The sequence below is a fragment of the Podarcis pityusensis genome (genome assembly GCF_964106645.2).
Source record: "Podarcis pityusensis genome assembly, chromosome: 6".
Lineage (NCBI taxonomy): Eukaryota > Metazoa > Chordata > Lepidosauria > Squamata > Lacertidae > Podarcis > Podarcis pityusensis.
This window is the reverse complement of record NC_138030.1, coordinates 13,383,318-13,454,858: the sequence shown is the minus strand read 5'-3', so window position 1 is coordinate 13,454,858 and position 71,541 is coordinate 13,383,318. Positions and strand designations below refer to the sequence as shown.

At 45.4% G+C, this 71,541-nt stretch overlaps 1 protein-coding gene and 1 long non-coding RNA gene across 6 annotated transcripts; one reads left to right on the top strand and one right to left on the bottom strand.

Annotated features, from left to right (window-relative positions):
* Positions 1-30,445: 30,445 nt before the first annotated feature.
* Positions 30,446-47,939, bottom strand: LOC308480270. 2 transcript variants are annotated; one of them, XR_013987979.1, is made up of 4 exons: positions 47,551-47,939; positions 46,349-46,479; positions 30,966-32,673; positions 30,446-30,653 (listed from the first exon to the last, which is right to left on the bottom strand). It is a non-coding gene; the product is annotated as an uncharacterized lncRNA (long non-coding RNA). The 2 variants fall into 2 exon arrangements; XR_013987980.1 differs by having other exon boundaries at positions 47,621-47,939.
* Positions 47,940-48,059: 120 nt separating this feature from the next.
* Positions 48,060-67,292, top strand: STX16 (syntaxin 16). 4 transcript variants are annotated; one of them, XM_081011513.1, is made up of 9 exons: positions 48,060-48,471; positions 54,469-54,480; positions 58,597-58,704; positions 60,324-60,464; positions 61,568-61,730; positions 62,791-62,882; positions 63,525-63,668; positions 63,961-64,041; positions 66,975-67,292. In XM_081011513.1, exons 1-9 carry the CDS (start codon positions 48,337-48,339, stop codon positions 67,077-67,079), a joined length of 981 nt encoding a protein of 326 aa, XP_080867639.1. In that variant the 5' UTR covers positions 48,060-48,336; the 3' UTR covers positions 67,080-67,292. The 4 variants fall into 4 exon arrangements, with proteins under 4 accessions (XP_080867639.1, XP_080867641.1, XP_080867640.1 ...); XM_081011515.1 differs by having other exon boundaries at positions 48,061-48,417; XM_081011514.1 differs by lacking the exon at positions 54,469-54,480 and having other exon boundaries at positions 48,061-48,471.
* The last annotated feature ends 4,249 nt before the right edge of the window (positions 67,293-71,541 follow it).

Sequence of the window (71,541 nt, the reverse complement as noted above, 5' to 3'; positions counted from 1 at the left end):
TGCGCACAGATCCCGCTTGCTCTCCTGGCTTCAGGGATAGCCCCGCAAAGCCTAGTGAGCGAAGATGGAGGTGCGCTCCCTCTTAGCTCAGAATGCTTTGCATTCCTTTCTTATTTCTTGTTTTCCTCCCCTAAAAACTAGGTGCGTCCAATCGTCCGGTGCGTCTAATACAGCGAAAAACAAACTGATGGTGTGACAATAATAATAGAACTTTTCTGTAAGGAAAAGTAGTTAAAATGGGCCCCCAAATTACGCTTTTGAGCAGCCCTGGTCAACTTGGTGCCCTCCCCCTGTTTTGGACTCCCACCAACCTCAGCTAGCAGGGGCTCGTGGGGGTTATAGTTCACAACATTTAGAGGGCACCAGGTTGTTGACAGCTGTTTTAGACCCAATGCATTGGTTTGTATATTTTTAAAATTATTTCTTTCCCCCCAAAATAAAAAAGAATAGACAAAGATGCATAAATATACTCCAGTCCACCAAACAGAGACACAAATGACCTTGTATGGCACAAACGCAGAACAGAAAAAACAGAGAGAAAATGTGTCTGGTCTTTCCATAGTGCTGAGTGCATCTCACAGGGATGCTCTGTCTAAACAGCTGGAATGAGGATCTGTTTCTCTTGCCAGTTCCAGAAATGCACATGCCGTTCAGGAACATTTCTGAACTCCCCTCTGCCCATTGAATGCTATATTCCGACACTGCGAAAGACCAAAGCTTGCTCCACCAGGGTTAATGGCATGCACTGATTTGCAAGATGAATCAGTCCATTTGTTAATAACTGAATGGAAACATGGCTTGTCAACTTCATTGGTAATCGCAACGCCGATGGGATTCTTGTATGGAATCCTTGAACTTTGTCTATGCTGTCTATGGTGTCAGGTGCCATAAGAAAGCTGCAGAGATAGCGCAGGATAGTACACACCCTGGAAATGATCTCTTTCAGCTTCTGCCCCTGGAAGAAGGTATAGGGTTATAAAGACCAGGACTAGCCGCCTGAGAAAGAGTTTCTACACAAATGCAATTCTGGTTCTAGACGCAGCATAAGGAGTCTCTATAGTATATTGTATTTTAAAAAGGGGTTTCAGAGTTTTTAGGGGGGATTGAATGTTTTATGTAGATTTCCAATTTCATTGTTCTGTATGGGACAATAACAATAAAGATATCGTATATCATCATGATTGGAGCGGTGAAGGCTGGCCCATCCCCAATGGCACAATAGGTCAGTGCATCTGGCTGTTAACCAGAAGGTTAGTGGTTCGAGCCTACCCAAGGACAACTGCAGGCAGGATTCCTGCATTGCTGGGGGCTGGACTAGATGACCCTTGGCGTCCCTTCCAACTCTACAGTTTTATGATTCCATGATCAGGGGAAATGGACCACAGCCCTTTCAGCCCCAGGCTGCCCACACCTGCCTGTCTTCTTACATGCAACCAGTCCAGTGAGCAGCCGTGGTGTTATGTACTGAGTTGAATAGGATCCAAAATGCAGCAGTCTGATTGGTCCTAGAACAATAGGATCCAAAATGCAGCAATCTGATCGGTCCTAGAACAATAGGATTCAGAAGTCAGCAGTCTGATTAGTCCTAGAACAATGCAGCAGTATAATTGGTCTGCAGGAGCCACCCAATCCAGCTCCAGATGGAAGTGAATCCACAACCTGATTGGCCTACAGGAGAATTCTGGAATTAGCCAATCACGTGCAGCCCATTGTGTAAATAATGTATATAAAGCAGATACTTTGGGGAAACTTTCATTCCTCCTCACCACTATGAGCTGAATAAAGAGCATGAAATCCACTCTCGACTCTGAGTATTTCACGTGGGTTTCAGCTATTGCTCTGATTGTTTTTTGTGCTCGTAATCAAAAGGATTTTCAATATTTAAAACCCCTGAAGACAGAAAAGCACAGAGCATACTTTGCCTGTGAGACAGCAGAGAAGATGCTGGGCACTAGAGGTGAACAAACCTGCTAATTTTGCTTTCTCCCAGTTTCTCATTTTTCCAATCTTAAATTCAGTTCTCCACATTTCTGCTTCGGTTGGTGATTTTTTTTTTAATTTTTTTTTTAATGTTCCCACAAGATATACCAGGGTTTTGGCATGAATCTGTTCATTTCTGTATGCGGATTTGCCAGGTGTACACATTTTTGCAAATGGTTCCCCTTTTTCGTATGTTCATCCGACTCACGTATGCCTTTCCGAATGCATGTCCCCCAGATACACACAACTTTTGTTTGGGAAACTGCATCACAAAATTCAGGGAGAAGTGCGAATTTCAAGATACAATTGCATTTTGGTTTGTGTATTGTTTTGGAAGGTGCGCGTTAGGTGGGTTCGCATTAAAATCCAAAGTGAATTGAGTTTCTCTCCCAACTCCCTCAGGGACACATGTCTGGGTAGGGTTTAGCATCGCTTGGGTGTCAGCACAAAAAAGTCCCCGCTTCTTGTAGACTCCTGCCTAACTTCTGGAGGACAGAGAAGAGATCCTGACGATGACCTCAGCTGACAGGCATGTTCATATGGGAGAATGATTACCTTCAGAGAATTTCCCTAAAATGAATTAAAACTAAGTAACTGCATCCTTAATTTCACCTCTGTTTCCACCTCAGCCACCCACACTTTTGCTTGGTTTTCGAAGCGTCTGGACCAGCTTCTGGCTCTGTCTGCTTTTCGCCAACAACCGTTCCACAGCGCCAGCCAAACACGCTGTGTAAACACTGGCAACTTGAAACTTTAAATACAGCGGCACTGAAGTAATGGCACAAATATCTTTTTTTTCACAATCATCTGCTTGCTGTCTTTCATGGGTTCGCTAATGACTTCTCCCTCCTGTGGAAATTCAGAGGGCAACATGTGTCTTTCCAGCTTGGTAGGGTTAGAAAAAAATGCCACCTTCCCCCTTTCCACTACCCCCCACACTTTGCTGAGTTATTTATATTTGTTTATTTAATGATGGGTTTTGTTTTTATTACTATAATTTCAGTTTTCTAACATGAAATACCAGCCAGGAGAAATGATATGAAGAAATGCTCAACCATCTTTGAAACATCAAGTAGCTGGGTCCTTACATCTACAGTACAGCTCAAGCTGCTTTTAAAAACAACCTCAAATATAAATACTGCATATAACCATTTATTTATTAAATTTACATCCAACCCTTCCTCTCAGATGAGCCCAGGGTGGAAAACTCATCAGTGATAAAACAATACAGTTAAAAATGAAATGAGAACGTATTTAAAAAGCGTATTAAAACATGTCAAAACAGGCAAAAGAATTACATATTATGATAAAAACTGCTGTTTTAAAAACAACCACAGACTTCAATATATGACTACAGCAGTGATGGAGCACAAACAGGAGTGGAGCATAGCTGACAACTTACAGATTTGAAAATAAGGGACCAGCAGTCTCGAAAATAAGGGATCAGCAGCCCAAATAAGGGATTTTAGTCAAGCAGCAGCCAAACGAAGCCTCAAGTGGTAGTTCCCATAGCGCAGCAACCCAGCAAAGGGGATGCAGAAAGAAAACCACCGTCACCTCTCCGCTGGGAAGCGCTGAGCAAAGGCGAGTCCCCAGGCAACGTGGCCGATTTGATTGGCACAAGGTATGCAAGCTCCACCCCCCAGTCGTTCTTAGACTCCTTATTGGGTGAGCAACGCAGCCAAGCAACACAGTTGGAGCCTCCCTCTTCCCTGGCCGGCAGGGAGGGAGGGAGAGGAGCTGCTTCCTTTGAAACCCAGGAAATTTAAGGGACATCATCAATAAGGGACAGCAGCGGGACATGGCGCTGGGATAAGGGACTGTCCCGCCAAATAAGGGACGCTTGACAGCTATGGAGTGGGAATCCTCAGGACAAGTTCACAGGTGCACTGTCGAAGGACCCCCACTCCTGAGGGTCCCCACCCAATAGAAACAGACACCAAGAACACCATTTTGAACAATTTTCATACGCAACTTGATTGACAGGGATCAGATTGGGGGTGGGAAGAGATAAGCAATCCCCAATGTTTGCACTAATATACACACAAATGAAATATGTGTATCTTGTAGTCCTATCTTAATTGAATCTAAACATGATTAATCTAATTCATTAAAGTTTCTATTGGTCTTAGAGTCACAAAACACTAGCTCTGTGCAAATAAGTAACTGAAAGATGGTCTTCTACCCCAACACATTTTTAATCTAATAATCTGTCTATTCAATTAGGCATTTCCCAGTAAAACAGAGTGATGTAATCCCACTGCAAAAGGTGCAGGCAAGAAACAAAAGAGATAATGTGATATTCTGGTCATTCCATGTTCCAAATGAATGTTCAGACCGCAAATTATGAAAGGAGATACAAAGGGCTGGGCAGAACACATTTAAAACAATATTCTGAATATGACATCTTGGTGGACCACTGGGTATTTTATATTGCGATGACATCTTCACCTAACAAACAAAGAAGTCTTTTTGGTATGGCTAGGAACAGGAGGATTCAGCGAGGGCATTCTGGGGAACATACGACTGCTATGTAAATTCCATAAACAGTAGTTATTTTCTCACTTCCTTATTGCCATGGAAAATATAAGATAATACATGCAGCTCTATAAGCAAAAATTTCAATTTGCAATGCAGAGGAATTGCTATGGATTCCAACATTGTTCACATTTCGGCTCCAGGTAAAGAGCTACCTGTTAGCGAGGACTTTTATGATGTTAGTCCTAGTTCTGCTGCTGCTTACAATTCTCTTTATTACATATTTTTTTATAGCTGATTTTGCAATTCATTTGTATAGTACATTATAGTTATCTTATGTTAACATCAGCGTTTTATTGTAACCCACCTTAAGATGATGTGATGATGGGTAGCATTTCAGCTAAGCAGGCATCAGAAACCCCCAAGAACATAAGAAGAACCTGGTGGATCAGGCCAATGGAACATGTAGTCCAGCATGCAATGACAAACCTAGACAGCATCTTAAAAAGCAGAGACATCACCTTGCCAACAAAGGTCCGTATAGTTAAAGCTATGGTTTTCTCAGTAGTGATGTACGGAAGTGAGAGCTGGACCATAAAGAAGGCTGATCGCCGAAGAATTGATGCTTTTGAATTATGGTGCTGGAGGAGACTCTTGAGAGTCCCATGGGCTGCAAGAAAATCAAACGCATCCATTCTGAAGGAAATCAGCCCTGAGTGCTCACTGGAAGGACAGATCCTGAAGCTGAGGCTCCAATACTTTGGCCACCTCATGAGAAGAGAAGACTCCCTGGAAAAGATCCTGATGTTGGGAAAGATGGAGGGCACAAGGAGAAGGGGATGACAGAGGATGAGATGGTTGGATAGTGTTCTCGAAGCTACCAGCATGAGTTTGACCAAACTGTGGGAGGCAGTGGAAGACAGGAGTGCCTGGCGTGCTCTGGTCCATGGGGTCAAGAAGAGTCGGACACAACTAAACGACTAAACAACAACAACAGTCCAGCATATTGCTATTAACATTGCGCAGTTTGAAGCTACTGGGTGCATAGAAACTGACTCCTTATGAAATAGAGCGTTGTCCAGACCCATTAGATATTATCAAAAAACTTTACTTACAGAACTTTCTTCAAAACAGAACAAAAACATCAAAGATACATCCAGATAATTCCATACAATATTTGATGCAAGTCCACAGGTTCATCTTCTGAGATATAAAAGATAATTCTAAATAGACCTATAATCAAAGGTCTCGCTCTCCTTACAGCCTCCATTTTGCCTGGAGCTGTTTTCCTGGAGAGCCATTTACACATCTTTACTCGCACAGAGCCTGAGAACAAAGGCAACTCCCTTCAAAATGGAGATTTGCAACCAAATACCTTTGTACCCTGATCTAAAGTTAAACACTCCCGTGTTAGCTAGCAGAAAACAACAATAGTTAATTATCAACCCATCAAGGGGTTCAGAGACCACTTAGAATACTTCAGTGAAATTTCCCCATGTTAAAGCCTTCAGTAATGCACATTTAGGCATTTCAGTGTGAATTAAACAATTATACTTAACACAGCATCCTGTTCTTACAGTGGTCATGAATTCTGCATTCATGCTTTAGCTTAAACAGACCAAAACAGTGTTCGTTCAACCACACAGAAATGCATATAATCTTTGCAAATCCCATATACTTTTATTTTTCCACTTCCACCTGGCTGACTCCTTTGAAAATCTGGAACAATGGAAATGTGAGAAGGAGAAGCAGCCGCAAAAGTAACAGCCCTTTGTTGCCCAGAAATGCTCCAGGAACTGGTTTATTATTCATATGGGAGCAATGCTCAGTCCAGGAATGGCCTAAATTGGAAAGAATAAAGAAAAAGCAAACCCTAACAGTTACAATCAAAAGGCTTTATTTTTCCTCAAGTGCTGCATATTGGAGGGCTGCCTCCAGATCTCCAGCATTTTGCAGCAGTGAATCAGCTGCATACCAGTACTAGGTTTCTACATTTAAAGTGGATTAAAGTGGGAAAGGAGTACGACAAGGCTGTATATTGTCTCCCTGCTTATTTAACTTATATGCAGAATTCATCATGCGAAAGGCGGAGCTGGATGAATCCCTAGCCGGAATTAAGATTGCCAGAAGAAATATCAACAACCTCAGATATGCAGATGACACAGCCTTGATGGCAGAAAGTGAGGAGGAATTAAAGAACCTTTTAATGAGGGTGAAAGAGGAGAGTGCAAAATATGGTCTGAAACTCAACATCAAAAAAAAGGAGATTATGGCCAGTGGGCCCTTCACCTCCTGGCAAATAGAAGGGGAAGAAATGGAGGCGGTGAGAGATTTTACTTTCTTGGGCTCCATGATCACTGCAGATGGTGACAGCAGCCAAGAAATTAAAAGAGGCCTGCTTCTTGGGAGAAAAGCAATGACAAACCTAGACAGCATCTTAAAAAGCAGAGACATCACCTTGCCAACAAAGGTCCGTATAGTAAAAGCTATGGTTTTCCCAGTAGTGATGTATGGAAGTGAAAGCTGGACCATAAAGAAGGCTGATCGCTGAAGAATTGATGCTTTTGAATTATGGTGCTGGAGGAGACTCTTGAGAGTCCCATGGACCGCAAGAAGATCAAACCTCTCCATTCTTAAGGAAATCAGCCCTGAGTGCTCAATGGAAGGACAGATCCTGAAGCTGAGGCTCCATCCAATACTTTGGCCTCCTCATGAGAAGAGAAGACTCCCTGGAAAAAGACTCTGATATTGGGAAAGATGGAGGGCACAATGAGAAGGGGACGACAGAGGATGAGATGGTTGGACAGTGTTGTCAAAGCTACCAGCATGAGTTTGACCAAACTGCGGGAGGCAGTGGAAGACAGGAGTGCCTGGCGTGCTCTGGTCCATGGGGTCACGAAGAGTCGGACACCACTAAACAACTAAACAACAACAACAAAAGTGCTCTGTCACCCAAGTCATCAAAGGCAATAATGCTAGTTGCTGGAAACTTCAGGAAAGGAGGGTGTTCTTGTGCCCAGATCCTTCTTGCAGGTTTCCCATAGGCATCTAGTTGGCCACTATGAGAACAGGATTCTGGACCACGTGGGCCACTAGGTAAGCTAAAGGTAAAGGATTCCTGGACAGTTAAGTCCAGTCAAAGGCAACTATGGGGTGTGACACTCATCTCACTCTTCAGGCTGAGGGAGCCGGTGTTTGTCCACAGACAGCCTTCCGGGCCATGTGGCCAGCATGACTAAACCGCTTCTGGCACAACAGGACATTGTGATAGAACCCTCAGTGCATGGAAATGCTGTTTACCTTCCCACCACAGCAGTACCTATTTATCTACTTGCACTGGCGTGCTTTCAAACTGCTAGGTTGGCAAAAGCTGGGACAGAGCAACGGAAGCTCACTCCATCATGGGAAGAGTCCTAGGATTCAATGTTGCTTCTGTAAAACCAATACTATTTTCTCACTTTAGGTTTGCCTGTAAATCCTAAGGTTTGCTTCTGGTAAAAAAAGACAGAAGGTTGAGTCTGGTAGGAAGCATTCAGAGGTGAATCACAATCTGATTTAACTTTTAAGTGTCCATTTATAGTTTGTTTTTTTAAAGAAGAAAAGTTTAAATAGCAAAATACCACAGCAGTGTCAATAAGAATGGCCCTTTGTCACTATGGTGAGTTGGAGTTTATTTCTATTTTAATAGTAATAATTTTATTATTTATACCCCGCCCATCTGGCTGGATTTCCCTAGCCGCTCTGGCCAGCTTACAACTCATTAAAAATGGTAAAACATTAGACATTGAAAACTTCCTGATACAGGGTTGCCTTCAGATGTCTTCTAAAGTCAGATATTTATTTCCTTGACATCTGATAGGAGGGTGTTCCACAGAGCGGACGCCACTGCCAAGAAAGCCTTCTGCCTGGTTCTCTGCCTATAATTGTTTCTAAACTTTTACCCATGGACCATTACCATATGGAAATGCAATGCAATTCTGCACCTTCTTTTTCTCGTTTTTGGTGGAGCACTTGAAAAGAATGCCTGCAGCGACTGCCACTTGCTCAGCCTAAACTGACATTCAGAACTGGTTAACATGTTAAATCAGGGATAGTAGATGTTGTTGAGACATCACCTTGACAACAAAGACAAGTAGAGACATCACCTTGCGAACAAAGGTCCGTATAGTTAAAGCTATGGTTTTCCCAGTAGTGATGTATGGAAGTGAGAGCTGGACCATAAAGAAGGCTGATCGCCGAAGAATTGATGCTTTGAATTATGGTGCTGGAGGAGACTCTTGAGAGTCCCATGGACTGCAAGAAGATCAAACCTCTCCATTCTTAAGGAAATCAGCCCTGAGTGCTCACTGGAAGGACAGATCCTGAAGCTGAGGCTCCAATACTTTGGCCACCTCATGAGAAGAGAAGAATCCCTGGGAAAGACCCTGATGCTGGGAAAGATGGAGGGCACAAGGAGAAGGGGACGACAGAGGACGAGATGGTTGGATAGTGTTCTCGAAGCTACCAGCATGAGTTTGACTAAACTGCGGGAGGCAGTGGAAGACAGGAGTGCCTGGCGTGCTCTGGTCCATGGGGTCACGAAGAGTCGGACACGACTAAACGACTAAACAACAACAGATGTTGTTGAACTCCAACTCGCTTCTGCCCCAGCCATCAACAGGGTGTCACGTTGACTAAATGTACATTACACTCATAATGGATGGTCATATCTAAGCCATCTTCCTATAACGAGTCTGAACATTGGTCCATCTAATTCAGAACTGACTGCACTGACTGGCAGCAGGTCTCTGGGGTTCAGGAAGGGGTCTCATTCCCAAGACCTAGCAGGGGCACCAGGGACTGAACTTGCAATTTTCTGCCTGAAAAGCAGATGTTCTATTGCTGAGCAATCGCTCTTCCCCTTCTTTTTAAAGCCAAGGAGTGCTTGAAATGGTTACCTGTCTCTCCTGTCTCTGCATCCTCCAGTTGAGGATATTCCTCAACACCATCAGAGGCACGTTATAACAACAACAACAACAACAACAACAACAACATATTCTCACCAGGGGCCGTTCCTTGGCAAAGTGTAGAAGTGATTGTAGGCTGGGATCCTCCTGTCTTTGTTCACTGTCTGCTGATCTTCCCTAGAAGATGAGAGAAGGGAAAGCAAGGAAGACTCATTGCGCCCCAGAGAAGAAGAAGAAGAAGAAGAAGAAGAAGAAGAAGAAGAAGGGTTTGGATTTGATATCCCGCCTTTCACTCCCTTTAAGGAGTCTCAAAGCGGCTAACATTCTCCTTTCCCTTCCTCCCCCACAACAAACACTCTGTGAGGTGAGTGGGGCTGAGAGACTTCAAAGAAGTGTGACTGGCCCAAGGTCACCCAGCAGCTGCATGTGGAGGAGCGGAGACGCGAACCCGGTTCCCCAGATTACGAGTCCACCGCTCTTAACCACTACACCACACAAGGAAGCAAAGTGCCCAGTCACCACTCCTTTCTTCCCTCCAGCAAACTGCCTCTTGGCAGGTTGAGTGTGTGGCATTTGTTATAATCAATTCATTAATCCCTTAAAATTTAGTTTGGAAATGTGGCTTTCTACTGGGCAAACCCATTTGAAAAGAGATTTGGTGCCTAAGTCATCCTGCAAGTAAACTGCATGCTTTTTCTTGACATAGGTTGTACGTTTTAAGCAAACTTCCAAAGAACAATTTAAGTGATCTGTTTCGTAAAGAGAAACTGCTATCTTAATTAAACTGCATTCAGGGTTCACATTATTTTTAACTGGTCAATTAACCAATGAAACAGTTCATCTAATAAAAAGTGTAATAATTGCATGGCTCTATCTGGAGCGTTGCCCATTAAAAGTTGCATGGCTTATATTTAAATATGACCATAATTATTTTTTAAATGCCATACCAGTCTGTGTGGTAGTACTGTACACTGAAAAAATGCAACGACATGCCATTTATGTGCCTTTCTTGCATGTTCAAGTTCAAATTGCAAAGCTAGATGTTTGCTTCTGCAGTTATTATTCTTTTTTAAAAGCCAAATCTCAGTAAAGGCCGGCTGAAATTCTGCTAGCGGTCACGCATGCCTTGGCATGTCCAATTTTCATTTGCGAGTCATGTGACTCACAATAACCAACAAACGGCAACAAACAAACGGGAGAACGAGCCCTTCGTCAAAAATAAAATTATGAAGTGTTATATAGCTCCTCCAGCAACACATGCCTCCCATGTGATTCTGCCTGGTTCTCGGTTACACATCTGTATTATTCTTTATATGAGAAATAAATTGCTCCCCCAGCACACAGTATTCTGCCATTTAGTCATTAATCTTAGAAATGTGATTTTCATCTGACATAATTTCCGCCATGTCAGAATAGCAGCCTTTCAGAACTGGAAGCCATTGACTCTGCTACTTGCTTACGATTGATCGTCCTCTACACCCGGGGCAATTTCAATCCTTTTTTCCCTTTCTTTCTTTTAAAAGGGTTTCATACTCCCAAGGAGTGCAGGGGGGGGGGAGCACAGCCTCACATTTTCCTTTTCTTCATCGTAAGACAGCGCTCTTAATAAAAGTGCATGTGCATGCCATCAGTTCAGAAATGACTGCTTTAGAAATTCACATCATGAACTTCCCAAAAATCTTGAGCAGAGCAATCCATGTGCTTTCAGATCCTGAAGATGAGGCTCCATCCAATACTTTGGCCTCCTCATGAGAAGAGAAGACTCCCTGGAAAAGACCCTGATATTGGGAAAGATGGAGGGCACAAGGAGAAGGGGACGACAGAGGATGAGATGGTTGGACAGTGTTGTCAAAGCTACCAGCATGAGTTTGACCAAACTGCAGGAGGCAGTGGAAGACAGGAGTGCCTGGCGTGCTCTGGTCCATGGGGTCACGAAGAGTCGGACACCACTAAACAACTAAACAACAACAACAAAAGTGCTCTGTCACCCAAGTCATCAAAGGCAATAATGCTAGTTGCTGGAAACTTCAGGAAAGGAGGGTGCTCTTGTGCCCAGATCCTTCTTGCAGGTTTCCCATAGGCATCTAGTTGGCCACTATGAGAACAGGATTCTGGACACTCTGTGAGGTGAGTGGGGCTGAGAGACTTCAAAGAAGTGTGACTGGCCCAAGGTCACCCAGCAGCTGCATGTGGAGGAGCGGAGACGCGAACCCGGTTCCCCAGATTACGAGTCCACCGCTCTTAACCACTACACTACACAAGGAAGCAAAGTGCCCAGTCACCACTCCTTTCTTCCCTTCAGCAAACTGCCTCTTGGCAGGATGAGTGTGTGGCATGTGCTTTCAAGGTACGGCTTCTAGCTATCGTGGCCAAGCACTACCAGCACTGCCAGATGTACCATGCTTTTCAATTCCGGAGTGGGTGGCGCTGTGGTCTAAACCACTGAGCCTCTTGGGCTTGCCGATCGGAAGGTCAGCAGTTCAAGTCTGCATGACGGGGTGAGCTCCCGTTGCTCTGTCCCAGCTCCTGCCAACCTAGCAGTTCTAAAGCACACCAGCGCAAGTAGATAAACAGGCACCGCTGTGGCAGGAAGGTAAACAGAGCTTCTGTGGGCTCTACCATCATGGTGTCCCGTTCCACCAGAAGCAGTTTAGTCATGCCGGCCACATGAGCCAGAAAGCTGTCTGTGGACAAATGCTGGCTCCTTTAGCCTGAAGTGAGATGAGTGTCGCATCCCAAAGCCAAGTTTGACTGGACTTAACCGTCCAGGGGTCCTTTACCTTGCCTGCTTTTCAATTCCAGTTCTGGGAAACTGGGCAGAGTGGGAAGAGTGCCCAGTTTGGGCCTCGCTCACTCCAGTTCACCCATGATATGTAACATCCCTGACCCTTTGACATGATATTGTTTTTTAAAAGCTTCAAACAAACTTTTTTTGAAAAAAATATCAAAGTTTATATTGTAAGATCAAGCAGTTTACAAAAACATTATATGTATTCCTGCCCTTTCACCGGTTAACATTGGTAGGTTCTATGATTCTATGATTCTAGGTGCTAGGGAACCAAGCTTAGAAACACATCGTACATTGAAAACACCTTTAAGCCACATTCAGTGGCGTGTGGATAAATTTTTCGTAGGGGAACAGTTAGGGCCAGAGGTGACAGCTTGTGAGGGTGATTGGGCAGTGAAGTACTGAAGTTCTCACCCTGGGCCAGCAGGGGGATACTGTAGTTGTCATTCAGGTTCACATATGCAAATAAGGGATTGAAAGTGACGTTCAGTGATGGGATAGTTACAGAAAATGGTTACTGTTGCGTTCTAGTGGAGCTCTATATAAGCAGGCTGGCTGAACCCTTCAGTTCAGTTCTGTTCTGGCCTGTGAATAAACAAGAGCTGTTTGAAGAATCGCTGTGTCGTCTGATATGTTCACCCACAACTTAACAGGCAGGGCGGCGGCAGGGGGGGGGGTGACATCGCATGCACGAGCACCGCGCCTCCCTCCCTAAGCTGAGCAGAAGGTTTCCAGGCTTTGGGAAGGAGACGCCAGGGCTGTGGCTGAACGCTGGAGCCCTCTTGGCTCCTTCCCAAAGCCTATCTGGCTTTGGGAAGGTGGTGGGAGGGCTCTTGGACCCGTCAGAGCATCGTGCCTTCCTCCCTAAGCCAGGCAGAAGCTTCCTGGGCTTTGGGAAGGACGCACCAGGGGAACATTTAGGAGACTACTCTAGTCCACTGACCACACGCCCCTGGCCAAATTACTCCCCTCAAATAATCCTGGTGGGGGCTGTACTTTACTTTACTCCCCACAGAGCTACAATTCCCTTAAGCACACTTAACAAACTTTGGCTGCCATGATTCTTTAGGGAAAGTCATGTGCTTTAAATATATGGCATGTTCAAGACCACACAATATGAGCAGGCACACACTTGACCTGATCACAGTCCTTCAATTTAGGGTGAGCCAATTTTCAATTTCTGTATCGTAGTAATTTTCTGTATCGAGCTTTTTCTGTATCATGTCTTTTCTATAGAGGTCAGTCCTCTGTCTTCAAGGGTCTTCTGTTCAAGGGCTGTTCAGGCCAGATTGAAAGCCACCAGAAGAGAGAGCAGAAATTGACCATCCTTTTTCCACCCAACCTCTTCTGTGGTGCTGCAAATCCTGCTTTTTCACAATGCATCACTGGGCTCCCTATTCTGCACGTATCTGTGCCCTCTATTGTTTTGCTCCCTCTCCTCTTTTTCCGTCAATTTGCTTTCAAAGAGAACTAGAACTCCCACCTGTGGATTTGCAAGCCGTCCAGTGGGCTGTGTACAGACTGTGCTGGGGAATTTCCTCCCACTCCTTCAGCCGATTCATAAATGAGCTTTGTTTAAATTGTCCAGCTGTGGAGACTTGGCAAGGGGGCTGCCACACATACCACAAGCCTTAACTAACTGTCAGTCGGAGAAGGGAGCTTCTGCACCAGGCAGCGCTCCTCTGATTGACAATGTACCTAAACATGTCTGAGTAATAAATGCATACAAATGAGTTAAGAGAGGCTCACTCCCAAGCAAAAAACATGCCTGGGAGATGCAAAAATAATAACAAACAAGTTAGGGAGGTGAAAGATCACAGGGAAAAACTTCCCCTTCACATTAATAACCTTAAAATACCTTGGTTAGTTTAATCTATTGGTTTCCAAACTGGAGCATCACAAGAATGGTCTACATGTTCTTTGAAACAGGCTGCAATCCTGTGCATGCTTACCAAGGAGTAAGCCTAACTGAGCGCAGAGTGACTTACTTCTGAGTAGATTCAGGTAGGTTGCCGTGTTGGTCTGATGCAGTCGAAATAAAATAAAAAAAAGGTATTTGAAGAAGTGTGCATGCACACGAAAGCTTATACCCAGAACAAACTTAGTTGGTCTCTAAGGTGCTACTGGACAATTTTATTATTATTATTATTATTTTACTTCTGAGTAAACATTCACAAGGGATGCGGGTGGTGCTGTGGGTTAAACCACAGAGCCTAGGACTTGCCAATCAGAAGGTCGGCAGTTTGAATCCCTGCGATGGGGTGAGCTCCCGTTGCTTGGTCCCTGCTCCTGCCAACCTAGCAGTTCGAAAGCATGAAGTGCAAGTAGATAAATAGGTACCACTGTGGCGGGAAGGTAAACGGCGTTTCCGTGTGCTGCTCTGGTTCGCCAGAAGCAGCTTAGTCATGCTGGCCACATGACCCGGAAGCTGTCCGCCAGCTTCTTTGGCCAATAAAGCGAGATGAGTGCCGCAACCCCAGAGTCAGTCATGACTGGACCTAATGGTCAGGGGTCCCTTTACATTTACCTAAACACTCATAAGTTAGGATTGCAGCTTGAGCCACTATGTTAGATGCACATACCACTCTATGCCCCATTGAAACACCTCTAATCACCCCCTTTCTAGGCAATTCCACTGTTGTCCAGAAAGCATGATCTCCCATTCCTGAGCCCTGGCTGTTGACTGGCAACGAGTCGATTCAGGATGTCTGCCCATTGTTCAGGAAGCTGATGAAATAGTCAGGTAGTAGAGATGGGCTCCTCTGCCAATTTCATTTCCTCATTTTTCCAAGCTTGAATTCAGTTATCCACATTTCGACATCATCTTATGAGTTTTCAAAATGATTTTATACCGCCCCCCCATCTCTACCATTCCCCAATTTTCCATCTCCTTGCCACGTTCCAATCCCTGGGCAATGCCTCAAAACCGCCACGACCCAAACAACTCCCATTCTTGTAGCGTTGTTGTTGTTGATGATGATGATAGCAGTAGCTGCTGTTGTTTTTTGTTAATAAGACACCCAAGGTATTGGAAATGGATGGTCCTCAGAATGTTCTCAGTAGCGGAACAGTTGGTCTTGGATTATGAACGAAGAAAGGATCTCTGGCCTGGAAATCGAAGCTCATTTCCTCTTTCCTCTTCTGTGTTTTTAATTATGGGCACTCCCTCCAACCTCGCCTGATCGCAGCTACTTCCTCATCCCAGGCCCAACCTGGATTGCAGAATATGTGAGGCGGAAACCCTGCAAAGATGGCATTCTTTTGGGAACCATTCCTGGCATATGGAGACTTAATTTTTGCTGCAAACTAGGGCAGAACTGGCGCAAGTGGAAAATGCACTTCAGGTCCCTGCGGTCTCCCTGTGGCTTGCTCGCCGTTGACATATTATTTTTGAACGGCATGCAAAACGGCTATGTGCTACTTCCTCCATTTTGCTAATCCAGTAACCGAACCCACGCGGCTCCTGGGTGGTCCTGGTGAAAACGCAGAGAACCACTCTGTGCCCATGTGATATAACAATCTCAATAAACACAGCAATTGCTTCGACAGGAGTCTTCAAAATCACTTCAACAATGGGATGTTTCCACCAGCTACCCATTCCTTTTCGTTTTGCTCTCCTTTCGCCTCCCTCAGTCTCAGGTGCCCTGGCTTGGCAGTCACAAGCCTTTCCCGGTATTAATTGGGCCACCGCAATCGGTTTACGGATCAGTGCCCTACAGGTTTAACAAGTTGGATTTAGCCTGATGGGCCACTTGAGAGAAGTCCATTCCAGGAATGAGATGAATTTATTCAAATATACAGCCACCTGCTAAGAGTTTGCAAGCATGGATTTGGAATCTTTTGCAAAAGATTTTATTGTTTGGATTAGCACCCAGTGCAGGTGTTGAGCCAAGAGCACATAGATAAATATTCTCTCAAAGTTCTGCCAATCTCCTTCAGGACAGATGGACTCATAAGGTCATCTGCAGGACAGTTTCCAGTGCAGTAGACGTGCCCGAGTCTCTTGCAGCACAAAAAAAAGAAGGGAAGGAAAAAGACACTTGTAGCACCTCGAAGACTAACAAAGTTATTATGACATAAGCTTGTGTGGACTCAGAACACTTCCAGATAGGGATGGGAAAGAAATTTCATTCAGTTCAAACCACAAAATTCATATTTTCTGAAGCAACCTGAGAACCGAAACACAGCTGTCCTTTGAAACTTTGTGATGCAAAGTTTTACTCTTTTTGTAAACTACTTTGAGGTTTCATTACATTCAAGTGGTATATAACTGTAATGAAATATCATAAAAAGTAACAGTGCCACTCCCTGGACTGGCTGTCATTGACCTGCAACAGATTGGTGGGCAGCCCAGAACGCATGGTCCTGACATTCCAGCTTGCTTGGCCCAAGAGGGCAGGAACGTCTTACCCATAGAGGCTAGTGGCGCGGGACGCCAGGGCGCCAAGTTCTGGAGGGCGCCACGGAAGAGGCGGAAGCTGGACACGGTGCCTCCCAGCATCAGCTCACCTCCCTCGCTGGCCTCCGCCATGCCACACTGAAGCAGCGCCGCGCCCAGAGCCTCCGTCTGCCATGGCCACCGTGGCACAAAGCAGCCAGCTGAGCCGGGAGGCGCCATGTCCAGCCTCTGCCTCTTCCCCGCTGGAGGAGCCACCCTCCAGCCACTGCCTGCTTCCTCCAGCCCCGCCGGCAGCGCTGTCCTCCCTAAAAAACTCTGGGAAAGGAGGGGCGTCAGAGGGAGCTTTGCACCACGGCGCCAGATATGCTTAAGATGGCCCTGCAAGAGGGTTTTATTTTATGTTTTTGCCTGGTGCAGAAGTTCAGTCTGCTTGTCAAGTGATACTCTGAGCTCCAAGTATACATTGAAGCACGTGGACCGTGGCGGGTCAGCACTTTATTGACCAGGGCAGTAGCTAACCCGTGAGACAAGATTATCTTTCCCACTGGCAGAGGTAACCCAGTACATTTCCAAGCACAATTCAAAGTGTTGGTACTGACCTTTAAAGCCCTAAACAACCTCGGCCCAGTATACCTGAAGGAGCATCTGCACACACACACACACACACACACACCCAGACACTGAGGTCCAGCTCCAAGGGTCTTCTGCTGGTTCTCTCACTGCAAGAAGTGAAGTTACAGGGAACCAGACAGAGCACCTCCTCGGCAGTGGCGCCTTCCCTGGGGAATAACCTCCCCATGGATATCAAGGAGGGATGTCAAGGAGATAAGTAACTATACAATCTTTAGAAGATATCTGAAGGCAGCCCTGTAGAAGGGAGGTTGTTTTTTTTAATGTTTGATGTTTTATTATGTTTCTGTGTAAGCTGGAAGCCACCCAGAGTGGCCGGAGCAATACAGTCAGATTGGTGGGGTACAAATAATAAAATTGTTGTTATTACCTGTAGCACTCATACTTTACGCCAGAGGTTTCCAACCCTTTTGAGTCCACGGCTCCCTTGACTAACTACATTCTTTCTGTGGCACCCTTGTGGGGCTTAGGAGCCCAGTTATGTCACCGCTTGCCTGCAGAGCTGGCAGCCTCTCCACCTTTTTCAAACGCCCTCCCTTGTGGAGTGTTCCCTCAGCCTCCTCTTCCCTCTCCTTGGGAGTCCTCTGGGCAGCCACTGCTGCTGCCCCAGGTCTCTGAGATGCCCCCGCTGCCCCAAAGAGAGGTGCCTCTTCACACTGCCCCACAGTGGCCTGGGAAGAGGATGCCCCAGCCTTAGTGGCCCAACAGAGACTGGCCAAAGGTGAATGTAAGGCCAGCACCTCACCTTGGGAGGCAGCAGTGACAGCAGTAGGTGCTGCTGGGCCTGCCTGGTGGAAAGGCTCCCCTTCAATACTGTGCACTCAGCTCCCAGGCAAGCCTTGCACACAGCAAGCACAAGAAAGGCCAGCACGGTGCCTGTCTGCCTGCCCAGCCTCCCACTTGTCTATCCATTCCCAATAGCAAGGGCTGGCAGACTGGCTGGCTGGGCTTCCTCACCCACTTGCTTGCTTACTCTGAGTCACCTCAGCTCCTGGCAACCGGCACCCCTTGGCCAGCCCCAGAGGCACCATTCGCCTGGGAGGGCTTGTAGCCAGGGCTGCTGCAACAAACAGCTGTGCAAGCCTTTGGGAGGCAGAGACATGAGGGGGCATCAGAGTTGGGACGGGAGGGAAGAGGGACAGAGGCCAGTGTTGCCCGTGGCACCTCTGACCAGCATTCAAGGCACCCCAAGGCACACTGGTTGAAAACCACTGCCTTATGCCAATGACTCCTAACCACTGCCTCCCACATGGTTTTTGCTGCACCCAAGTGACCTCTCTGGGGCGCAAGGCTGGGCAGTGTGTATGGAGGTCCTGGGATGCCCAGATGACTAGTTCTACGTAGGATTGAAAGCAGGCAGGATGGGGAACTAGCTGTGTGTGGACAGTGGTTGGAGGGTCAGTCTTCCATTTTTTGCCATGGGGGCTGCCAGGATCTGCCACCTGAGGCAGTTGCCTCACTCGTCCTAATAGTAGAGCCGGCGCTGGCACAAGGGAGGTGTCCACTAGATGGGTTTCCAGCAAGTCCTATAAAGCTGTTGTTGGAGGTCCATCTACTTAGTTTGAATAACTTGTTACCCAGGTGCAGCTCTCTGAGTGCCTGGCGTTCCTGCTTGGCTGCTTCCTGGCTCACCTCCAGGCCCCCCCCCCCCCCCAGCGCTGACAGCGCTCTTCCCAATGCCATGCAGAAGTATCAGGCTTTGCCAAGTCTAGCCCTGCTGCCACAATGCTTTTCTGAACTACAAAACAGTGCTGCTTTTCATGGCTGTGACTCAGGTGGTGACCATCTGATGACTGGGGCGCTACCTCAGAGCTGTTCCAAGGAATCTAGCATGGAGGAATCTAGCATGAAAAAGGAGCAGCCTTGATGATATTCAGGAATTGCCAGGGACCTCATGCTCACTGCCCCATAGGATAAACACCTGCATTCCCGCCTCCTCTTGTTGAAGACTTTTCTTTACTTATGCAGCACAGTATGGAAGGCAGATGTATGGAGCGGGGATGTAGATACCGGTTTCAGACAGGAGGGTGGGGAGACTGCCTTACGCCTCTCAGTTTTCCTTTTTACTGTTGCAGATACACATTTTCCTATGATGTGTGCAATTTGCAGTGTCCAATAGTGGAGTTATTTGAAACTTGTGCTGTTGTTGTTGTTTAGTCATTTAGTCGTGTCCGACTCTTCTTGACCCCATGGACCAGAGCACGCGAGGCACTCCTGTCTTCCACTGCCTCCCACAGTTCATGTTCATAGCTTCGAGAACACTGTCCAACCATCTCATCCTCTGTCGTCCCCTTCTCCTTGTGCCCTCCATCTTTCCCAAAATCAGGGTCTTTTCCAGGGAGTCTTCTCTTCTCATGAGGTGGCCAAAGTATTGGAGCTTCAGCTTCAGGATCTGTCCTTCCAGTGAGCACTCAGGGCTGATTTCCTTCAGAATGGATAGATTTGATCTTCTTGCAGTCCATGGGACTCTCAAGAGTCTCCTCCAGCACCATAATTCAAAAGCATCAATTCTTCGGCAATCAGCCTTCTTTATGGTCCAGCTCTCACTTCCATACATCACTACTGGATTTGAAACTTGTAACTAGCCTTTATTGGCATAAGTTAAAACCGTAAAATAATAAAATCATACAAAGTCATCCAAGTACATTGATAATCCAAACACATACAATATATAAAAGACTAGATAACCACCATTGAATAAATCAGGCAACTTTAGATTTAGCATTAAAGATCTAAGCTAAATACCCCGAAACAATCTTGGTCATTTCGGGAAAATCATCCCTCAACAAGTATTGGATTACAGACTCTTTGCAAATCAATATTTTGAGCTGTAAGGGAGTCTCTAGGAGATCTCTGTGATGGGCGTCGAGAAAAGGGCAATCCAAAATTATGTGGTGTATTGTATCTGGTGTTTTCTTATTACAGGAACAGAATCTGTTCTGGAAGGGGATTTTTTTGAAACCTTCCAAACAGTACAGATGAGGGGGAATGCATTTAGACAAGCTAGCATAAAAGCTCTGCAATGTGATGGAGTTTCTAAATTATAAAAGTAATTTGGCAATTTCAGTCTGCAAACAGTGATTTATTTCATTCCCACCCACGCCTTTGCAGTGTGTTCCCTTTGCACTGAAATAAACAGTGTTGAATAATGTAGCAACAACGAAATTTGCGTAATTTATATGATTAATTATGTGCATTGCATCAGTTATGTCATTTCATCACAGCAGACAGGGAAATGAATATTGAACTGATTGTGTTTTTGCTGCCGGTGCTCTTAGATTCTGAGGTCCTGAGAAATTTCTGTGTGTTGTTGTTGTTTTAAAAAAATTAAACTTTAAAGTGTGCATCTAGAAAACTCTCCAGAAAAGGCAATACACAGGGAATAAGGAAAGATTGATCTTTCAACAATATATATATATATATTTGGACAGGCTAAATTAGCTAACAAATGAGATGTGTGCTCAGCCAAGAAAAAGGCAGAAAATAATCCAAGTTAGGCAGAATAATCATAACTATGCAAAGCCGGCAGAAGATACACTGTCTTAAATTAAGCTGATGGTAAAATACTAAAATGCTTAATAATTTATTTACAAAATGACAAGTCTTCTTGCAAGACAGAGATTGTATTCAAACATATGTCAGCTTACTAAGGCAAGATATGAATGAGCCTGTTAGCCATGCAAGCAGCCTGTTTGCCCCTCCCTTCTCTGACAGTAAGTGAAGAAAGCAAGGAGTCTTCCATGAGCTATAATTTCCTATATCATTCAAACAAGGAAACTATGGTTAGAAGCTTTGGAACAAGCCAGGATATTAAACCATGGTTTGAATTTGAGTTATTATCTTGGCTTGTTCCAGAAACATCTTGTTGTTGTTTAGTCATGTCCAACATGACCCCATGGACCAGAGCACGCCAGGCACTCCTGTCTTCCACTGCCTCTCACAGTTTGGTCAAACTCATGCTGGTAGCTTCGAGAACATTCTCCAACCATCTCATCCTCTGTCATCCCCTTCTCCTTGTGCCCTCCATCTTTCCCAACATCAGGGTCTTTTCCAGGGAGTCTTCTCCTCTCATGTGGTGGCCAAAGTATTGGAGCCTCAGCTTCAGGATATGTCCTTCCAGTGAGCACTCAGGGCTGATTTCCTTCAGAATGGATTGGTTTGATCTTCTTGCAGTCCATGGGACTCTCAAGAGTCTCCTCCTGCACCATAATTCAAAAGCATCAATTCTTTGGCGATCAGCCTTCTTTATGGTCCAGCTCTGGAGGGTAACAAATTAAGAAAGCCTGCACCAAGGGAACCACTTTTGGGTTTAGTAAGTTTTGATAGGACTACGTATTTAAAAAGAGTACCTTTTTGTATGTATTATGGCTGTTGGTAGAATGGTAGTAAAAATTATTTAAACGATGCAAAGGTGCAAATGGAAAAGTGCAGAATGGGCAGTCTCTGTGGTTGAGATTGTTGCAGGGAATCCCAAATGCTTTGGGGAAAGATTTGTTTTACGGATGTAAAAGAAGAAAATCTAGATTCTAGAACAGACTTCATCAATGTGGTGCTTTCCAGATGTTTTGGATTACAATTCTCCTCTGCTCCAGTCAGGATGCACATTAGTGTGGATTTATACTGACTCATCCGCACATTATTCTGGTTTACTAGCTGTTCTTCGGTGCTACCCCACTGTTACTGCACTACATTGCTGTCTGGAGGGGTATTTTCGTGCCACATCACAAGAAAAGCAGGACAGGAAAACAACAACCTCGGAATATTTGTGGCTTAAAAAGTTCACAGCATTTCAGCAGGAAGTTGCAGGACATGCGCCAATCAGAAACGAAGCAGTATGCCCACCCCAAATCCTTTGCAGGCACAAACATGAAGGCAGGATAACATGTATCTACAGGATTGTGTATATCTGTTCTGATAACAAAAAATCAACATGTATACACAATAGAAAGGACATCTGGAAGGGGTAAGACCCACATTTTTGTTTTCTTCTGCTTGCAATCGAATCAAAACCGTGTTTAGGTTTGCAGTTAAATCCCCATTATATTTTTTTTGCTAGGGTATGGAGGGACGGCTGCATTGTTGTCACGATTGCCTCTTGCAAATCGGCCATGCTTCTCCCCTCCCTCAGCAAGGCCCTGGTTACTTCTTTAGCACACTCCAGAGATTTGGCCAAGATCTCATTTTTTTTACTGATGTCATATTGGGACGGATTAATCAGAGCAGAAAGGGGAACATGGGCTGACATTGTTTTTGTTGGGTAATCATTCCAGGCTTGTTTTGACCGTTTGGAGATAGCCTCCGATGTTCTTGGCCTCTCATGCATCAAAATGTAAACAGCAGCTCTTGAGTACAACAATGAACAGTGTGGCTTTATAGATGTTTGTTTCTCTCGAAGGAGTTCGGAATTTGAGTGGGGAAGCCCGGCACAGAAACTGAGAGAGGACAAAGGAGTGGCTAGCTAATTCGTGCCAAATCCAAGAAAAGGAAAGGAAAATCCTCTGGAGGAGCTCAAGCTGCTTCCATTTGCCTTTGTGATGTCAACAGAAACCCTCTGCAGGATTGTGGCATTGTTATCAATCACCCGCCATCTGCTATTCCTCCCCTACTGTATAGGAGGCGGCGTTTGGGTAAAAGAAGTCGGCAAAGGCAGCTGGAATCTGAAAGCTTGAACGGGTGCCAGTACGTTTTTCGAGATTGGTTGGGAAATCCGAGCAATTAATCTCCTCCTGAGTCTGAAGATAATGTCGCCCAACAGTTGTAGGCTGCGATTTCCAAACAGCAAGATAACCCTCATCATCAAGTGGAAGGTATAAATGCCATTAGGAGATAGGGAGATGATTTAAGCCCATCTAGACGTTGGCTTGCGAGTCTGAATTTATTGTGTTGGCTGTGATGAAATGAGTGTTTTCATAGCTAGATACCAGCGGGTAACACAGCACAGAACTTCATTCTTCAAAGACTGGCAAGTCTATAACCTCTTTCATTTCCCCGCCTTTTGTCCACTGTCTATCTTCCTAGCCTGGTATGTTAGGGTATTGCCAGATACTAGCCAATGACCTGGATCGAGGCCCAGGTGAACAATGGGGCTCAATGTGCATTTCATATGCATTTTACTATATTGCCATATTCCATGCTCTGAAAAGGCAAATGACTGCTGCCAATCTACCTTATAAGGAGCTCCTTCAGAAAGCACATTTGCTTCACTGTTCCTCAGTTGACCTCATGCCGTCAAGTGCCTGCACTGCCTATCTGTGAGGTTCTACAGTGCCAGCTTTATCACAGAATTGTAGAGTTGGAAGGGAGCATGAAGCTCATCTCGTCCAACACCCTGCAATGCAGGAATCTCAACTAAAGCATCCATGACAAATGACCATCCAACCTCTGCTTATAAACCTCCAAGGAAGGAGACTCTGCCACCTTCTGAGAGAGTCCGTCCCACTGTCAAACAACTCTCACCATCAGAAAGCTCTTCCTGATCACACAGTTCAAAGAGTTAACTCTTCCACCAGCAAAACCACAGCCTGCACAGACCTGGCTGTGTGCCATGCCTAATGAGTAGAGCAGTTAATTCCTGGTGTTCTTCCTCCATGAATATCAGTGGCCAAGACTAAAAGTCCCTGCCTCCTCTCCAGGGCTTTTTCCGAGCAATCAGAGACTGCACCTGCGTGAAGTCAACCTCTCCTCCACCCTTTGCATGACTCTTCTAGTTCTGGGAGACAATGGGGGAGGGGAGCTTGTCACAGCAAGAGTCGGGGATGACCATGACTCTTCACCAGCCTGACTCATCTCTGCCTTTTGGTCTCCCTCATCCCACTCTCCTGCTTCAGCTTCAGGACCTCTCTCTGCCAGAGAGTCTCCCAGCCCACTCAGCGCTTTTACCTTTTCAGCTTCTGACACCTCCTCTTCCCAGTCCTCTGACCACTCATCATTGTCCCACCACCAATCCCCAGGCTCTGAGCTTTCTTCCCTTGGGGGTTCCCCAGCTGGTTCCTCCCACCACTGATCTTTATCCAACTAGTCCGTGACATACTGCCTCTTCCTTGCCTGGACAAAGGGGTGTGTGTGTGCAGAAACTAGCCCAATGTACAAAGCTAAATGTTATATTAATGCTTTGCCCAGTTTTGTCTCTGGCTCCTCCCACCACTGGCATGTGGTCCTCGGTTGCCCTGAAGGAAAAAAAATTCCCTCCCCTAACGTATACAGTAGTACCTCAGGTTAAGTACTTAATTCGTTCTGGAGGTCCGTTCTTAACCTGAAACTGTTCTTAACCTGAAGCACCACTTTAGCTAATGGGGCCTCCTGCTGCTGCCGCACCGCCGGAGCACGATTTCTTTTCTCATCCTGAAGCAAAGTTCTTAACCTGAAGCACTATTTCTGGGTTAGCGGAGTCTGTAACCTGAAGCATATGTAACCTGAAGCGTATGTAACCCAAGGTACCACTGTATATGATCCATATCATATGGCTGTGCCAAACGCAGAAATCTGGGCTCTGCGGTCATCAAGGGCAGCCCCACACTCCCAACCTAATTCCAGGACTCAGATGACATTGCAGACCAAGAGCGTTGCTTAGAGTCTGCCTGCCTGTGTGTAGCTCTCTGCCACAGCCCTGATGCCACAGAACGACTGCTAAGCCCGAGCAAATTCCTCTCTCTTCACATCCCTCAAAGGAACAAATAAAATGGCATTCCTCATCCAGCCTCTGCCCTCGCCGCCTTCAAAGGGGTCCTGCAAGGCATCTTGAATGTTTCACCCTTTCCGCAGAATGTTCCGAACGACACGAGACGCCCGCTTTTGGCCCTTGCCATTATCATCACGTCCCGGTAATTGCAGCCTACAGCTGCCCACATGTTGGAAACAGCCGCGGAACAGATCGGTAACACAATCTGACACATACCAGGAGACCCTGGGCAGCCCCAGTTGCAAGACGGCCCCGCAAGAGATATGGGCCTTCCCCTGCTAACTACAGACATGGTGAAACCTTATCATACATAAAGGACTAATTAGGTGTACCGGGCCATTAGCCATCTCTGAGCAGTGACTGATGAAAAACATAATTAATGGCAACTTCCATAAACAAAGTCCAGAACGTAGAATTAAGTTAAAAGGAAAGCTGCTGCTGCTAATGGAATCGGAGGCCATTTTCTTCCTTAAATACTCCCCTAATCTTTCTGGAGGAGGCTGCTACGGGGTCCTAAGAGTAGTTGGGGAAGTGATAAAGAGAAATCTAGCAGCCAAAAAAAAACTAGCCGAGGAAACTAAAGCTCCTGTAACTGTAGAGAAATTTTTGAAATTAAGCGAGACTGCTTTGTCCTTGAGGCCAGCGGTTCAAGGCCCTCCAGACTGATGCTTTATTGTGAGTTGTCTTCTGCAGCACAATAATAGTGCGTTTGTGGTGGATTCATTCTCCTTTAGTTTGTTCTGCGATGCTTCCTCGGCGATTCCCTGTTATTGCTGGCTGGGGGTCCTATAGCCAACTCAAAGGAAACCAGAGCATTTGTGGCATAAAAAAGTTGTGGGGTTTCAGCAGGGAGATGCAGTACATGCACTGACAGGAAATGAACCCATGCAATCACCCCAAAACTTTTGCAGCTGCAAATTGTTATTGACATACAGTAGTACCTCCAGTTACGTAACCCTCTAGTTACATAAACTTCGGGATGCGAAAGCAGCAAACCCGGAAGTATTTTACTTGGTTTTGCCACGTGCACATGCGCAGAAGCGGTCCTCAGGTTGCGGAAACCTCGGGATCTGACCGGACCTCCGGAACGGATTCCGTCCGCAACCGGAGGTACCACTGTAGTGTGACTGCCCCCCAACAGCTTTAAGAACACAAATCGACATGAGCACACAATATAAAGGACGGGTTTGTATCATAGAATTGTAGAGTTGCAAGAGACCCTGAGATCATCTAGTCCGACACCCTGCAGCTGTCCCATAAGGGAGTCTGTGGCGATCACACACAGGGCCCCCGGACGTTTGACAGTCTATTGACCCTGTGCCGCCTCTGCGATTGCTTTTTCCGCTGCCACCACCCCGTATCTCACGGGGACACACGGAGTCCAGTCAGTTGTTAAAATAACATCAAGTTTATTTTTAAATGCAGGAACAAGCTTATGGTTTCAGTTAGTTTTTCTTTTGTCAGTTTCTTATTCTTAGTTCCTAACAACTCCAAACTGATTATTCCAACTATCTATCTGACTCCACCTAACAATTCCTCTCACTCTCTCTCAATACAACTCTACCAACCTGCCTAAACCTCCCTCTTCCTTCTTCAACTCCCAAACCTCAACTCTCTCAACTCAACTGCACTAACTCAACTGACTTTCAAACCCTCCCACTCTAACTTTTATTCCCCCCTTACATTCTCACTGGCCAATCACATCACACCTATTTTAACCCTTTCCTATGACCCATCCTAGGAGGCAAACGCCACAGAGTCAAACCTGGGTGTCATCAGCACCACACTTTAACCCAACTGAGCTATCCAGCTGTTTGTTTGTTAAATTGCAAACTGATGTGGAAATGTGGAGAACAAGAGTGGAAAAATGAGAAACTGAGAGGTGAAACTGGGTTAAGGTCCCTGAGAGACTGAAAAAATGCCCTTGTGAGTTTCTCTTGCATGTGCTCCAGAGACTGTCAGAGTGTTGATGTGCACAGCAGTTCAAGTGGGAGATGCGGGTTCTATTTCTGCTGCTTTGCCTTTTTCCATGCCAATAGCTGAACAGCCAAAGGATTGGATTTGTCTTGTGCCGGCTGCATTTCCCTCTGAGGCAGGGGAGAGGGGACGATGGCAACCCCAACCCGTCCTCTTGCCCTTTGGAGCTTTCCTTCCTCCACAGCGATCTCGCCTATCATACTGCTCTTGCAGCTTCTGCTCCAGCTGCGGGGTTGAGGAGATGTGTGCGAAGAACGCTTTCACATTTGTCTGGTTGGGATGGAGCCTACTGTACAAAGATCACATGATCTGTGTAGCTCCACCCACTTTCACTTCTGTCCTCCACCACTGACATGTGGCCCCTAGGAGGTTGCTCCTAGGGCAATGTGAGCCTCAGTCTGGAAAAAGGCTCTCCCACCCCCTGTTTACAATAACAATATTGGCACCATACTTCAGCCTTCAAAACACTCTACTCTGGGAAATGATATATTATGAGATGAAAAAGATGTTGAAGTATACATTTAAAAAAAAAAAACCAGAAGCATTTTTACTTGGTATTATAGGTCAGGACATTAATAGGCAAGATGTTAAACTGTTTTTATATGCAACAACTGCGGCAAGAGTATTGTTAGCCCAGAAATGGAAACAAGAAGAAATTCCGACGAAAGAAGAATGGCAGATGAAATTAATGGACTATGCAGAATTGGACAAAATGACAGGAAGGATTCGAAACCTGCAGGACCAGAGATTTACAGAAGATTGGAAGAAGTATATGAATTATTTGAAGAGCAACTGTAATCAACAAATTACGCTAGTAGGACTACAAGAAGTTTTGTAAGGAGTAATATACGAAGTGTTACAAAGTAGAAAAAGAGATATTGGTTATGAGTTTAAAATGTAATAGGGAAGATAAGAAATGCATACTGAGAGATTAGATTGGAAAATTTTCAGACGGGATTGATGGAAGTCAAAAATTTGAATAAGATGTAAAAGTATGTTAAAAAAACTAATAAAAAATTACATATATAAACACTCTACTCTTTATTGTTAAATGCCTTAACATATTGTCTATCCTTAACATCTACTTTGAGGCTTCAAAGCACGTGCATTTCAGCAATCCTTGAGTGTCAGCCAAGTGCAAAAAAATGGCACCCAGACTTTTTGAGGAGTTTGCAAATGGATAATCTTTAGGCTCAAAATGCTCCTGGCGCCCTGCTAATTTCGAACCCTGCAGTGTAGATCTTGTCCGAGGCCCAGGGCCTTGTTAGAATAAAGCAGTCGGTCCCTGGTGGGGCCCCCTGACCAACTTAGCCCTCCAAGGTCTAGGGCAAGTATACCCAGCTGCCCCTGCATGGGCCTGCTCCAGATCTGCTGAGTTCTGTGGAAGGTTCCAGAATAAAAGTTCAGCCCAGAGCATCCAAGTTTAGAAAGGAGAAGGAGCTGGTGCTGTTATACAACCTAGCAGGAAGTGCCTTCCACTTATCCTAAGCATACCTCTTGGTGCCACTAAAGGCTTGCAAGTGTACATGTGGGCTGTGGGGAGAAGGGTCAGGGTTCCAGTTTTTACTTGTAACTTATCAACCCGAATCAGCCTCTCGCTTCTCTCCCCCTCCTTCCTCCTGCCTACTCCTCTCCCATTTTCCCTCTTACATCAGAAACCTGCTAGGAAACCCTCTTGAATAAACACAAATGCACTTGTTCCTCTTAATGGCATTTCAGGAAAAGGAAGCATGCAACCACAGGAGCAATTCAGTTCCCTGGTAATGATTTTATCAGGGGGCCCGGGACATGATTTATCCAGCTTTGAGAGAACCTGAGATTGCAAGCCATCAGGAGAGAGAGAAAGAGATATACCCTGCAAACGTCCAAAAAAAAAAAAAAGTAGCCATAGGGATTTGTCAGACTTGCCCATCTCACAAAGTCATCCTGCTGTGAGTTTCTGTTCCGCTGCTCAGTCAGGCTTTCTGACTCCCAGCTGTTTCATAAAGTCGGCCACAAAAAAATAAATAACTCTACCTCCCTAAGTTATACCGCCGAAATGAAGAAAAGGCGTGGATAGGGCATCTGTGTGCGGAAGACTCTGAGATCCATTCAGTTCTGGAACTTAAAACAAATTGCTGGGTGCACAATTCTTCCATTCTAAGTGTATGTATTTTGCACCAAGCTCCAGGTATATCTTAATCTCAGGGATCTAGCGAAAAAGCAAAATCAGATTCTGCATGCCTGGAGTTTGTCCAGGGCAGCATCGGCCCACAAAATCTGAAACAGCCCATTGGCTATGGATGGCCCACCAGCAGCCCAACAAATCTGTTTTTCCCAGTGCGCATAAGGAGAGAAACGCATTGGCCTGTGTCAAATAGGTAGGGGGTAGGAGGCTGAGAACAGACCTGTGAAGCATGGTGTTATCAATCGTGTTACAAAGGCAAGCTGCCTTTCCCGTGGAGCAAAGTAGGACCTACAAGTTCATGGGAGTGATTCAGAGCGATAAGGCACACGATTCAGTATGATTATGTAGACCAGAGGCTCTTAAAAGTTTGCCTGCTCAGGTGCATGAAGCGTAATGGCACTTTAACTAGATGCCACAGCAACGATGGGGGGGGGGGGTGGATGAAGGGAATGCCTCTGAAATGCCAGCAAGGAAGGAGAGGCGGGACAAGAGTTAAAGTAGGCAAACTCAAGCAAACCATAGCTCAGTGTTTTGCAGGCAGAAGACCCCAGGCATCTCCAGTTTACGGGTCTCAAAAGTACAGTGGAACCTCGGTTTATGAACAGCCCTGTTTACGAACTATTTGGTTTACGAACTCCGCAAAACCGGTAGTAGTGTCCTGGTTTGTGAACTTTACCTCAGTCTAAGAACAGAAGCTGAACAGAGGAAGGGCATCGGCCGCAGGAGGCCTCATTAGGGAAAGCGTGCCTCGGTTTGAGAACGGTTTTAGTTTAAGAAGGGACTTCTGGAACAGATTAAGTTCGTAAACCAAGATACCACTGTAGCAGGTACTGGGGAATGGCCTGAGTAAGTATATGCCAGCTTCTGACATTCCTGTGGATATAACGTTTTGGAAATAAACAGCTTCGGTCCTGTATACCTGAAGAAGTGTCTCCAGCCCCATCGTTCAGCCCGGACACTGAGGTCCAGCGCCGAGGGCCTTCTGGCAGTTCCCTCACTGTGAGAAGTGAGGTTGCACCACTTGGTGGTGGTGCCCGCCCTGTGGAATGCCCTCCCATCAGATGTCAAGGAAATAAACAACTACATGACTTTTAGAAAATGTCTGAAGGCAGCCCTATTTAGGGAAGTTTTTAATGTTTGATGTTTTATTGTGTTTTTAATATTCTGTTGGAAGCCGCCCAGGGAGGCTGAGGAGGCCTGGCCAGATGGGCGGAGTATAAATAATAAATATTATTATTATTATTATTATTATTATTATTATTAATCTTCCAGCAGCTACTCAAGAGCTTGCCTTTCGGCACACCCCTGCTCCTCTCTTTGCACGGGCTGCACACCCCTTTTCGTACCGCAACACTGCCTCGACAAGCATACTCCTGAAACTGTATGTCAAACAAGCCTGGAATGAGCAATGTTGGAGGCGTTTACACCTGCCTCTCTCTTCTGAAGGTTTTAATTGCACATGGGAGATTAAGTTCTCAGGTCTTCACAGCAAACAGCTGCTATGTGACACCTCTGCTCTGTGTAAACAGCCAGAATCTCTTTTCGATGCTGCAGGGAAGAATGCCACTCCTCCCATCTAACATTCTGATTTTCTCTTATTTATTTAGCGCCTGCGAAAAGACATGGTTGTGATTACTTTGTTCTGGGGCTGTGACTCGAGATGCTTTTCTGATTGGCAGCCACAATAAAGTGCGGTTGCGTGGAATGACACGTGGCTTTATCCCAGGACAACATCCATGGGAGACTCAAGACTTTCAGACATGATACTAACTCTGCCCCTTTGTCACTGGGGTTGAAGTAAGTTTTTTGTGCCAGTCTCGACTCCCGTCTGTCCAGGGAATTTCATTTCACTTTTTACTTGTATACTGCCTTTCTAGATAACTATACACAAGGCGGTTTACAGCAGCAAAATACAGTCATACCTTGGTTGTCGAACACCCTGTAACTCAGATGTTTTGGCTCCCGAATGCCGCAAACCCGGAAGTGATTGTTCCGGTTTGTGAACGTTCTTTTGGAACCTGAACGTCTGCTTCTGTGGCTTCTGATTGGCTGCAGGAGCTTCCAATGGAATATAATAGTACACAGTAAAATTTTGTGTTGGAAAATAATAAACAGAAATTCATTCTTAATGATTACAATAATGGTAAGGGGAAGAGCACCATCTTGACCTTCACTTCAGCTAGCAAAATGTCTTCAGCCAGCCCTGCTGTTCATAGAACTATAGACCGATCCTCAGTTTGTTTAATCTCTTCATGGCTTCCCCCAGAGAATTCTGGGAACTGATCTTTGTAAAGGGTGCTGGGAGTTGTTAGACCAATACACAGCACTACAATTTCTAGAGTGGTTTATCCATCAGTCCCCCTTCAAAGAGAACTGCAAGAGGGCTCCTAACAACTCTTAACAACTTTTGCAAACTACAATTCCCAAGATTCTTTGGGAGATGCCATGGCTGTTTAAAGTGCTATGAAATTGCTTTAAATGTTTGAATCCACATACACACAATGTTAACCACAATCCATAGCAATCCTGTAGCTTCGTGAGTTTTTTCTCTCAAACCAGCAGTGATGCTTTCAGTTGATGGTCAAGAGGGAGAAGCCTGAATTCTTGAACCACAGAAGTATTTATCATGCCGTTCTTTCCCCCCATTACTCAGAGACCCATAAATCATTGCCACTTAACCTGTGGACAGGAAAAGATCATATTTTCCACCCTGGCCTAGAAACGAGTGTCGCCATATTGGCAGACAAATCCTTCACTTAATGTCACTCTGTCACCTCTCACCTCGTAAGTCAGATGACACAATATAGTGCAATCGGCAGTGACCATTTAGGTTGGCCAAAGTCAACCACCCCCTGCCCTATATCCAACTCGCAGCCAGATCATTAATGGCAAGATAATATTAGAATATGGATCTGAAACCCTTGGCCTACAGGAAGAGGTTGGGGTGGCTTGAAGTAAACTTTACTTTACTTACTTATTTGCCAGCCCAAATCAGCACACATCCAAACACGGAAACAAAGCAAAACTTACAGCTGCTTCGGTTGAGAATCAAGGAGATGGGAGAAAATGGGGGGGGGGGACGGGGACAGACCACTTGAAAGCTTGTCCCACGCATTTCTCCTGATGTGTGATGGCTCCCACAAGTCATACATTCTAGAGGGTGACCATGTACCCTACATTACAGAGGACAGGTATCTTTTGGAAGGGCTGCCCAGTCTTAAGTCCAATTTTAAAATGAAGAACCCTACGAAAGGAGAGCAAGAGAGGCCTCAAAGTTGCCCATCAATGGTTATACCTGCAGCTGGACAACAGACCGAGCAGTTAGGTGCCCAAAGGTCACCTGGACACACTCTTCCCTACTATGGCGAAATGCACTGTGTTTCTACTTAAATTACGACAATTATTTCTAAATCAGAAAAGGGAAATGATATGCAAATCCTGCCCCCTCTTTTCGGTAATGCATTTCTTCTTCCTTTTGGCGATATGCAAGTGCCGATCAAAGGGAAACCAGGCTTTCCGATTGTCACTATTTCGGGGTGGGATCCAAATTGCGTACCACCAAATTCAGGTTGGGCAATAATAGCTGATTTGAGAAGTCTTGCGCAACAAACCCTCAAAGATCAGGCTTTTCTCAAGAAGGAAAGCGACAGGAAAACGTGAGATAACTCTTGCTTTGGTGCAACATCGTCTAACTGAAGCCTTATTTACCTAGGGATCCATCAGCCACGCCATCCCCGGACCTTGGAGGGAACAAAAGTACCAGGAAAGCAAAATCTTCTTTGGAGAAAAAGTTTATTGAAATCTGTGCACAGAGACAATATCTGTACAGAGAGACAACCAGCTGGATAGCTCCTGAAAATATACTGGCTGTAAAGCAAGACACTTCAGCAAACTTTCTTATACTCTCTGAGCACTCTTCCCCCCTCCCATACCTTCTCAAATTATTCCCTTACATGGCACATCTATATTGCTTGCTAAACACATTTTATTGCTTGCTAAACATTCCTGTCTTTCTATTTTGCTTGCTAAACACATTCCTCCCCTTTCCTTCGTACACGTGTCTTTTCTCATCTTTGCATTAGTAAGCATAAGACAGGAAAAGGGGCCTCTTTAGCAGGCCTGGTTAAATCTGCACTTTTGACCCGCCAGCCAAATTTAGTAGGTCTGGTTAGTTATTGCTAACAGCAGCGGTTTCTTGCTAGCTGGCTAGGCAGGAAACGAACTTTTGACCTGTCAGCCAAATTTTGCAAGCAGTCACTGGCGGTGTGCTAACTGTCTGGCCAAAATTTGCAGAAGTAAGATTAGCACAGGATTAGCACAGGAATTTACTGCAGATAGTATTTGAGAGCAACCTTTCTTAGGTACAGAGTTCTAAGCACAGAAAATATTGAGAGAAACCTTTTCCCATCTCCCTTTACTCCCTCCTCTTCTTTTGAACAATCTATTACTTAGATTCGTTCTGGGGTAGGGGTCTATATTCTCTCATTACAGCAATCAAGCGAGGTCCCATCATGCGAGACATCATCTCTCCCATCATATTCTGCAAGCATTGCATCAAGCAGGGAATACAAAAGCAAAAAAGCAATAGAAGCATTATTGGGCCTATCACCATACTAACCCTGTTGGGTGGATTGAACTCTCGTGCTGCCTCCCTACTGACCAGAGCATATGGAAGCTGAAATCTTGGGGTGGCAATTCTTACTGGCACTTGTTTAGCAATTTCAATGCACACCTGGTTAAGGCTCCCACCCCTGCAATACTTGCATTAAGATAGGTTCCGTCCCATCTAACGCCTGGATTAAGATTAGAACCTGGTCCATCAGATGAGGTTGGTATAGTAACCTCATCAAACCCCTGTTTCCAGTAGTCAATGAGCACGCCATCTCTTACCACCGGCAAGACGAACCAGTCGTAGCAGAGGCCAGCAGGCCAGTAAGGGCGGTATGGCTCGGTAGGGTCAGGGCTGTGGGGCATAGAGCAAATCAATACAGAATATAACAGAAAAAAAGGAAAAGAGAAAGTCCTTATGAAAGTATTAAATGTCCTGGTGGACTTCCTGGATCAGTCCCGGCACGGGTTTTCACGTTGGGGACGCTGCCCGCGGGCGTCCCTCCCATCCATTTCTTCAGCTGTGCGTTGAGATATCAGCTTCCGGTGTGATATCAGCAGAGCGGTCATCAGCGGAGGGTCTGGAGATGGTCAGCCGAAGGGGTTAATCAGGATTTAACTGCACAGTTCAATCTATAGTGGTCACTCTGGTGTGGTGGACCCAAGGGGTGATGCCGGCGAGTTTCACGGCGGTGGGTGTGGAGAGCAGGACGGTATAAGGTTCCAGCACGGTTGTAGCTGCGTCCGTGCCCAATCGTTTACCCACACTTCATCACCTGGCTCGAACTGATGCAGCCAACACACAGGGGTTGCGAGCCTGGGTCCACCTGTCGAGACAAAAGAAAACTCGGAAGAATATCTGGACTTAATTATTCAATTGCATATCCTGACCAGCATGTGGGGACAACATTCTGACATATGGGACCGGTCTCCCAAGCACAATTTCAAAGGGTGACAGGTGGGTTCGCTTTTGACGGGAGACTGCGGACCCTGAGTAATGCCAAGGGCAACATGGTCACCCAATTAGACCCGGTTTCCTGTGTCAGCTTGGACAGCTGATTCTTTAGAGTCCTGTTCATTCTCTCTACCTTTCCAGAACTCTGGGGTCTATAAGCAGTATGCAGCTTCCAGTTGATCTGGCGCGCTTTTGCCAGTCCCTGTAGGACTGCATGAACAAATGCTGGTCCATTGTCAGATCCTATGGACCTTGGCAATCCATAGCGAGGGATGATTTCCCTAAGCAGGCACCTGGTTACTTCAAATGCCTTTTCAGTCTTTGTTGGCCATGCTTCGGCCCATCCGGTGTAGGTGCACACTGCCACCAGCAGGTAGCGGTGTAGTCCACAACGGGGTAATTCAGTAAAGTCCACAACAAGATCTTCCATAGGTGCAGTTCCACTGTGCTGAACTCCTGGGGGAGCTAGTGGTCCGGTTCTGGGGTTATTCTTCTGACACAGCAGGCATTTCCTGGAAATCTGGGCTGCCAGTTGGTAGAGGTGGGCTATATAGAAGCATTTCTCCAGCTGCTTGGTTGTAGCATCTGGTCCTATGTGGGTTGAATCATGGTATCTCTGAGTAACCTGCCGAGAAAGGGACTCTGGAATCCATATCCTGTCATCAGGGGTAAGGTACCATCCTTCTTTGGACAATGTCAGCTCCTGAGCGTCTGCAGTGTCCCTTTCCTGCTTCGTATAAGCTGGCTTGTCAGTGGTGCTTAAAATTTCTTCTGGGACCAGTGCTCCAATAACCGAGGCGGGGGCCAGTTCTTGGGCTGCTTCCTTGGCCACTCTGTCTGCCAATCGGTTTCCTCTGGCCACTTCTCCTGGTCCAGTCTTGTGTCCATAACAATGGATAACTGCCACTGCCTCGGGCTCCCATACAGCATCCAGAAGGTTCAGCAAGGCTTGTGGGTGGGCCACCTGGCTTCCTCTGGAGGTAAGCAAACCTCTTTCTTTCCATAAGGCTCCATGGGCATGTAAAGTCAGGAATGCATACTTAGAATCTGTCCCTTTGCCAGGCTCAGGGCTCTGGTAAGCGCAGTTAGCTCTGCCAGCTGGGCCGATGTTCCAGGCGGGAGTGACTTTGCTTCGATCACCTGGTCTTCCAGGGCTACCACTGCATAACCTGCCTTCCGGTGTCCAGCCTCAATGAAGCTGCTTCCATCCATAAATCATGATGGCCACTGGGGGTCTGCTTCATCTTTAAGGTCAGGCCTGCTAGAATACACCTCATCCATTACTTCAATGCAGTCATGCGTGGGCTCCTCACCTACTCCTACCGGTAATAGGGCAGCTGGGTTGAGGGTTGTGGTGACTTGGAATTTCTAACGCGGATGTAGTAGCATCTGACATTTCCTCATTTTAGCCTGGGAGAGGAAATAGGTGCCTTTCGGCAGATGGCACGCTGACTCTTTCCTAAGCGGCCTCGCCCTCCTCTTCTTCTTCTAACGGTGGACCTCCCGTCTTCAGGGCCATCAACTTCTTTGCCTGGTACTTCTCCTTTTTTCTTCTGGGCCTCTTCCTCTCTCTGATTATAAGTGGTTTGGGCTATTTTCTAACATCCATTTCAGGGTGTGGCCCATCTGGATTTTTCGGCAAATATCGGGCGCTGCTTGGGCTACAAAGGCAGTTTTTATGATAGGGGCATGGATATACTGGCGGTAGGCTTCCTTCAGCTTCTTTAAGTAGGCTCCAGGGGCCTCCTCTGTTCCTTGCACTATTTCTCTGGCCTCCACAAAGTTGGTGAGTTTTCTGGCTGCCCTCCTCATGCCACTTAAGACATTCTGGCGATAAGTGGTGAGGGTATTTTGCCCTTCAATGGTCTGATAATCCCAATTCAGTGTAGTTTCAGGATATCCTGTTGCAACAGCTTGATCTCCTGCCCCCTGCGCTCTCATGTGTGCTCGGGCTTCAGCATGAATTCGCCTATCCTCCTCCTCTGTAGCTAGCAGGGCATCCATCAAATATTGCACATCATAAAAAGTGGGGTTGTATGTTTTAAAAAAAATTCCCTCAAACAGCTTAATGATTTTTGGCAGGGTTTTCTTCAAATGAAGGGTTTTGGTTCTTCCAATTACAAACATCTGCACTAGAGAAGGGGACATGTTGAACTGTATAAGTTCTATTGGGCACCACCCCGTTAGGTCCCGCGGGGGCCGGAGGGTCATACACTCTATGGAGAGGCATCACTCTGGCCGCGCCCTCCTCCTGTGTTTCATGTGCCCTATGGAGGGTCACTCTTTTCACTGCCTTCCCCACTCTTTCTGCCACTTTCTTCTCTGTTCCCCTACACATCCCGCTGTTTTTAACATATGGGGACTGACGTCCACTTCTCCTGCATAAGGTTCCACATACTTTCTCAAACGTTCTGCCTGTTCTTATTATCACCTATCAACTTAACTAATCTTTTTACAAATTCCTCATCCTCACCATCCTCTTCTCGTTCCTCCCTTTCTCCATCCTCGCCCAGGTCTACCAATGCATTGTCCACGGGATTGGGGGCTGGGCCATCTGTTCCCTGTGGCGGGGGTGGTGCCAGGGCTGTTGCCGGGGCATGAGGTGGTGGGGCATCAAAACTTTTATCTTCTTCCCTCTCTGAATCCTGGAGGACTGGGGGGTTGTCCTCCTGTCTTCCTGACTGAGCAGATACGGCTGCCTGAGACTTTTTGGCAGCATGACTTCAGCCAGGAGGGGGGGGGGGTTCTGTTCCACATTGGTCTTCCATGTGGAAATGTAGGGGATTTGATCAGGGTGGACATTCAAAATGTTCTGATATAATGGATTAATGAGTTGCAAATCAAGGGTCCTGATGGACGGCCAATTTGTTATTTTGGGGTGGGCCAATCTAATTTACACAATGTCCTCATCCTCCCCTCTCATCAGCTTGAATCCCCAAAAGCATTTCAAAGGGGTACTTTTACTTTGGCCAGAACCCATTTCTTCCAGATACTTCACACACAACAGACCTACAATTGCTCGGCCAAGGGGACACTAAGCCCTGGCCCACACTTGACAATTCAGCCACTAGAGTATCTTGACATGCAACATACAACATACAAAACACACCAATATAATTTCAACATGTAACACACTAAACACACCAAAATAATTTCAGCATGCAATACACAAAACACACCAAAATAATTTTCCCTCCTTCTTCTGTTCCAAATTTTTTTGCTGGTGGCACTCTACTGCACAACCAATCCCCTTATTCCTGGTGGCTGGCACTCTACTGCGCAACCAATCCCCTTATTCCTGGTGGCTGGCACTCTACTGCCCAACCAGGTGAGGCTGATCAGACCTCGCCCCCCTTTTCCTTGGGGGCCCACGCCCTTTCCCTTGGGCTTACCTTTTTTCCGCTGCGGACCTGTCCCCTCGGCGCCGTCCTCTTTGTTTTTCTCCCTCAACAAGATGTCTCCACTGCAGGACAGTGTGGCTGGCTCCCCCCACGAAACAGGTGGGGTGCGCACGGAAGCCTGCAAACGCTGCTGAGCTGTTCACCTTGGTTGAGCCTGGCCCTCAGGTCCGTATTGGGGAGAGGGCTTATCCCGGACGAGCCCCCAAAGAAATGAAGCCTTATTTACCTAGGGATCCATCAGCCACGCCATCCCCGGACCTTGGAGGGAACAAAAGTACCAGGAAAGCAAAATCTTCTTTGGAGAAAAAGTTTATTGAAATCTGTGCACAGAGACAATATCTGTACAGAGAGACAACCAGCTGGATAGCTCCTGAAAATATACTGGCTGTAAAGCAAGACACTTCAGCAAACTTTCTTATACTCTCTGAGCACTCTTCCCCCCTCCCATACCTTCTCAAATTATTCCCTTACATGGCACATCTATATTGCTTGCTAAACACATTTTATTGCTTGCTAAACATTCCTGTCTTTCTATTTTGCTTGCTAAACACATTCCTCCCCTTTCCTTCGTACACGTGTCTTTTCTCATCTTTGCATTAGTAAGCATAAGACAGGAAAAGGGGCCTCTTTAGCAGGCCTGGTTAAATCTGCACTTTTGACCCGCCAGCCAAATTTAGTAGGTCTGGTTAGTTATTGCTAACAGCAGCGGTTTCTTGCTAGCTGGCTAGGCAGGAAACGAACTTTTGACCTGTCAGCCAAATTTTGCAAGCAGTCACTGGCGGTGTGCTAACTGTCTGGCCAAAATTTGCAGAAGTAAGATTAGCACAGGATTAGCACAGGAATTTACTGCAGATAGTATTTGAGAGCAACCTTTCTTAGGTACAGAGTTCTAAGCACAGAAAATATTGAGAGAAACCTTTTCCCATCTCCCTTTATAACCTCCCTGCAAGCAATCTGTATGGATGCTTGTTAAATAGCCAACACCGTCTAATCTCCCTGCAAACAACTCGGGAAGAGTGCTCAGTAAACAGGTGGTGCAGAAGGGCCCAGAGAGAGCAGAAAAACCTAATGCGGCGGCCACAGTATCTTTAAACCTCACTCTTGCATCCTGCACCCTCCTGTTTCATTTCTGGAAATGTGGTTTGCTTTTTAAGTTCAGAGCGGCTGCATTCAAAGCAGGAATCTCCTGCAGACAGGGAGTTTTGGCATTCTGCTTTCTTCAGCCAGAGCAGCCTCTTGGCACCTGACTTCAATCAGTCATAACAAGCACTTTTTTAAAGCATCCCCTCCCAACGTGCTCTGGTTCCCTTTAATGCGCAGTGACATCATGTAACTAATTAATCCCTGATCTTTCTAGCTACTAGGCTCCTCTCAGACAAGTCAGATATGCAATTACGCAAAGCTGCATCTTGGCAGGAGAGACCCAGCTGGAGAGGGAATGTTGAGAGACACATGAGGCTGTCTAACGCGCAGACCCAACCGGCCCAGCATTCGGCAAACACAGGAGTCCTGTTCATATTTTTATTTAAAATCCCTCCCTGCAGAGGGGAAGGGTCACGGAGAAGTCCAGTTGCACCAGAAAGTGATCTGACCATGGCACTTCTTTTGTTTCACTTTTACTTAGTGTCAGATCACCCACGTCACTAGAGGTGAACACCAGGTCTAAGGAATGTCCATGACTATGAGTTGGGCCAGACTTATTCAGGGACAGCCCCATGGAGGCCATGCTTTCCACAAAGTCCCGAGCGGTCCCTTGTAAGGCCGTGTCAGCATGGATGTTAAAATCCCCTAGGACAACCAAACTAGGTGTCTCCAGGAGAACATCCACCACGACCTGAAGCAGCTCGGGCAGGGAATCCTTGGTGCAGCAGGGAGGTCGGTACACCAAAAGGAATCCTGTACTGCCCCTATTGCCCAACCTCCAGAACATGCACTCAGAGAACTGGGTCTTCCCAGCTGGACGCCTGATGCAAGCTAGTGACTTCCTAAAAATCACTGCAACCCCCCCTCCGCGCCCACATGTCCTGGTTTGCTGTGCGTAAGAGAAACCTGGTGGACAAGCAGCAGCTAAGACAGGCCCATCTGCTTCATCCAACCAAGTCTCTGTTATACATGCCAGGTCAAGTCCTCCATCCACGATCAAGTCATGGATGGCAGTGGTCTTATGAATCATTGACCTAGCATTACACAGCAACACCTTCAGGTCATGTGGGTTTCCCTTGTTGATTCCAATATCCATCCGGTCAAGACCAGACCCGGAGGCAGGGATAGTCTTCAGACAACGACTAAACCTGCCTCCTAAGTAATGACATGGTACACAAAGAAGGGCCTTTGATGATGGATGCCGAGTCTGGGCTGGTTTACATGGGGAGAGATTGACTGAACGGGCTAGGTAGGGATCGGGGACCCAGAGCCCTCACAGAGCTACACTTCCCCGAGTTTCCCGTGAAGAAGGATTGATGGTTAATCCAGTGTGAGAATTGTAGCGATGGGAGGAGAAAGGAGGTCTCCTAAGAACTCTCAGTGCCCCGAACAAACTACAGGTTCCAGGATTCTTCGTTAGGGAAGCCATGACTGTTTAAAGCAGGACCATAGTGCTTTAAAGGAATGTGCGAACGTGGCCTTGATTTTCTCACCCTGGCTACCTCACCCCGAATTTCTGAAACTGTGACAGAATCTTGACTAAACCCTGCCATTAATAATATTTTTATTGCAGCCATTCACTCTGCTGTCCACCATATTTTACTCAAGTTTACCTCATTTTGGCTGGGATCCTATATACACCAGCAGCGGGGGTCGTGCGGCCTTCCAGTTCCCCTCAGCCCCAGCCAGCATGGCCTGCGGTCGGGAAAGGTGGGAGTTATGATCCAAGGACATCTGGAAAGCCACAGGTTCCCCACGGCCGCTCTATACACTTATCTGGAGGAAAAGCTCCATCTAATTCAATGGAACTTTCTTTTGAGCAGGCATGCATATGGAGGTCACACTGTTTCTTACTTTCACCTCTTGTACAGCTAACTCAAGTCTGTATAAATATGTTTCAGATTTTAGTTCCTACTACGCAAGTTAAACCCTGTTGAAAATCAATTCATCACGTTAGGCAGGAATGAGAATATTGGTGATGCACCAGACAAACGAATCTGTTAGGTTTACTATAAAAACCTTGCAGACCAAACATGTGGGAGAGCTACTTTTGCCTGCCCCCTGCTGCTCACAGGGGGAAGTGCCACCAATCAGTGGCCCATTTTTTCCATCACTCTCCCCTGAAGATGATTAATGATGAAATGATATTTAATATAAAGCAGAGTCAGGCTATTTCTTTCCACTAAAGTTCCAAGAAGAAAATATACATTATGCAGTGTTTCTGAACTTTAAAAATATCTTTGTTATTTCTCTGGTTATTTTTACTTTTAAATGCGCAATGGCTATTAATTTCTTTGGAAAGACATCTTTAAAGCAGTTGTTGCTCAAGTGCCTGAAAGAGATCCTTCCTCGATTAGAGCTGTTATTGCTGGAAAGAACATCAGACCACATTCGAGTGCATTAACTGCTTTATGAATCAACTTGTTTCATTTAGCTGGCAGGGAGAAACATTCAGATGCAGAGAGATAAATCTTCTGAGAGAACGCGGATGTCAGAGTTATTAATTAAGACAGCAGGATCAAAGGAAGCAAACAGAGGAAGCACAGGAGTTTAAGCCTATTCTTCTCACTGACGCAAACATTATAACTTCACTGGAAACTGGCCTACCTTTCCTGCTTAAAATTCATCACTTACATCCAGCCACGTGTCATTGAAGCCGGGAAGCTAGCATTCATGCCTTTGCACACTCAAAGCTAGACTACTGCATGTGCCCCACATGGGACTGCCCTCTGTGACTGTTCCAAAGGCAGAGACTTGGCAGCCTCTCTCCTAGCATGGGTGACTTGCTCCTTCAAGGTACAATTCATGGTGCTAGCTTTAGCCTAAAAAGCCCAAAAATGCTTTGGCCCTGTGTGCGTTAGAAACTGCTGCAACCCTTATGCAGAGACGCATTTACCAGTACAGTGGTACCTCGGGTTAAGAACTTAATTCATTCTGGAGGTCTGTTCTTAACCTGAAACTGTTCTTAACCTGAAGCACCACTTTAGCTAATGGGGCCTCCTGCTGCTGCCGAGCCGCCGGAGCACAATTTCTGTTCTCATCCTGAAGCAAAGTTCTTAACCCAAGGTACTGTTTCTGGGTTAGCGGAGTCTGTAACCTGAAGCGTCTGTAAGACGAGGTACCACTGTAAAATCATAGTACAGTGTTTAAAAACAAATGAAAACCACAAGTAAGAGAGTTAAAGCACAACTTGCTTCGAAGGACTGCTGAAAAAGAAAGGTCTTTGTCAACAGAGAGGAAGCCTCAGCTCTGCAGGGAGCTCCACAAAATTGGGCCGACACTACTGCTTGTATGGCTCTTGTCGGAGACAATCTGTGCTTGTCCCCCAACCCAACAGCAGCATTTTGCACACACACCCAGAGCTTCCCTGTAGCCTTATGAGGCTTTGCCCTCGGGTGGGAAAAATATTGCGCCCGGGAAAGGAAAAATGGGAGTCAACAGACACTCAAGGAATAGTTTCGGAGAAAAAGCTTTATTTCTACCATCCATGAACTGGTAGAAGGAGCAAGTGTGATAACTCAGAAAAAGCATGCACGAGTTCACAGTCATGTGCACAGAGTATAGAATCATAGAATCATAGAATCATAGAGTTGGAAGAGACCACAAGGGCCATCGAGTCCAACCCCCTGCCAAGCAGGAAACACCATTAGAGCACTCCTGACATATGGTTGTCAAGCCTCTGCTTAAAGACCTCCAAAGAAGGAGACTCCACCACACTCCTTGGCAGCAAATTCCACTGTCGAACAGCTCTTACTGTCAGGAAGTTCTTCCTAATGTTTAGGTGGAATCTTCCTTCTTGTAGTTTGGATCCATTGCTCCGTGTCCGCTTTCTGGAGCAGCAGAAAACAACCTTTCTCCCTCCTCTATGTGACATCCTTTTATATATTTGAACATGGCTATCATATCACCCCTTAACCTCCTCTTCTCCAGGCTAAACATGCCCAGCTCCCTTAGCCGTTCCTCATAAGGCATCGTTTCCAGGCCTTTGACCATTTTGGTTGCCCTCCTCTGGACACGTTCCAGTTTGTCAGTGTCCTTCTTGAACTGTGGTGCCCAGAACTGGACACAGTACTCCAGGTGAGGTCTGACCAGAGCAGAATACAGTGGCACTATTACTTCCCTTGATCTAGATGCTGTACTCCTATTGATGCAGCCCAGAATTGCATTGGCTTTTTTAGCTGCCGCGTCCCATTCCAGTTCCCTCCCCTTTCTCCTCCCTCAGGAGTCCTGCCTTGAGTTCCCCTGAGCATGAACAGAAAGCTGTCTTGGACTATTGGACTCTTGGCACCCTTCCCAGGAAAGGGGAGTGGGAGCCAAGGCGTCGAGGAGCCCTGGTGGTTCAGCATGTCCAAGATGTTGCAACCGAATGACATAAAAGTCAGTTCTCAGGCCTGCTTTGAACAGAGTCTATTCATTAGCTTTTTGAAGCCTTCTTGTACTGATAAAAAGTAACATTTTGCCTATGTACCAGCATCTTGTGAGAATCCAAAGAAAAGCTGTAGCTGTGGATTTTTAGAAGACAAAAGGAATTTTGGACAGTTTTGAGGCCTGGTTGGGGGGGTGACTTCGGGCCTAGGTGGGGTCACCTGTCCTCACCTTCCTTCATCCCCAGCAGGCCCAAGGGTAGCTGCCCCACACAGAGCTGCAGATCACATCAATCTGATGTGCCTGGTGAGGTTAAGTCAACGCATGCTAAGCAACACGCAAGCCACAATCTTCTCTCTGGTTTTTCTATAGCCTCCCAGAATATGTGTTGTTAATACTGAGGCCTGTGTTCTCTACTCATTATTGCATAGCACCATCTACAGTCACGTCTGTGCTGCAAACAAGCCAAAGGAAGACAGACTTGTGAAGTAACGGGGCATACATACATACAAACACACACAGAGGTGTTCCAGCACCTCTCTTTTTTTATCAAACCACCAGCATATATGCATTTATTCTGGCCTATAGTTGCCTGGCAGCATCTTAAAAAGCAGAGACATCATCTTGCCAATAAAGGTCCATATAGTTAAAGCTATGGTTTTCCCAGTAGTGATGTATGGAAGGGAGAGCTGGACCATAAAGAAGGCTGATTGCCGAAGAATGGATGCTTTTGAATTATGGTGCTGAAGGAAGGTGAGGACAGGTGATGCCACCTAGGCCCGAGGTCCCCGCCCCCCCAACCAGGCCTCAAAACTGTCCAAAATTCCTTTTGTCTTCTAAAAATCCACAGCTAAAGCTTTCCTCTGCTTATTCTCACAAGATGCTGTGCATAGGCAAAATGTTACTTTTAAAGGCTAATGAATAGACTGTGTCAATGCCAAGAATACTCAGGCCTGAGAACTGAATCTTATCTCATTCTAGTTGCAACATCTTTGGACATGCTGAACCGCTTTCATTCCCCCTTTCCTGGGAAGGGTGCTGTAATAAATGTAGGGGTTGCTCGTGCGCAAGTTGGTGCCACTCCTGGCTAGGTTGCCTTGTTAAACCTTTTCTGTCTGGACAGCCCTGCACTTCGTGGCTGTTCAGTCACTAGCAGAATCCGTCAGTGGGTGTTTCTTAAACCTTTTCCAGCATAAAAGTTGTTTGACTCCAAGTCTCCTCCTACTCTCCCTGTGCGGAAGTCTTCTGCGCAGGGAGGGCGTGGGTAGCGGAGGACCCGTGCTCTCCTCGCTGATCTCCGCGAGGAGTCCTGGAGCCCCCTCGCCGATTCCCCCATCTGCCCCCCTTTATCCCTGGTGTTACGCTGATTTCCTTCCCCAGCTGGTGAGCCGCCTCTCCCCCTGCTGGGCCCTTCTCCAGCATCGCTTGAGAGCCTAGCCTCCGCCTCTGGCTCCGATGTCAGTTCCCTGACAGGTGCCAAGAGTCCAAAAGAGTCCCAAGACAGGGGAGCTTTCTGTTCATGCTCAGAGGAACGCATGGGCAGGACTCCTGGAAAAGGAGGAGAAAGGGGAGGGAACTGGAAGGGGTATATGTGCTCTGTGCAAATGACTGTGAACTCGTGCATGTTTTTGTGAACTATCACACTTGCTCCTTCTACCAGTTCATGGATGGTAGAAATAAAGTTTTTTCTCCGAAACTATTCCTTGAGTGTCGTGTTGACTCCCACTCTCTTTCCCGGGCGCAATATTTTTCCCACCCAAGGGCAAAGCCTCATAAGGCTACAGTGCTGGAGGAGACTCTTGAGAGTCCCATGGACTGCAAGAAGATCAAACCTCTCCATTCTTAAGGAAATCAGCCCCGAGTGCTCACTGGAAGGACAGATCCTGAAGCTGAGGCTCCAATACTCCGGCCACCTCTTGAGAAGAGAAGACTCCCTGGAAAAGACCCTGATGTTGGGAAAGATTGAGGGCACAAGGAGAAGGGAAAGACAGAGGATGAGATGGTTGGATAGTGTTCTCGAAGCTACCAGCATGAGTTTGACCAAACTGCAGGAGGCAGTGGAAGACAGGAGTGCCTGGCGTGCTCTGGTCCATGGGGTCACGAAGAGTCGAACACGACTAAACGACTAAACAACAACAACAACATAGTTGCCTGGCCCTAAGGAACTACAGCAGGGATCGCCGACCCAGCACTCAAGGGTGCCATGGCACCTGCAAACACCTTCCTAGGGCACCAACGAACTATGTTTGGGACTAATCAAAGAGGCAAAAATATCCCAGGAGCCATAATTCCCAGCTTTCATTTGAAAACAAAAAAGTTTCTAGCATTTCTGGAATCTTGTGAAGTGAAACATACATATACTGTATACCATTCCTCTCAAAAAACTTTTTTTTGAGAGCCAGCTCCACTCTCTCCATGCCCCTCTCCCCCCCACCCCACCCCTGTGCCCGAAAAATTCCTGCAGATGCCTATATATGTGAAAGAGGGAGATGTACACTTTTGAGAAAGTTTTGAATTTGTTATCTGTGTATGTGTGGTTTGTGAGATGCACTTGGACTGAGAAAGACAAAGAGATGTATATTCGAAGTGTGTGAGAGAGAGCACGCATGAGGGGATGCATGAATGTACGTGTCTGGTGTGGTCGCTTTGTATATTTTCCCTGGTACTGGATATTGTTCCCTGTTGTTATTAAGCTGCAACATCATCACTGTGTGTTCATGTGAGAAAGAAATGGGGGCACCTCAGCAATGATTTATTTTTTTATTTCTTATTTGTCACTCAGCCCAGCCTTCATGTGTCATGATACGAACACAGGTGTGTCGTATCCCATTACCTGCTTTTGAAGGCAGAATGGCTACTACCAGTAGATGTATTTAGAAACACAAGCAGCCCTGCTTCAGCCCTGCAGTTCTCGCCATTGCTTTCCATGGGGTGGTCTTGGCAAAATCTCTCCTGGCTTCAGACCTAGAGACAATGAACAGGAAAGGCTCTCCAGCAGCATCACCACAGACTTCATAATAATTTTCTTATTTATACCCTGCCCATCTTCCACTAAACTCAGCCTGCCAACTTCCATGGGTTTCATCACGCACGTGCACAACCCCTTTTCACCTTTTACACATCACATGCAAGCATATGCAAACACCATTTCTCCTTGGCCACATTCGAAACCTCTTGTTCACGAACAAGCGGCAGTCAACATCCATGAAGGTCACCAGTGGGGCCACATTTGCTCCCCCATTCATTTACATTCATGTCCCCAGATTGACGCGGGTGGCGCTGTGGGTAAAACCTCAGTGCCTAGGACTTGTTAATCGCATGGTCGGTGGTTCGAATCCCCACGGCGGGGTGAGCTCCCGTTGCTCGGTCCCAGCTCCTGCCCACCTAGCAGTTCAAAAGCACCCTTAAGTGCAAGTAGATAAATAGGTACCGCTTTATAGCGGGAAGGTAAGCGGCGTTTCCGTGTGCTGCGCTGGTGCTGGCTCGCCAGCTGCAGCTTCGTCACGCTGGCCACGTGACCCGGAAGTGTCTTCAGACGGCGCCGGCTCACGGCCTCTAGAGCGAGATGAGCACGCAACCCTAGAGTCGGACACGACTGGCCCGTACGGACAAGGGTATCTTTACCTTTACCTTTACCTTACCTTTACCTTTACCCCAGATTCAGTCCACAAATATCCACCAGTTCCTATTGACCAGCTTTTCTGAAGGTGAACTGGAACCCGCTTGCATATCCACAGGCACCACCTTGCTGCGGGCATTGCACAGGTGAGAGCTCCTCCAGCTTCCACCCACCAACCAACAGCTGTCCAGCTTCCATGAGGTCCACCGCTAGACTTCAGCCATCTTCCGCCCATAGCAATCCCTCTCAGCAAAGGAACTTGTCTACTTATTAGTCCACTCAAGGGACTCCACTCATCTATAGTCCAACCCGCTGCAATACAGGAATATTATTATTATTAATTGAATTTATACACCGCCCTATACCCGGAGTTCACGGGTCTCGAACTCACGACCCTCGCATTAAAGAGTCTCAACACTCTGCCGGCTGCGCCATCCACAACCTCCCCGCCGACTTCTCGTCCCACGCGTAGCCTAGCCGGCTTACCTGACGAAAATAACCGGGAACCGGAAGTTTCGCTTGCGAACCATTACGACCGCGAGCTCTTTGGCCGGCGCCGCTCCCCCTCTCTCCCTCCTTCCCCGCCTACCTCAGGAGCCCGGCGCGCGGCCGGAACTTTAGAGCGCCGCTTCCTGGAGGTGCGGGGGAAGCGTGTCCCCGTTGCACGATGCGGAAGTGAGCCGCGGCTGGCGGCGGGGTTAGAGCGGGGTTCCATCCGGGTCCGGATAGGGAAACGATGTGGGGGGCTGGAGGGGGCCGGGGCTAGGATCCTTCCCCGTTCCTGGCGGGGGGTGGGGAGAGGAAGAGCCTTGTGTCCGCCCCGGGAGGTGTTGGGGCGAGGCTCGGCGTGAGGCGCCCTTTGGGCGGGGGGATTCCCGGGGGGGGGGGAGGCCTCAGGAAAGGTGACCCTCAGCAAGACTAGGGTGGGGGTGGGGGGTCAGGGTCCCCATGAGGGGAAGCAAAGGGGGCTCCTCGGAAATTTTCAGGTGCCCCGAGGAAACCGAGTGAGGGGCTTGGAGTCCCGGGAGCGTTTCCAGCTCTCCGCCCCCCGCAGGATTTTGAATGGGCTCCGTCCTGAGGGGAAGCTAGGAGAGGGTCGGAGTTGGGATCGGGGCCCCTGAGAAGCCTATAGGGCCCAGTGGATAGGCCCCCCCCCCCGGGTGTGCGCGTGGTGTTTTCCCCCCAGGGGGGTTTAGAAAGCCATGGCCACCCGGCGTTTAACAGACGCCTTCTTGTTGTTGCGGAACAACGCGATCCAAAGCCGGCAGCTGCTGGCCGAGCAAGTGAGTAGTTACGGCTCCTCCAGCCCTCTGACTTCACGTAGCATGGCTGCTGCGGTGAGTCTCCCTTCGTCCTACTGTATCCCACATTTCGCTGTTTCTTAAGTGCCAGCTGCGTTGTAGGGCTGTCAGGCGGCAAGCATGCCATCCTTGTGTCTTCTTTCCCCCTTTCCTCAACCTCTCTACTTGCCTGTATCCTCTATATGTATATAAAGAAATGTGTTTGCTCCAATAGGTGTTTGCTCCCCCGCTCCCAGTTCAATGTCCACTGTTAGGATTTACATGCATTGAGGGGCACCCTGGCTTTTAAGGAACTACCCTGTTCCGAAACTGATGTGCTTGCATTAAAAACAGCTGTTGTAGCAAAGGGAGTTTTCTAATGGTAGGTCGGTTAACACCTTGCAAGCAGAAAAACTAGGTTTGCTCCCAGTGTATGTTCAGCAAGGAACTGCTAGTCAATTTTTATTGTGCTTTTAGACGCAGAAGTGAATGTTTTTCTTTCCCTGTTTTCCTGTCAAATTGCAGACTTGGAACATGTCTGATTTTACTTAAGTCATCTTTAAGAGTTTTGAAAGCTTCATATGGGATTATTTCACATGGCAGCCTCCAATTTCTTTTGTCTTGCTAATGTTCTTGGAAGATGTCCAGTTGAATAATTTTTATTTTGTCCTGGGCACACATAGAATTCCCCGACATTTGACCCAGCCAACCAAGTTCTGGGCATCCAATTCTGCAGTGTTCCCCTTGAGTACTGTACATTATTTTTCTCATAATAAGGAGTATGGCAATCATTCACTTATGGGGGGAAATAAAGTTGTGCACTTGGATACTCTGCTGGGATTCCCGTTCTGTGTCTCAGCTATTTTTGTTCCATGGAAATCTAGGAGCATCAACAATTAAGCCAGCCCCTTTCTGCAGTCCCTCCTTCTGCAAAGTACTGCCTGAATTGTTTCTTGTCACTTGAACTGATTTAGATAGATAAATGTGGCAATTAAAAGTGGGTGTAGCCTTGAATCTCCCAATACATGCCTGTGCTTTCTTTTGATCTGCTGAGTGTTCTTGAGCAAGTTACTCTGGTTCAATGTCCTGTTCTGTTAAAGGGGAAAGAGTATCCTTGCTGTTTTTCTAAAGCACTCTGAAGTTGAACAGACAACCTATTAAAAAAACCAATTGCTATAATATATCCCAATATCCATTTCTTTCTTTTTTGGTCAACTTTCCCTTCTCCATCTTTATGTTACAATTAATTTGGTAAAATGTGATAGGAAGATATTCCTAGATGCCAGAATAAAATCATTTATTTTAGTCTGAATCAAATCTTTAGGCACCAACTTGGTGCTGAAATTAGGATAGGTTAGGGATTTTGCTCCTCATAAGTACACATGCCACTATAATGTCTGTCTGTCTGTCTGTCTGTCTTTTCTTTCCCTCTGTGTGTGTGTTTTAATATCTGTCACCTCTCTGTCGATTGATTTTGCTTACTTTTCAGCTTACTGCTACAGTATTATGCTTCATTATTACACCACTACGATTCCGTTCATAAAACATTAAATCGTTGCCCTCTCCTCTTTCCCCCAATTGTATTCTCCTTTAGTGAGTGAAAAATAAGCTTAATTTACACTGATCTCTGAGGCACCAGTGCAAGGAACAATATCTTGTATTGTTCTGTTTTGTGCTATGCAACTGCTGAGTGTTGAACTGGTGTGCAAGTGTTTCTCTACACGTTGAAAATTAGTTGAAAACTGCATGCAGGTTCTATGTTGTTAGACTGTTGCCTAGTTACAGTGCAGTCCTTCCTATGCATGCCCACTCAAAAGTAAGTCCCAGTGAGTTCAGTGGGGCTTGCTCCCAGGAAAGTGGGTATAGGATTGCAGTCATAGTTTTTTGTTGTCCTCCAGCTCTGTTTTTGTTAGGCCAGAGATAAAATGTATCCTCATGCTAGAAATGTGTTTAAAAGAAAACACCAGTACTGTAATTTATACCTTTAAACAATACTTTGAAGTACAGGCAAATTGACATCTTACCAGCTGATTTGCACAAAATTATATAGGCTTCTTCAGACATTTAGAGACTCTTGTAATTTAAAAGAAAGTGTCTATTGTGGGTTTGGATAGATAATAAAAGATCCTAATTACCATTTCCCTGGTGATCAAGTACTTTTGTGTACATAACTGCTATGTTATACCACATGGGAATGGTTTATTTTGAAGGCTGTATGTTAGAATGGGGGGAAACTGCCTGATTCCTATATAATTTATTACAGCCAATGTAAAAAAAATTGATTAACTTGGTTATTACTAAATTCTTTTGGCAGCCCCTCTTAAGAGTTTTAAGCCCTCTTATAATGTCTCTTCCTTTCTACCTGAAGAAGAGACCCCCCCCCCCGCATTTTTGCAATGCACTTTGCCCAACTGGTCAGAATTGGACTCCTGCTCCTATCAGATCATGTTAATGTTGATTTGCATGCTGCTTTTTAAGCCAAAGGCTGGTAGCTGATAAGAGAAGAAAAACACATAATACAACAAAATAAAAGTCAATCAATATTAATGCTCGGTAGTTAAGGAGCTAGTAAATATATAACAGATGGAAGAATGGAACTCTGATGAAAAGGAATGAGAATAATCATTTGTTAAAAAGAGAGACGTAAGGGAGCCTTTTCAAAACCCGTTGGCTACTGCGAAGAAGCCCCTGTCCATGTACTCACCAAATTAACCTCAGATAATGGTGAGGCACAGAGACTTCTTGGAAGGTCTTAACAAGCATACAGTATCATAAGGAAGTAAGCATTCAGATAATCTGGGACTGGGATGAGCAATACAAACCTTTCTGTGGGGAATTTGGATTGAGCAGAGGTGCAGAAAGGTTAAGCATCCTGTCTCCTATTGAGACTCCATTTTAGTGCTCCATTTTAGGAGACCTTCATCCTCTTTGTTCTCACTTTTCCACGTTTAACCAGGGTGGCTGCAGTAGGTAGATTGCTATATGCCTCTCGTTTGACTGTCTACCGTGGGCAGCTGTGTCTCTCACAGGCATTACTGAAATCACATTATCTGAAAACTGTAAAATGTCTGTGGGGTCCAGGGCCCTTCTGAAAAAGGAGGAAGAATGAATGAACGAATGAACGAGCCACAAGCTAAGAGCCATATTGTATGGCATGTGGTCTGTTTCATTCACACTGGAGAAGAGATTGGAGTGGAGCAAGATCTACTTCCCATGTTATACATTTCCTATGTGAAAGCACATCTGTGTAGCATGGCATCCATAGATCATCATGTCTGACAATCACACTTGTGTGCATTTTGCACACACAGTGGAAGGAGCTGGCCAATCACAGCTTCCTTACATGTGTGCCTGTTGTCAAACTTGATGATCTACAGATGGGTTTCTACTTCTCGACACACATGTTTTCTGGGTAGCTTGTAAGTATCACTTCCCAACCTTGGGCCCCCAGGTGGTGTTCTACAATCCCTGTCATCTCTGACTGCTGGCTCTGCTGGCTAGGGATGATGGGATTTGTAGTCCAACAACATCTGGGGGCACAAGGTTGAGAAGGCTGCTCTAAAGAAAGAGGCAAATTGCTGGGTATTGGGGAAATACATGCACTTTTCAGCATGTGCCATTGTGGGATGCTGTAATAGAAGTTTCAAAGGCCGTTTTGTTCTCAGGGAGTTCAACACAGCATGCACATGAAAAGATCAAGTTATAGATACTTAAAAACTTGAGTCCAGATCCTGGAACATTTGCCATTGCTGTTTGAAATTGCATGTGGAATAATCACTATTAAAAACACAGTATGAAAGGTTTTCTTCTTTTAAAAAGACAGTCACTATTAATATGAATAAAATATCCCTGTATGAACAGTTCTTTAACTCTATGTTAAGCCAAGGGCTCAATTGACATTTCCATATTCCTTACTGTAAAATAAGCAGATTTTTTCTGGCTGGTAACCAACACAAACCAGATCAGTTGTGTTCTGTATTCATTTCCTATTTGATCCAGAAAATCCATCTATCTTTAAAAAGGCCTGCAGTAAATACATATTTTGCATTAATGCACTTTCTGTATGAATAGGCAGTTCTTCAGGCTTAAATTTCAACTCTTCCCATTCCATTGACTCAACTGTGTAAATACTTTGCTTTGTAACCAGCAACTTGTGAAATCAAATTTATACCATTTTAAATTATTATTTTTTTTCAATGGCAAAGGTCACATCTGGCAGGGTAGTTCCAATGTGCTTTACTTTGGCACTGCCCTGCCATTTCTTCCCAATTGTTTGTCCAGATTATAATTATAATTTCATGGGCATCTGCAGTTTTAATTCTGCTTTGTAAAGTCTCAAGCTAATAATAGTAAGTAATAATAATAATAATAAGTAAGTGTCTGGTCAAATGCAGGTTCTTTCCAAAAGGGTAATAGAATAAAAATGGTTACTTAAGTATAAAAGAGCATCATATTTGCAAACTGTGTGCTAATGTGGGTAGAAAATAAATGTTGTTTTAGGCCCTGGTTCAAATAATGTCAAAGCCAGCTGTTGTTCCTTTGCTCAATTTGAACTAAGTAAGAGGAACTTACCACCTGTGGATGCACAGGAGGGGCAGGAAATGAGAGTTGGCCAGCGGATCGGATCCTTATCTCCCCAATCCATCACATTACCCAGCCGTCAATCACCTGATGTCACAGTGACATCAGTTGATAGGTGCTTGACGTCCCCCTTTTTTCAGGATTTCAGAGTGTCACACAGGACTCGCTTGATACAAAGCACTGAGTAGGGCTCTGAGCAAGGGGCTTGCAATACAGAAGAAGCCTGCCTGTCTCTTGTTGGTTATATTCCTAACAGAAATGCTCACCCTGCATTCTTTTCCTTTTGCAAATGCTGTTGTCTATTCCTGTTGTGAGTTTACAGTCGTACCTCGGAAGTCAAACAGAATCCGTTCTGGAAATCCGTTCGACTTCCAAAGCGCGGCTTCTGCAACTAATTGGAAGCCGCAGAAGCCCCATCGGACATTTGGCTTCCAAAAGAATGTTTGAAAACGGGAACACTCACTTCCAGTTTTCGATTGTTCGGGAGCTGGAACGTTCGACTCCCAAGGCACTCAGAAGCCGAGGTACGACTGTATATTTAAATCATTCTGAATAGCCAAACTAGGTGATATGACCAGCCTTTTAACCTGACTGTAACACTTTATTTCTAAAGCTAGACATGCTGACAAAAAATATATATGCAAAGATAAAAATCCCTGAGCAGGTGAGGAAGACGGAGCATAGCACTAAGCTGGAGATGCAGGGCGGCCTGTGTCAAATGTAAACTGAATTTTCCAGGTTGCAGCCAGTTTTGAAAGAACAGCTTATAGCCAAGCAATGTTCTGTGAATAATGCCTGTCTTTCTTGAATGGATTACCCACACATAATTTCTTGAGCCTCCTCTGTTCAGAAATCCAGTCTGAGCTCGGGGGATTTTTACATGCAAGGAGGCTGCATAGGCACAAGCCTGTTCATTGAAATGTTTCTCTGTGCATAATGCTCAGTGGGTTCCCTTCAGCTACCATCTCATGGCTGCTAAATGTTACCACTGCCATGCCCGGTAACCACAGTTTGCAATTAATTAATTTGGAATGTGTAGATACCCCCCAAACTCTCAGATTCTGTGAATTAGTTTAGAGTAGAATACATGACTGTCGTTACCGATCGCAGTTTGCACTGGATCTGGGTTCTAACCTGCGTTTAATTTTTATTTACTTTTTTTTTAAAAAAGCTAGTTATGTAAGGTTTTAAAAATGTGTATTTTTTTGCAGATCAAGAAAATTGATTTGAAATGATTTGAAAAGGGGAAATATGGACCTATCCACAAAGCTAAATGCTAGTCCACTTAAAAGCTGAAACTGCTTTTAGAAGACTGTTTTGTTGCATTGATAAACTGGCAATGTTGATCAATAAAATTCCTTTGTTTCTTCAACTGACTGTACCCTGTGCTCTGTCCTGTTCTTTTGTTTCCCTCTCTTACACTTTTGCTGTCCCTATATGGATGGGGCTGATGGGACCTACAATCCACCACAGGAGCTGGATGAGGTATAGTCCACTTTGTCTAATGCTGCTCTTCTTTCATGGAAAATGTCAAAGGAAGTTGCCTTATACCAGTCTAGCTGGGGGGCTATCAGAGCTCGGTTACTGTAGGGCAGCATGAAAGGCTGCTTTGGTAGTGGGGTGTATCTTTGAGGCTTTGCAGCTAGCTTGCATGCTTTACTTCCATATAACTGAAATCATTCCCCCCCCCCCCATGAATGCTGAGGTGGTCAAGCCTACATTCATAGTTAGATTGAATATGGAGAGGAGAGGAGAAAACCCATTGAGTCACAACACCCCCCCCCCACAAAAACCCCCAGGCACAAATTCACCATAACACTTGACTAATACGATGAACTGGGCTGCTTTTGGGTCAGATTTGAAGTTGTGATAGGTTTCAAACATAAATTGCCACCGCAGATAGAAAATATCTTGATCATCATATCAAGAAACTTCTAAGGCCAATGGGGGGGGGGAGCTGACCGAGGTTCACTCAGTACATCTTAGGCTGCAACTCTAAGCACATTTTCTATTAAGTTATTATAATAATATCACTAAATTATTATTTATATGCCTCCCATTTGACTGGGTTGCCCCATTGGACTTAGTAGGACTTGCTTAGGATGGCACAGATAGTCAAATCTATTCTGTTTGTTTCACATCTCTGTCCTGTCAGTGGTCAGGGTTTGCTTGCATTTTCTCCTTTCAACAGCTCAGTGGGGTACCTTAGGCTGAAAGAAAGTGACTCACTCGCTCAAGGTCACCCGGTTTGCTTCATGGATGGGTTTGGAATTAAATTTCCATCTCTGTCTCGACACTTTAGCCAAAGGATAGGGAGCCTGTGACCCTCCAGGTGTTGTTGGGCTGCTAGCAGCCAGCAGCTCCATCCACCATGGTAAATGGCCATGGCTGATGAAAGTTGTGGTCCAAAATAACACCTGGAGGACTGCATGCACCCCAGACCTGTTCTGGCCACTGTACAACACTGTGTTTGTAAAGACCCTGCGCGTGTGCTTTGTCATTTGTTTAGTTAAAAATCCTACATAGAATCATAGAATTGTAGAGTTGGAAGGGACCCTGAGAATCATCTAGTCCAATGCAGGAATATGCAGCTGTCACCTATACTGCTTTTCAGGCAAGCCTCACAAAGCAGTTTACATTATACTGTTGGGGAACAATAAGCACAATTTAAAACACTGTAAATGAAGCAGCAAAAACCATTTACAAGGAAAATAAGCATTTTGAAAGCTGGATCTAGCAGGGTTTTGGGAGGGAGAGGCTGCCTCAGCCAGAATACCAAGAGTGAGATAATGGGCTGAGTTCCAAGGTTTGTTGTTTTCTTTGCCTTCTCTCTTGCTATTATTTTCAAGAAAGGACAATGTACTATAGCACCCAAATACGTTATATCAAAGATCCTTTAAGGCCCAAGGATGTGGGAAACGGGTTTTCTAGGTGTTGGTTTTGCTGCAGGGGAAGAAATAGCATGTGCAGAAGGGTGATGCCTGCACTGTCCCAGGATGTTTTCCATAAGCATGCGGATCTGCCCCATGGCCTGAGATTCAGCACAACCCAGTCAGAAAACTGTCAACTGCTCCCTTCACCTCCCAGAGATTATACAACTAGCTGCGGTGCTTCCATTTTGAGATGGGAGCCCTGGCGACCTCTGGGCAGAACTAACTCATTGTTACTGGCCTCTTTGCAATGCTTTCTCTCCCTACCCACCTCCCCAAAGGTAAGTGGAAATATTATTGAGATTAAAGAAAGAAATCCAGGTAAAGATTCACCAGGGGTTGGGAGCTGCAGACATGCTTGTTCAGGTGTTCACATTTAAATATGTGAAGGGGGAAACAAAATAGCACAGGTAGTACCAAGTGTGCCTGAGACTTGACTTGTACATTATTATCTTAGGCTTAGAGCGTTCATTCTTTCTTTGACCCCTCTTCCCAGTGGAGCTCTCAGTCCATTCTTCCATGCAGAGTCACAGCTGCTCGGCTTAAGCATTTTTCTAGGATTGAAGCCATCTCTTCCCTTGTGAAAGGGTAATGTAGAGTAGAAATCACCCCTGTTCCCCAGCATTCCCTTCATGGTTTCTAAAAGTACAGCATGCGAACAAGGTTTAAAAATAATGTCCAATTGGTGTTTTCATTTGGGAATGAAAGAAATTCGGAGTCTAGTTTTTGTACAACATCTCTTAAGTTTTAAGTCTGTAAATTGGAAGACACAAGTCTCACTTGCATTAAAGCTAATGGTGGTGTTGTGAGCTGTGAACTGCACACAGTATCTGCGTTTTGTGAAATCGCTTTCAGCAGCTGAGTTCTGTGAAAATGTTTCCTAGACTCCCCTCCCACCAAAATGAGATGTTTCTAATTTACAGTTTTAAAGTGATATGTCGAGCACCATATTTGCTTGAGGATATCTTAATCCGGCACTTCCTTTAATTTTAAAAGCAGAATTCCCCATCTTTTGTATAGCTTCCTGAAGGAACAATGCCTTTCCATTTGTTGCTTTGCCAGGAGCGACCTACAGCCAGCCATGCCTAGCGAGAGGAAGTAGACAGGATTTAGCTGGAAAGGCAGTGCCTCAGAATTATATCGCAGAGACGGATAGTGAAGTTCTGTTCTTAGGCCTGTTGCTTCTTTAGCAGCTTAAGGTAGGGATTTCCTCTCTCCCTCTGCTTCAATTTCCTCCACTATGACTATTTACTGAGGGGACAGAGAATTGGACTTCAGGCCTGCACCATCTCGAAGGCTTGAGGTGGGTTACAAAATGCGCAAATTAGATCAAACGCATACTTAAAATTCTTGGCTTTAGCCAGGCTAGGTAGAACAATGTAGGCAACACTTACAAAACATCTTTGATTTGGGGTGGGGAAGGGTGTCCTTAAACTTTGGGGCTGCTTACAAGACAGAGCTGCCAGGACTGCGTGGCCCACTGGGCATATCCAAGCAAACCCTCTGCCCACGATTAGAGAGCTGCATATCTTTAGAATGAGGACATAACATCTTTGAAAAGAAAACACCAAGACCAAGCTTTCCTTTTAGTAGCTCCCAGTCTTGGGAGCCCAGGAAGCTGCGTCAGACGGCTGGTCCATCCAGCTCAGTATGATCTCTGTCTAGGATAGCAGCTGTCTAGGAGAGCAGACCAGGTGCTTTCCCAGATCTACCTGGAAATCAAACCTGGGGCCTTCAAGGAACACAAAGCAGATGCTCCAACTACTGAGATACCAGCCCTTCCCCATGGCAGCCCTTCAGAACCTTATTGAATGTGTTAAGCTTGCATTCCTTTATTACAGAGTACCTATGTATAACCAGGAAGGTGGTACTTAAAAAGAAAACCCAAATCCTTTTTATTTTCATTGGTTTTGCTTCAGTAGCCCTTTGTGGCATTAAACTGACAATAGGTGGCCAAGAGTGGATGTTGGTTAGTTGGTGGGACAAGCCTTTCCACCCTTTGAATGCTGTTTCCTCTTTGTCCCATTCTCCTGCCCACCCGCAACTTTTGATTTGGGTAGATCTTTTATATATATATATTTAAAAAGTTGGCTTAGTTTTATGCAGGGTCCTTTACTCAGGAAGGGTAATGTATTGACTGTTTGGGAGCTGATAAGTTGCAAAAGCTATGAATGCGATGGCTGGCTCATAAGAGGTTTAAATGTTTTAAGTACCCGTACAGAGCCAGAATCCTTACTGTAAAGTGGTAGGTTTTCACTGTAACGTCGGAGAACCCTTTCCACACCAATTTGTCTACTGAGAAACCTTTTGCTTGCCTCTGTTAACTGCAGAGGAACAGTTCAGGGGAAAAGGAATATGTCTGAGGTGCACACTTGGTTCATAAAAATGCTGGCCAGGGCTTTTAGGCCTTGCATGAATGGAGAACGTGTCCAAAAACACACCCAGCTTTTCTCTGTAAATCTGAACTGCAGGGGAATGATCAGTAATGACGGGCAAGGTGGCCAGGGAAGCTTTCTCTGCCATAGCTGGCTTTCTTCTTGGAGAACCACTGCTAAGAGTTCAAGAAGCCTGCGAGTTCCCAGAAACACCTTTGCCTAAAGTCAAGGTATCTTGGCCTTTTACTCTGGGTTGTACTCTGATAAACTAACCATTCTTTGTATACTTTCAACAGCTTGCAGATGACCGCATGGCACTGGTGTCGGGGATCAGTTTAGACCCTGAAGCAGCTATCTGTGTAACTAAGAGGCTACCTCCAAAATGGATTGATGGAGTGGAAGAAGTGAGTTTACATGCCATGGGTGCAACTTAACGTCTAGCTGTCTTTCTGGGAAAGCAGCAGTAAAACTTCTTAATATCTACTTGTTCATTTAATTTATGTATATATATATGTCTTCCATTGTTCTGGGCAAAATACAAAAGTTAGAAATCCACAGTTATTGAAAAGACATGGGGTGATGTTCAGTTAAATTTTACTTGGAGTAGACCCATTGAAAATTAATGTCCATGACTAAGTCGTTTCATTAATTTCAGTAGGTCTACTAGCTGAATACCACCCTTGAAGTAGGAACATATTGCAACCAGATTGTAAAATCACCAAATCAGCAGCAGTGATTCTTACTTCACATCATGAATGCTTAGCAAGGGAGGTGTGCTTTGTGTTGCCAGTGAGGAAGCCAGCAAAATGATTTTTTCCTTTCAAAAAAAGTACAAAAAAGTTTTGAACAAGTGGAGGCACTTGCTTTGCTTTCCCAAGATTCTCTCAGGGTCAGAGAACAACTTAAAACTATAGGCAATTGTACTACTAAAAGTTTTGGGGGAAACTTTGCCTCTGATAAAATACCATCAGGTGCCTGGTCTTGTAAGTAACAACAGGTAACTTACACAAGTTTACAGGCATACAAACAAGCTTAAAATTTAAAAGAGATTGGGAGGTTTTGTGTGCTAAAAAAACGCACCTAGCTGCTTTGCAGAAGACTGTCCTCTATATTGTGGCTTCCATTTCTTAGGGGCAGCAGATGTTGTCACCCCCTCAATATATCTTACGGCATTCTGTTTGCCTGGAACTTAATGGTAGTTGTTGAAAACTGTTTTACTAGTTCATCTGCATAGTCCTGCTCTGATTTCTGTTTCTAGATCTCAGAGTTGAGCTTGCTGGAAATTATTCTCTTGGATCTGAAAGCCTTGACCTCCTAATCCTAGAGGGGCTGGGGGCTGGCTTGGCTGTGGCTATCACACACAGAGAAGGAGATTGAGTTCAGGTTGGAATGGTGCAGTCATTTGACGATGAAGTAGGACTAGTTGTCACCAAATATAGCCCTTGACATCTCCTCTCTCTCACACACAAACACACTCACCCACCAATTATATGGAGGAGGAATGGTCTAAACCAGGGGTCAGCAACCTTTTTCAACTATGGGCCGATCCACTGTCCCTCAGACTATGTGGTGGGCTGGACTATATTTTTTTGGGGGGGGGAATGAACGAATTCCTATGCCCCACAAATAAGCCATGGATGCATTTTAAATAAAAGCACACATTCTACTCATGTAAAAACACCAGGCAGGCCCCACAAATAACCCAGAGATGCATTTTAAATAAAAGGACACATTCTACTCATGTAAAAACACGCTGATTCCCAGACCGTCTGCGAGCCGGATTTAGAAGGCCTTAGGTTACCTACCCCTAGTCTAAACTCAAGCCAGACTTGCTTTCCTCTAGTCATTGAATTGAAGCATCATGTCTGAAAGGTTGCTAAGATAATGCTTGTGTGTACAAGGCAAAAATGGAGTGATTTCTCTATGGATAGCAACTATGATTTTGCTTAATCATGGTCCCATCATTTATCTGCTGTTGTTCAGAACCATACTAAATTTGCCCTAATTTTTATTGCTCTTTTAGATCCGGTATGAGGTCTCCAGGATAAAACAGAAGATGAAAGAATTAGCCAGTCTGCATGACAAGCATTTAAACAGGCCAACTCTGGATGACAGCAGTGAAGAAGAGCACGCAATAGAAATAACTACCCAAGAAATTACACAGGTGCCCATGAGGGGGTTTCTCTTTTCATAAATGAGTCTCGGTGTCTTTTTCAGTTCTTGTGCTAGTGTTTTCATTTTTCGATCAGCCAGTGACTGAAATTGCTACTGCAGCTCAGAGGCTAGTTTGCTTTATTTGTTAAATTTATTTGTTATGTTTACCTTCCTTGAAATAGTTTCATTGAGCTCTTGAAGTGGGTTATGAGTGGCTTTGGTTTGCCCTGGGCAAGATAAAGCAACTGACAAATTTAATCAATCAAATCTTTCTTGCTTAGGGAAATTAGCAAAAAGCTGTACAGCAACTGCAGTTAAAATATTTATTTGCACAAAGCACCTAAGTGGTTACTGCACTATGATAAGTTTATCGTGTGGCAAATAGTGATCTGAGTTCACCTGTTGTTCCTCCTGCCTGAGATCTGCAGAGAAGGCTTTATGCTCCTCTGAGCCATTAATTGCTTAGGTGAAAGAGAACAAGGTCTCTTTTCAATCCGGCCATCCCTTTATGGAATTTACGTTTAAGGAAGCTTTCTTTCCAACCTGTTCTCTGGTTGGTTCTTGTCAGTTTGCAAAGAGATTTCTGCTCTGGAAATCCGTTCCTAATATTGAGCTGGTTCTGATGATTGACTTTGTTGTTTCTAGTTTTTGTGATCTGTTATTGCTGCTCGCCGTTTGCATGGGTTTAATGGCTTTGGAAGGTCTGGGCGAGTAATGTTTTTATACAGGAGTTTGATATGGTGATCTTGTTTTGTTTTGAGTAACTTTTTGTGGAGAAGGCACCTGATAAATGCCCCAAAGAGAGGCAAGCAACTTCAAGAGAACCAAACAGATTGGTTCTCTTTGATTTAGGCAGACATTCCCAGCCACTTCATTTCCACCATTGTACAATGGGAATAAGCAGGGACTTAGCACACACAATTTACTGTAAGGATAGATTAGGTCTAGGCATTAAAATATTTGCACAATTCATACAACTCTGTAAGTGATAGCTGAATAATAATATTTCAGTTAGAATGCTAATTTCTTAATTGTGTTTTTTTTTAAGAATTGTGCAAATGGAAGGGCTCTTCTACTACTAGAAATTTCTTCTCTTCTGTCTCCCCCCACAAGTTGTTCCACAGGTGTCAACGAGCAGTCCAGACGTTACACAGCAAGTCTCGAAGCTGCACAGACCAAGAGCGGCAGCTTCTGAAGAACGTTGTGTCTTCTTTAGCGCAGTCCCTTCAGGACCTGTCTACCAGCTTTAGGCACGGGCAGTCTGACTATCTCAAACGTAAGGAGCTTGTGCCATTTGCTTGCAGAGCACCCTCGATAGATGGTGTTAACAGTTTAACACTGGGCTAGATTAATTTTGCTCCGTTCCTACTAGGCGCTATGCTCATTAGGTAACTAGCACTAATAAGCCTGATTGGGTTGATTAGATTATGGCTATTTTCTTGGGGCTCTGGGAGGAAGCAGATGAGAAATATTTATTTACCGTATTTTTCGCCCTATAGGATGCACTTTTTCCCCTCCAAAAATGAAGGGGAAATGTGTGTGCGTCCTATGGGGCGAATGCAGGCTCCTTGGCTTCAGCGATAGCAACGCGAAGCCTCCAAAGCCTGCGCTCCGGAGGCTTCGCGTTGCTTCCGCTGAAGCCAGGAGAGTCTGCTCTTTGAGGCTGGCAGTGGGGGAAAGCAGCACTTCCCCCATCGCCAGCCCCAGAGGATGGGGGGGCACAATCTGGGTCGAAAAAGTCCCTTCTCGCTCCTGGGGGCTTTTGCGGGAGATGGGGGAATTCCCCCACCTCCCGTAAAAGCAGGCAAAAGCCGTGCGCTCTTTAAAGGGGCTGTGAGGCTTCTGCTGGCTTTTCTACGAGGTGGGGGGAATTCCCCCACCTCGTAGAAAAGCCCGTAGGAGCCGCGCAGCCTTTAAAGAGCGTGCTGCTCTTGGGGGCTTTTCCCCAAGGAGGGAGAAGGGACTGACTGGCCGTTTCAGTCCCTTCTCCCTCCTGGTCGAAAAGCCCGCAGGGTATTCCCCCACCTCCCGCAAAAGCAGGGAGATGGTCTTGGAGTAGCTCACAGGCTGCGTGCAGCCTGTCCGCTGCTTCCAGAGCTGCGGGGGGGGGGGAATAATATTTTTTTCCTTGATTTCTCCCCCCTGAAAACTAGGTGCGTCCTATAGGGCGAAAAATACGGTATTTGTAAAACACAGTCGCCACTTCTGTTTCAGTTTTGGGGAACGGGGACGGGTAATTTCTCAACTTACCAAAGTTTGCATTTGTTAAGCAGTGCTGAGTACGCTTTAATAAATGCTTCATTTATAGTCACGGGTTTTTTTTCTTGCTCCTGCAGGTATGAAGAATCGAGAAGAAAGATCCAAACATTTCTTTGACACTTCAGTTCCCCTTATGGATGATGGTGAGGACACAACACTATACGATCGGGTAAGTGCAGGAACTGTTAAAGATGAATAATGATTGTATTTGAAAAGGCCGTATTTTAATTTTCATCCAGTTGTTTCTAAAAACAAATGAATGGCAATCCGATATCTGTTTGGCAGTTGATCTTTCTGTGTGTCCCTGACTTTGGTGGTGGGGAAAGAGATTTAAGTTAATGAGTTGCCATTTGTAACAACCAGGCCATCCTAGTATAGCAGGTGTTGCTGTACTACACCTCCCATCAGCCCCAGGGAACTGAGATCATTTGCCAGCCTTTCTGCCAAAGGTTCTGAGAGGGGAAAATGTGCTTGCTCTGGATTTTTAAACCACTGTGTTTCTACTGGTTTCTTAGTCGGGACCCACGAGTGAGTCACACCTGGGCCAGAGCGGGGCTGCCCCAATATCACCATTGCAATTTTATTTATTTATTTATTTTAAGAAAAAGAGAGAGAATGGACGTGTATGGTTTTTTTAAAAAAAAAGTTTGGTAATATGTTGTAGGTTGGGGTCAAAAGAGAATAAGAATTAGTTGAAGACGACTGAGTTAGATTAGATATCACGTCCCCCCTCTTGCTTTTGGTATTTGTAAAATTGTGGGATATTAGCAACTATTTACACTCAATATCTTTTCTTTTATTTTTTAATAAGGGTTTTACAGATGACCAGCTAGTATTAGTGGAACAAAACACAGTGTTGGTGGAAGAACGGGAGCGAGAAATCCGACAAATTGTACAGTCCATTTCTGATCTCAATGAAATTTTTAGGGACTTGGGATCCATGATAGTGGAACAGGTATGTGTCTCTAAGATTCTGGTATGTTACTTGCGTCATATGACGCTCCCTTGCATGGAAGCTCCTTCCCTGCCCATAGATGTGCACAGAGCAACAGGTGTATTTTTCTATAGAGGAGGAGACAGTGCCACTCTGTGTAATGACATACTTTCCTAAATACCTGCAGCACAAGCTTTATTGTGATGAAAACAGAAAGTTTAAATATTATGGCCCAACCAAAATTTTGCCAGCCACATCCTTTGATTTCTTGTACAATATCCCTTTAATAATGAGCGTGCGTTCCTCTTTTCAGGGTACAGTTCTGGATAGGATTGACTACAATGTTGAACAATCATGTGTTAAAACAGAAGAAGGGTTGAAACAGCTACATAAGGTAAGGACAAAGTGTCTTCCAATCTCCGTCAGTACTGATTCTGTCTAGGAACAGCCATGAAAGACCAGGAAGAAGCTTGAGGCAAGGGGTCTCTCTCTATGGCAGTCTGTTTTTCATGGGGTTTCAACAGGTAGTTTAGACGAACAGGATGCAATCAGCTTAAAGTGAGTGATATTGGACAGTGATTTCACAGCTGGCTCCTGGCCACAACTGAACACGTAGCTTTCAGATGCTGGCAACGTAGCAAGCTGGTTCGCATGTCACATCAAACCATACTTGGTAACAAACTATGGCTTAATGTCTCTTAAGCAGAGACATCACCTTGCCAACAAAGGTCCGTATAGTAAAAGCTATGGTTTTCCCAGTAGTGATGTATGGAAGTGAGAGCTGGACCATAAAGAAGGCTGATCGCCGAAGAATTGATGCTTTTGAAATATGGTGCTGGAAGAGACTCTTGAGAGTCCCATGGACTGCAAGAAGATCAAACCTCTCCATTCTGAAGGAAATCAGCCCTGAGTGCTCACTGGAAGGACAGATTCTGAAGCTGAGGCTCCAATACTTTGGCCACCACGTGAGAGGAGAAGACTCCCTGGAAAAGACCCTGATGTTGGGAAAGATGGAGGGCACAAGGAGAAGGGGACGACAGAGGATGAGATGGTTGGACAGTGTTCTCAAAGCTACCAGCATGAGTTTGACCAAACTACGGGAGGCAGGAGAAGGGGACGACAGAGGATGAGATGGTTGGACAGTGTTCTCAAAGCTACCAGCATGAGTTTGACCAAACTACGGGAGGCAGTGGAAGACAGGAGTGCCTGGCGTGCTTTGGTCCAGGGGGTCACGAAGAGTCGGACACGACTAAACGACTAAACAACAAAAACAACAACATGGCTTAATGTGAATACTTGTGCATACTGCTGAAAAGTTCTCATTTCTCTCCTCCTGTGTTCCTGCTGCCACTGTGCCTACAGGGAAATGAGCCCAGGGTCTGAATCTGGGCTTGTAGCTTATTTTCTTCAAGCAAACAAGAAGTAATAAGTGGAGAACTTTGAGCCTGTGTCCAGACATCACAACAAGCCAGGGCTGTGGGTTGTTTCCTGGCATTAAGGGAGGAACGCAGCAACATTAAACCATGGTTGGTTTTAAGCTATGGCTTAATGTAATAATAATAATAATAATAATAATAATTTATTATTTGTACCCCGCCCATCTGGCTGGGTTTCCCCAGCCACTCTGGGCGGCTTCCATAGAAACAAAAAATACAGTAAAATATCACAGATTAAAAACTTCCCTGAACAGGGCTGCCTTAAGATGTCTTCTAAATGTCAGGTAGTTATTTATCGCTTTGACATCTGATGGGAGGGCGTTCCACAGGGTGGGCGCCACTACCAAGAAGGCCCTCTGCCTGGTTCCCTGTAGCTTTGCTTCTCGCAATGAGGGAACCGCCAGAAGGCCCTCGGCGCTGGACCTCAGCGTCCGGGCAGAACGATGGGGGTGGAGACGCTCCTTCAGGTATACTGGGCCGAGGCCGTTTAGGGCTTTAAAGGTCAACACCAGCACTTTCAATTGTGCTCGGAAACGTACTGGGAGCCAATGTAGGTCACCAGTCTAGCTGCCGCATTCTGGATTAGTTGTAGTTTCCGAGTCACCTTCAAAGGTAGCCGCACGTAGAGCGCATTGCAGTAGTCCAAGCGGGAGATCACTAGAGCATGCACCACTCTGGTGAGACAGTCCACGGGCAGGTAGGGTCTCAGACTGCGTACCAGGTGGAGTTGGTAGACAGCTGCCCTGGATACAGAATTGACCTGCGCCTCCATGGACAGCTGTGAGTCCAAAATGACTCCCAGGCTGCGCACCTGGTCCTTCAGGGGCACAGTTACCCTATTCAGGACCAGGGAGTCCTCCACACCAGCCCACCCCCTGTCCCCCAAAAACAATACTTCTGTCTTGTCAGGATTCAACTTCAATCCATTAGCCGCCATCCATGCTCCAACCGCCTCCAGGCACTCACACAGGACCTTCACCGCCTTCACTGGTTCTGATTTGAAAGAGAGGTAGAGCTGGGTATCATCTGCATATTGATGGACACCCAGTCCAAATCCCCTGATGATCTCTCCCAGCGGCTTCATATAGATGTTAAAAAGCATGGGGGAGAGGACGGAACCCTGAGGCACCCCACAAGTGAGGGCCCAGGGGTCTGAACACTCATCCCCCACCACCACTTTCTGAACACAGCCCAGGAGGAAGGAGCAAAACCACTGTATAACAGTGCCCCCAGCTGTAACATATCAGTCAGTCCTGCAAGTTAAGTTACGACTTTTAGATAGCGCTTACACCACCTGCATCTCTTGAGGAAGCCTTTTTTGCAAAATGGATCCTCTCTCCGTTTATTTACTTTTGTCAGCTTGAATTGTCTCAGCCTGAGCTAGGCGTGTTGCAAGGATAAACATGGAGTAACCATCGTGTAGGTTGCGCTGGGATCAAATAGTGGAGTGAAAAATGTGGTCAATCAGACCTGGGATGCAAACTTCACTATATAATCAGAATATATTTAGGCTGCAATCCCATGCATGCTTACCCAGAAGTAAGTCCCACTGAAGCAAAAACCAAAAAAAGCCTTCTTTCCTTATAACACAGTTCTTGTATAATAAAACATGTCAAGTCAACGTAAAATCTGAGTAGGACCATGTTGTAAAGTCAGCAAGATAGTGACTGTTAGGTAAAACTGCCAGGTTTGTTTGTTCTTCAGTATGTACATCTCGCTAGCATGAGTTACAGATGATACATTTGAGTGATGGCTTACATTACCCCTGATGCTGAAAGCAAGTTCGAAATAATTGCAGTATCTACATGGAGGAATCTACATTAAATTTGCTCTGTTGGTTTTGTTTTTTTTCAGGGTCAGTGCACTGAATTCTCTTTTCTTTTATCCACAGGCTGAGCAATACCAAAAGAAGAATCGGAAGATGCTTGTCATTGTCATTTTGTTTGTAATAGTAGTTGTCCTTATCATTGTTCTCATTGCTGTCAAATTTCGCTAGGTAGCACTCCTGTGATGCTTTCCTTTCTCTGTGTTTGTACGTTTTGGGAGGTGGGGGTGTTGTGCTTTTCCTCCCCCCCGCCTTTTCTTTCTTTTTTTCTTTTTTTCTTACTGATACAAGTGGTTGAGCCTCTCACTCTGGAAAGCTGCCTTTTGAATGAATGTAGAAGCCCTAGTGGTGCAAGGTCTGTGCAATGTTTCTGGAAACAAAAACCCTGTTTTACATGCTAAATGACTGCGCAGGTAGTGGTTTGCAAAAATGCGGGCAAAAATTATTGGGAATTTTGAGAAATGCTCTCAAACTAGGCATCTGGTTATTTATCCAGGATTTAGAAGACTTAAAATGCATCTTTAAAATTAAGTTGCGGACTGAAATGTTTCAGAAAAGCATCATAATTTAGTTGTATCAAGAACCCAATAGTGTTGTTTGCCAACATTTATGTTACGGTTAATCTTAGGTTTTTGTGAGCTGCCTAGGTTTCTTTTTGGACACAATACCAAAAACTATGGGTTGGTGGTAAAACTGCCTTAAACATAAAAAGTGTTTGATTTTAACTAGTTTTCCTCCAGTTTTAAGACTTGTGTAGACTTAGTGGAAGTGAAACACTTTTTAAAACAGCAGATAATTCATATCATGTGACTTCATACCATTATTATTATTATTATTATTATTCCCTTGAGTGGTATTTAGCAGTGTAAATATAACACCCCAACCATAATGAGTGCTACAGAAATTTTAAATTATTTTCTTGGCTTCAAATAATCCAGAATGTCCTTCTTCTCTCCCTGCGTTGCCCTTGCCCTAAACTGATTTATGCACTGTTGTTGTTGTTCTACTACATATATTTTGGAATATTTGAATATTAAGGCCACAGCTGGAAGGAAATTTTTTGCTTTTCTCCTCCTCCTCTCCCCTGACCCCAAATCTTTATCCACTATCATGTGAGCATCGGTGGTGACAGCCTTCATCCCCTACTTCCAGATACTGAATTGGAAAAGGGATGGTGGTTTTTCAAACATGTAGCTTAAATCAGATGAAATAAGCTAACCGATGCATATATTGGAATCATGAATCTGAATAGAAGAACTTTTGTCCTCTGTCGGGCTGTGGAAAAGCCTCAAGAGAAACGGGGGTCAACAGCTGTGATTTAAAATGCTGGTTCCTCTATTGCAGATGGCAACTCTGCTAAGGGAGCATTTTTTAGCAGTTTTAACTGGATCCTAAAAGTGCTGGGCAATTTTAGGGGCCTTTGCTTCATTCCTTTGTTGTTGTTGTTTTTAAAAGATACCATTCCTTTTGTGAATAATTTATTTAAAGCTTGTGGGGTTGCATCTCTGCCAGTGTTTTGCAGTCACTGTGATCTTGTCCGTGCCCTCTGCACCTCACCTTTCCCCCAGCTTTTTGCACCACTCAGATTTCTTTGTAGAACGATGGAAACAATAAAGAGACTCTTGCCTTGATCCACACCAGGATTAAGCCTGCTGGTTAGAACAGAGGATAATGTCCCCCTAGGAATGGCTCCTGGAAAAAATTATCTGAAATGAAGAGGTGCGGCATATCAGTGTCGTGATCTCGTGCTGCTGCCTGTGTCAGTGGGGCTTGTCCCAGTGGATTGTGTTCAAGTCAGCACTTTCAGATCTCTCCTACTCGTACAGATCATCACATAGGGCTATAAAATGAGCCCAGTCTTAACGAGCTACATCTTCATGATGGGGCAGTATAATAACTATAGAGCATGCCACTGGTCGTGAATGGTGGCTGCTGTCAAGGCCTGTACTTCCTGCTTTTTGGACTATTCAATATATGACATGACACCACAAAACGCTGGGAACTAGAATTGCATCAGTGAATAGCTAGTTTGCCCACCTTGCAGAAACGTGTTGATGCTTTCATAGCTGGGTGTTGTTGCAACTGTACCAGACCTACTGCTTTAAAACCTCCCAAGGAGGAGAGCCCACCACCTCCCGAGGGAGACAGTTCCACTGTTGAACAGTTCTTACTGTTAAAAAATTCTTCATCATGTTGAGTAGGAATTCCCTTTCTTGTAACTTGAATCCATTGGTTCAGGTCCTACTCTCCAAAGCAGGAGAAAACAAGCTTGCTCCATCTTCCATGTGACAGCCCTTGAGATATTTGAAGATGGCTATCACATCTCCTCTTAGTCTCCTCTTCTCCAGGCTAAATATACCCAGCTCCTTCAACCATTCCTCATAAGGCTTGTTTTCCAGACCCTTGATCATCTTGGTCACCCTCCTATGCACACATTCCAGCTTATCCATATCCTTCCTAAATTGTGGTGTGCAGAATTGGACACAATATTCCAGGTTTGGTCTAACCAAGGCAGAATAGAGCTGTACTATGACTTCCCTTGCTCTGGACACTATACTTCTGTTGATGCAACCTGGAATAGCTTTTTTTTGCTGCTGCATCACACTGTTGACTCATGAAGCTTGTGGTCCACTAAGACCTCTAGATCCTTGTCCCCCATCTTATATTCCTGCCTAAGTGTACAGCCTTACCTTTGTCCCTATTTAATTCATTTTGTTCATTTTGGCCCAGTTCTCTAATCTGCTAAGGGCATCTTAATGACCTAATGATACCAATTCTATCTTCTGCGGCATTAGCTACTCCTCCGAGTTTGGGGTCATCTGCAAATATGATGAGCATCCTCTCAATTCCTTCATTTATAAAGATGTTGAACAACAACGAGCCCAGGATAGAACCCTGTGACAACCAACTTGTCACCTTTTCCCTGGATTATGAGGAACTATTTGGTTGATTGAACAGGACGTTTAACTGAATAGTGCTTTGAACTCTTCCAGCTTTGATTCTCTGTCGGGACTATACCACTTCTAACCATAGGAGATAGGGGGTGGCTCACACGATTGAATGCTTCTTTCTATTAAACAAAAAATCTCCACAAATAGAAAGCTAGATACTAGGGAGAAGGCAAGATTTGCACCTTTCTCTTTGATGCTTAGTTTTCTGCAGGTGGGGATTTTTGTTTAGCTTAAGCCTTATCTAGGATTGCCATACACCCAGAATTTCCCGGACATAAGCAGGATTTGGTCATCGGAAACAGTGTCCAGGCGGAAATCGCTGAAATGTCTGGGGAAATCCAGACATATGGCAACCCATGTTGGAAGTGTAGTTTTTGGAGAATTTCCTTAAAAATAGCTCAAAAACTTTTGTGTCCGGATTTTTACATTTTGAAATATGGCAGCCCTAGCCATATCAGTCTTAGATGAATTGGTGTAGCCAGGACACAGGTTTACAACCTATGAATTAAATTAAAATCATGAACATAGTGCTTTCTCTTCCTTCCTAGTTCCTTCATTTTTTTCCTTTGCCCAAATTTGACATGATGGTGTTGAAATGGTCCATAAACAATTTGCTACTGTCAATGCGAACCCTAGAACACATCTAGTGTCTGCCTGTACAAAAGTTCTCCATAATGTGACCCACTGTGCCAGCATTGATAAGATTATCATTTTATATAGCACCGTTCATGTATATTAGGGGCGAAGAATCTTCTTTTTTTCTGCCTGAAAGCTCTGCTTCCTACTGGGCAACATTGCCAGGGACATATGTCAACAGCGGGTGCAGTAAGAGGCAAGGGCACAAGTGTAAATTTTAACCTTTGTACAGTTGGCTAGTTTATTCTCCACCCAGGCAAGCAAAAGGCATTATCCGTGTTCAATTGCAAAAGCACTTGGATGTGAAGCAAGGCAGTGAGAGGTATGCCCCAGAGGTAGTTCCAAGGGCCAGACAGAGGTGCATTTGGCCCCATGGACCGTTGTTTTCCCAAGCTCGATGTGGCTGCTGGCTTACGGAATAAACGAATAGCTTTCTGCTTCAAGAAATGTACAGTCTCTAAGCTTTGACAATGCAGAGAGAATGAGGACTAAGCTAACAGCAGATGAATGTGAACCAGTGCAACTGCATGTACTTTAGACTCACTGTTTCCAAACTCTGAAAGGCAGCCAGGAATTGCTGAAATGTTCCTCAAATCCAAACACTGATGGGGCAGAAGGAAGAACGACAAATAACTTCTCCAGCCACGGGGTTGCAGAATAATACATGAAACGCTGTCGCAACAATAGCTGGCAAATGGCATGTATTATTGCAGACCGTTTTTCATTCATCTGCCTGGCTTAAAATTCAAAGCCTTCTGCTTATAAATACAGACAGGAAAAAGTGGGCAGCAAGCATATTTTGGGGGTAGCAGTTTTAAATCTATTTCACTGCCATCCTCAGAACCCTGTGAAGAATGATGCAAGCTAATGACAGGCCTACTCGGAGCAAATTTGTTTAAATTAACAGGCATTGCTAACTTAAAATTAATAATCGGTTGGATGCAACTCAGTGCTTTTAGTATACCTAGAGCTGTACATGTGCTTTTTGAGTCTTATCATTTCATGGTTATAATATGAAGTCTCACATCTGGGCACTTAGGTTTCCC

Coding starts and splice junctions, on each gene's coding strand:
- STX16 (XM_081011513.1), top strand. CDS start 48,337: ATGGCCACCCGGCGTTTAACAGACGCCTTCTTGTTGTTGCGGAACAAC. Junction 61,731..62,790: donor GCAGTCTGACTATCTCAAAC/GTAAGGAGCTTG, acceptor TTGCTCCTGCAG/GTATGAAGAATCGAGAAGAA. Junction 63,669..63,960: donor GATCCATGATAGTGGAACAG/GTATGTGTCTCT, acceptor TCCTCTTTTCAG/GGTACAGTTCTGGATAGGAT.